Source organism: Nannobrachium achirus (genome assembly GCF_963921795.1).
Source record: "Nannobrachium achirus genome assembly, chromosome: 14".
In the NCBI taxonomy this organism is placed as follows: domain Eukaryota; kingdom Metazoa; phylum Chordata; class Actinopteri; order Myctophiformes; family Myctophidae; genus Nannobrachium; species Nannobrachium achirus.
This window is the reverse complement of record NC_137821.1, coordinates 65,265,564-65,337,652: the sequence shown is the minus strand read 5'-3', so window position 1 is coordinate 65,337,652 and position 72,089 is coordinate 65,265,564.

The window sequence follows — 72,089 nt, the reverse complement described above, 5'->3', positions numbered from 1 at the left end:
TGCCCCAGGAATTTCACTTCACATTGAAGAAGCGTACATTTATCGAGGCGCAGCTTTAACCCATGTTTCTCCAGGCGCTGGAACACTCTATCCAGGTGCTGTAGGTGAGAGGAAAAGTCAGGTGAGTATATAATAATATCATCTAAATATACTAATAATGACTCGGCCAGCTGTCCGCTCAAACACTGCTGCATCAGTCTCTGAAAAGTGGCAGGGGCATTACATAACCCAAACGGCATTCTTTTAAACTCAAACAGCCCCAAAGGGGTTGTAAACGCAGTCTTCTCTTGGTCCCGAGGATCCATTCCCACCTGCCAGTATCCGCTGGCCAAGTCGAGCGTGGAGAACCACTTCGCCTGTGTTAGGCTCGTCAATGTCTCTTCGATACGCGGCAAGGGAAAAGCGTCTTTATGGGTGATCGCATTCAGCTTGCGGTAGTCCACGCAGAAACGCCAGTTACCATCTTTTTTCTTCACTAACACGATCGGTGCGGCCCATGGGCTACAGCTCTCTGCAATAACTCCCTTCTCCAGCATGTCACTCAGCAGCGTCTTCATCTCCTTATACATTGCAGGTGGCAGAGGTCGATGTCGCTCACGTATGGGGGGGGGGCATCTCCGGTGTGGATCTGGTGCTGCACTACGTCAGTCCAGCCGAAGTCCTCATCATGGGCAGCGAACACCCTCTCCCAGGTGGACAGCATGGCCCGCAGCTCGTCTCTCTCCTCATCTCATAGGTCGGTGCGCTCCATCAGTGCTCGCATCTCTTGAGGTAGCGGCCGCTCCAGCTCAGCCGCTTCGGTGGTGATCAAGGCGACGTCCACCGTTCCGTCTTCGCCCAGTGACAGGCTCAGGTCCTTGCGCCCCCGGACATCAGTGGCATCTACCGGGTATAGTTGCCCCAGTTGTTCGTACCGGCCCACCCAGAGTGGATATGAATGTGGATTACACAGCCGCACGGGAACCCGACCTCCCCGTATGGTCACCAGAGCGCGCGCCACCCCCAGCTTATGGCTGTCGGGTAGCGTCTCCAACAGAGCCTCGAAATCCCCACCCTCTGGACCTCGGCGTGTACGACCCCACACCAGGACTTCACTTTGGGCAGGAACCTGGATCTTCCGTCGGTGAGCAGGCCACACGTACCCCAGCGAACCGTCTGTCTTCGTCACAGCCTCCACCTGTTTACACGACGCAAACGCATTTTTCCAGGCAGCCCTCCCCTGTCGCAGGGAGAAGGCAGCCTTCCCCGGCCCTTTGAACAAGGTATTCCAGCATGCACTTACGACGTTCATACCGATAATCAAAGGTTGTGTGCAATGCTCGTCTTTTATGATAACGACCCCCCTCCCAGGCACAGTGACCCCCTCCAATTCCATATCTAGCACTGCATAGCTAGTATAGGGAATCTCTAGGCCATTGGCCGCTCTTAGTTTAAAGACGAGGGTCTTTTTGCCCAATTTAGCTGGAGAAAAATATTTATTAAACAAACTCTGTTGCATTAGTGTGACCTGCGATCCTGTATCTAATAAGCCCCGTAAATAAATTCCCCCCATAGTAAGCCCGATCGTGGGACACTCGCCAATGAACATTTCATGGTCCTTAGTTTCTCTTAATAGAGGTTTAACTCCTGCTGCTCGGACCTCAGCAACAGGCCTATTTAGTTTAACGGCGGCTGGCCGGTTCTACAAAACCTAGCAATATGGCCCGCCCGTTTGCATTGGAGACATATGGGTCGACCCGTCTCATCCCATTCATTCCCCTGTGTAGGCACATACCGATGGCTAGTAGGTGCGTGACGCGGTGGTGGCGCACGGCCAGCCTGGACAGGCTCATACTGTTGGTTAAGCGAAGGCGGTGCAGGAACAGTAGCGGGCTGCAGGAGTGGACGGATTTCGTTCATTAGCTCTTTCGTGAATCCCTGCATTTGGCCCTTCACATCATCCAAGATCTCTCGTTTCAATTCGTTCCTCCACTCGGCCGTCTGTAAAGGGTTAGGAATAGGCACAGGGTTAACAGCATGGCATGTAACTTCAGGTGCTCTCACACTTCCATGTTCACTATCCAGAAGTACAGCTTCTTCTCGCAGCGCAGCGAAGTCATCATCCGGATTTCTTCGGGCATATACTCTTAAGGCCTGGCTCAGAGGACCTTCAGACAACCCCATAGCGTAGGACGGAATCAGAAGGGGCCGTGTTCGGGTCGTGTCGCCGCAGCCTACAGAATAGCTCCCTCAATCTCAGAATATATGAACCAATACTCTCGTCTGGGCGCTGTGTACAGCTATAAAATTGAGAACGCACCTTAGATACCGGCACTGTTTCTCACAGCAGGTCAGCACGGACCGTCTCTCTCCGTCTCTCTCACAGCAGGTCAGCACGGACCGTCTCTCTCCGTCTCTCCCACAGCAGGCCAGGCAGCCGGTTCGCTCCTCTCACCGGCTCACCAGTCTCTCCGTCGCTGTAACTAATAAGGTTCGCACAATGGTCCTCACTTAGCGTAGCATAGCTACTTTACTCAGTCCCATGAGTCTCTATATTGCGTATGTGGTTCCTCAGAACCCCCGGTGTCTGTGCTCTCTCACAACACGTCTGCTCCGTTCCCCTGCTTCCCCTCGACTGAGACGCGCCGTCCCATTCATAGTCCTGCGTCCCGCCCAGCTGCCACTCAATTGGCCAGCCGTGACGTCAACCCCACACTGCATAGGCTGCAACATGGCCGCTAGTTACCCTATCCAGAACCTCCATTCACTTAAAGTCCCGCAGTCCATTCAGAAAAAGAGAACATGCTTAAGGGGAAAGGAATATTATTACAACATAAATACCATAACGAAAATACAATGTGTTTAAATAAAAGAAACAAAAAGAAAACATCATTGCATTTAAAGAAATAATACAAAAAATGAAAAATAACAACACCTTCCTTTCATCCCTATCACATATATATATATATATATATATATATATATATATATTAATCCTGCAACGATAAATGAACCGATATCGAACCGTTCGATACGGGGGTCTCGGTTCGGTACGCGCTACGTACCGAACGACCGAACGATAATTAATTATATATATATCAGCAGCCCGCAGCTGCTCCTCCTCCTCCTCACACACACAGAGAGAGAAACGTGCATGGGTGGGGGGGGGGGGGGGGGGGATTTCTTTTCACAGGTGACGCTCATGTGAATCATAACTCGGTTACACTTGGATGGAGAAGATGTATTGCACTCTTTCTTGGCTATGGAGAAACATATTAGCACGCTTACGCACCGAGAGGATATCTCTCTCTCTCTCTCTCACACACACACACACACACACACACACACACACACACACACACACACACACACACACACACACACTCTCTCTCTCTCTCTCTCTCTCTCTCTCTCTCTCTCTCTCTCTCTCTCTCTCTCTCTGTCTGTCCCTACGGAGCATTGTCTGTAGCTAAACTGGCTACTTAGCCTAGCGTTAGCATTAGCAAGCTATCGTAGCCGGCAGCTACTACTGTCAGGCTGCCAACACAAAAGCCAAGGGCAGTCACAGTGTAGCCTCGGGATCCAGCCAGGTCCCCAGCATAGACTGTAAAATATAGGGGGTCCCAGGCATGTCCACACTGTGATGTTGTCTAACTCTGGCTGATGAATATGCGAGCCGCTCAAGCAAGCAGCAAATCTAGCCCTCGTAGGCTCGTAGCCCTCTCACAGTGGCGTCAGTTCAGAAAAAGGTAAGGTATGGCAACATGACTAGACACCAGTCATGTTGCCATACCTTAGCAACAGGCACGATGAAAAGTACATTTTTATTATTTCCCCTGTAGCCAAGGTATGGCAGCTGCCATACCCAATTGACGCCCCTGCCTTCTCACTGAGCCAGTGTAGCGAGAGACATGCAGAGGAATCTGTTGCCACATTATTATAAGCCACATTGACGTTGGGCTTGTTTTTATGTAAAGTTGCTAATTAAAAATGGCGGTTGTGGTTGTGAGCTTGCAGATCGGATCAGCTATTTTCAAATAGCCAACATATATAGGTTTAAAGTGTTCATATGGCCTATATTCACTTCCCTTGGGTTTGTTGCCAGACCCAGGGGGTCGGCCTACATAAGGCTTTGTCGGTCTGTCGGTCGGTCCCTCTTTTCCTCAGTGTCCCTCTTTTCCTCAGTGTGCCTGTGTTTGCCTCTGACTGCTCATCTGCCCCTCCCTTCCCTTGCTCGGCTGATTGCCTTGAGTGCCGTCACCTGTACGGGACCAGCTGAGTTGAGTTGGCTGACGAGCTGCTGAGACTATAAATTCCTGTGTGTTCATGTGTTAGTTCAGTGCTGCAAAACATTTGCCCCACAGCCATACTAGTGAAAACAGCCCATCTACAAGCTCACAAACATTTCCAGCTGCTCAGCCTATAAAATCCTGTGTGTTCATGTGTTAGTTCAGTGCCATACTAGTCAAAACAGCCGATCTACAAGCTCACTACGCTTTGTTGCTGAGACTATAAAATCCTGTGTGTTCATGTGTTAGTTCAGTGCCATACTAGTGAAAACAGCCGATCTACAAGCTCACTACGCTTTGTTGCTGAGACTATAAAATCCTGTGTGTTCATGTGTTAGTTCAGTGCCATACTAGTTTTCATTGCGGGTCTGGCACAACCAGGTGACCTGGTCTAGTTTTCATAGACCTGGTTGCTTATTCCTCTCGCAAAATCTGGCAACAATCCTATTTTGATAATGGGGTTTATAGAGAGAACTTTAGGTTATTTACAATAACCCCCCTTTAGTTTGATGTTTTGCTAAGAATGCACAGCAGAAAATTAGTCAAGTGTAACTCCATTAGGTGCATTTGTTTTACATGCTGCTAAGAATACACCATGGAACAGTGGTTCTCAAACCTGTTCATATCAGGAACCCTCAAATTAATATGTATTTGGCAGTGGACTAACATCTGAAAATATCTTGTGCTGATAAAATATTTAAACATTGTTAGATTTCTTTTTGAAAAAGATCTACAAGCTAGATTAAAGTGGTTAAGCTGATTTTGATACTATATACTGTATATATATATATATATATATATATATATATATATATATATATATTCTAGGGCTGGGGACCCCCTGCCCTAGAATATGGGTGTTGTTGGTTGTTAAAGTTGAAAATGAGTTTGAATACATTTAAGGGAAAAAAACTGGGGTATTTTATTATTTTTTTGTATCGAAAAAATATCGAACCGTGACCACAAAATATCGATCCAAATCGAACCGTGAATTTTGTGTATCGTTGCAGGCCTAATATATATATATATATATATATATATATATATATATATATATATATATCGACATATAGAACCGAATATCGAAAGTTGAACCGAACCGAAAAGTATCGAACCGAATGATCCTGTACCAAACAATACAACACCACTCCACATCCACATTCCCCTGGAACCCCCTCAAGGACCCCTAGGGGTCCGCAGAGCCCACTTAGAGAAACACTATTCCATAGGTTGGGTACTGTATTGTTCAAAGTTAAAACAAAAAAACACGTAGTTATAAAAATACATTTATAAATCAAGGACATCAAGAAAATGTCTGTTTATTTTTTGTATCGAAAAAGTATCGAACCGTGTCACCAAAATATCGAACCGAAGCGTGAATTTTGCGAACCGTTGCACCCCTAATTTAATCTATCTGTCTGTCTGTCCATCTATCCAATGAACTTGGTGTCAGGCGTGCCAGAGGAGCTTGACCTCCCCTCAGACTGAGCTGGTGCTGCGTGCCTTGGAGCGGACAGGGAGTCCTCTCCACCTGACCCTGATGCTGTGGGCCGCGCGCCGCTGGACCTCCTACTCCCCCGCCGGGGAGCTGCGGCTCGGCCAAGACGCACAGGATATGATGTCACTGCTCTTCCTGTTCCTGGAGGAGAAGCACGGCAGGAAGCTGGTGGGCGCCGCGCTGGGCTACATCGCTCTGGCCAGGTGTGTGCGGGAACGCGCAGGGGCGTCACAAGGGGTAGGAAAGTGGGACTGAGTTACCAGGGCCCAAGGTGGAGGGGCCCTAGTGACTTTAGCTATTGAAAAATAGCAGATATACAAGCTCACAGCGCTGTAGATCTGCTATTTTTGAAAACTCGTGAAAATGTGCGCAAATCTTTGAATATATGTATTTTTTAAGTGAACATTTGTAACTCAAATGTTGCTTCTGGGGGGTCCCTGGAACTAAATATTTTGAGATGGGGGGTCCTTCACATGAAAAAGTTTGAGCATCACTGACATGGAAACTTGGCACACATTTTCACGATTTTTCAAAAATAGCAGATCTACAAGCTCGCAGCGCGGCACTCGGTGCCGCGTTGTGAGCTTGTATATCTGCTATTTTTCAATAGTTAACATTCATGGGGGGCCCGCAGTGAATCCTTGTAACCAGGGGCCCAGAATTTGGTGTGACGCCCCTGGGAACGCGTGTGTGTGCGCGCGTGTTTGTACTTATATATTATATAGATGCCTATCAGTAGGGATGGAGCTCGAAACACAAACCTGTTACATACTCGATAACACATTTATTGAGTACCCGCCGGTATCAATGGGCTTATCAAGCCTGTTATCGAGCATATAGCATTCCATCACATGTTTAAACAATCAAGACAAGGTGATGAAGAAATTATTACAGATTTACAGTGCTATTCCTAACACATTCTTTTCTCTTTAATTTTATCCCACAATTTTGTAACCCATTTTTCACCCAGTGCCAATTATTATATAATATACAGTTAACTATGACATCATCTCATCAAAGATCAAACCCTGGATATTTGTGACATCACATTGTGACATCATATTCCGTCCTTGTGCCTTGTATGCCCATATATGGAGATAGGGCTAAAAACGGGCCCCACAAAACAGTGAAAAGGGATAAAAAAAAAAAGTGATGACTCATCACTTTTCATCACTAAACCATAGTTTTGGGGGTCCGTTTTTAGCCCAAGGAATGTTTTTTTGTGCAAAACACATGCTTGCAATGGATTCAGAATCATGAAAAAATAAACCTAGTTTGACCCCTCGTATGCTTCTACCACCTACTACAGATATAGAGCTTTTCAGAAATGCATTTGCCACCTTTCGGAGAGCGACATCTCATATGGCCCATGGACTAAAAGAAAGAAAGAAAGAAAGAAAGAAAGAAAGATAGAAAGAAAGAAAGAGGGGGAGGGAGGGAGAGAGGGAGAGAGAGAGAGAGAGAGAGAGAGAGAGAGAGAGAGAGAGAGAGAGAGAGAAAGAAAGAAAGAAAGAAAGAAAGAAGGAGGGGCAGGGAGGGAGGGGGAGAGAGAGATGGAGAGAGAGAGAGAATTTTTACTTTTAAAAATCCCTTTATTTAAACAATATTGTCCAAATACTGTTCATATTATTATTTTCTCACATCAGCACAGAAAAAAAATGCTCCAGGCACTTTTCTTTAGCAACAACAAAATTACTTTTTACATTTGAATTAAATCAGTTTTTCCAGCCACCAAATAAATCTTCCCATGTTCTATATATTGACAAAAATTAGTCCATTGTTACAGAAACGTTAAATTCAACTGTTTGATGCTGTCACCTCTAAGCTACCTCTCAGCACCGAGTCCTCCTCCACACCCAGCCCACTCTCACGGACACAACACTTGTGAAACAGTTCGTCATCCACAGAGCAGTGCAAGTCATTGTCAATGCTTTGACACCTCCATACATCCACTTGGCTTTAGGACTAGCCATTTTAGTGTGGTACGATGTGTACTTCCGTAGGATTTTTGTGCTAAAATTGATTTTTTGATGGAAAATGATGGGTGTCAACTTTTCCGGACCCCCACCCCCTTTCTGGGGGTCATCTAGTTTGGGACCTCCCAGAACAGTACACCAGCCAGTTAACTCTTTGAGTGCCACCTTTTCACCACTAGAGGGCGCCCAATGACCAGAGAATCTCCATAGACTTCCATGTAATTCATAGTGCACGGATCATGCACACCCATGCCTAGATAATGCACCACGTGTGTCCCAACACATTATCATCCTCCCTGCGTCAGACCCTTGACGTTCGGTCATTATAGCTTTCCGCGTTCATTTGAGCAGTAGGGAGCTAGGGAGAGCTGCCATGGCGTTCATTTGAGAGGCAGGGAGAGCTGCTCACGGCGTTCATTAGAGAAGCCGTCACTCTTTCAGTCGCTCTAGTAAGGTTACCATGGCAACGCGTCAACGGCGCGCTAGGGAGCGCTCCATTGTCAGAACCGGGATGCTGTTTTGATACACTCGTGTATCAAAACATACACTTGTGTATCAAAACAGCATCCCGGTTCTGCAACATGAGCTAAAACAGTGATCGTCACGTGACCGTTTCAATATTCCGGTGGTTTAGTTCTTTAGTTGGTTTAGGCATCTCCATTCAATGCATTTTTATAACATTTAAAGCCTTAGCTTTATAATGTGTTTAATTGTAGCTCCCTTCAATTAATTGCTTAGATTTTTTAATGTTCAATGCATTTCTTTCATGTATTTATTTAATCTTTCATGTATTTATTTTGAGCCAACCGAAATGACAATAATGTAATTTGGGCCAGTGTGTTTATTCATTGTTATTTATAAAAATAAATTCTAATTTGTTATGTTTTCACAGGAAGTTCAGTCGGCGGAAGTTGCGTGCGTCGTTCACCACTGAAAACAAAAACACCCCAACGGGAGAGTATTTTTTGCAGGTCTTTCAGTCCGAGTGTATACAAACAGCATCTTGTTAAGACGGCCAATCACAAGCTCCGGCTGCCTTAACCCAGTTGCTTTTTTGATACACTCGGACTGAACCACCTGCGGTTTCCTATCCGCTCGTGGATTCACTGGATTACTTGTTTCACAAGAGCAAAGAAGCGTCGCTGTCGTGGATCTGCATAATAAAGCGAGTCCATTCAGGTAAGAGACAATAGGCATCATCTAGAATGACTCAATGGGGGTTTATTGTTAAAATGTTAGGCTGTTGTACAGTAGGTCTGTAATGTTTTTCTTTACCTTGAAACACATGCTAACTCTCATGCTAACTGAAAGCTATTAAAGCTAACAACAACACCTCCCTCAGCCAGGGACTCCTTCTTAGCTGAAGCAGGGACCCCTTAGCTGAGAGAGAGAGATGAAGCAGGGACCCCTTAGCTGAGAGAGAGATGAAGCAGGGACCCCTTAGCTGAGAGAGAGATGAAGCAGGGACCCCTTAGCTGAGAGAGAGATGAAGCAGGGACCCCTTAGCTGAGAGAGAGATGAAGCAGGGACCCCTTAGCTGAGAGAGAGATGAAGCAGGGACCCCTTAGCTGAGAGAGAGTTGAAGCAGGGACCCCTTAGCTGAGGGAGAGATGAAGCAGGGACCCCTTAGCTGAGGGAGAGATGAAGCAGGGACCCCTTAGCTGAGAGAGAGATGAAGCAGGGACCCCTTAGCTGAGAGAGAGATGAAGCAGGGACCCCGTAGCTGAGAAAGTTTGAGAACACTGTTCTTTACTTCAACAGTGGGAGTTACTACTGGGGGTCCTCCAAATCTTTGAGTGATAGAAACTTTTTTTTACTCCTTTTTTATATTAACTACTTGAACCCTAGTGTCCATATTCTGAGAACTGTAGCCCAAAATAGCAGATCTACAAGCTCACAACGCCTCAATCGGCTGTTTTTGGCAAAGAGCTTTGGTGTAGAGAGGAAAAAGAGCAGACCAAGTACAGAGTGAAAGGTCAAGTTTATTAAGTATTGACAGTTCAAGTGGTTAAATATCTGAAAACACAAATTGACATGAAAATATACATATATACATATATGGAGATCCATCTACTGTATATAGTACATGCCTTTTATGCCCATACATCCTGTTAGATATGGGCTTAATTTCGATGACATCAGGGATCTCCATATATGGACATAAAATGGTTTCTGTTAGAGTGGTTCCCATGACATCACAGCATACAATAATTTGTTATGCCCATAGGAGATCCCTATCTGACCAGCCACACAGAGAGGGGCCATGTCTTGGCCATCTGGCCAGTGATATATATCAATGACAACAGGGATCTTCATATATGGGCATAAAAGGGATTCTGGGTTATACCCATATATGGACTTTTACATAGGTTATGTCACCCGTGATATCACCTGTGATCAGGGGTGTCGCACCAAATTCTGGGCCCTGGGTACAAGGATTCAATGCGGGCCCCCCATGAATGTTCTAGGGGGAGGGGGTTTAACCCATTTAGACTGGGAACGCATTATTTTGCGCTTTAACAATTGAAAAATATCATAATATCTACAATATCACAATATCTACAAGCTCACAGCGCAGCACAGAGTGCCGCGCTGCGAGCTTGTAGATCTGCTATTTTTGAAAAATCGTGAAAATGGGACTTGTAAGGTTTTTTGAAAAACCTATGTTTCTATGTCAGTGGTGCTCAAATTGTTTTGATGTGAAGGACCCCCAAAATGATATGTTTTTGACCACGGACCCCCATCTCAAAATATTTAGTTCCAGGGATCCCCCAGAAGCCAAATTTGAGTTACAAATGTTCACTTAAAAAATACATATATTCAAAGATTTGCACACGTTTTCACGACGTTTCAAAAAATAGCAGATCTACAAGCTCGCAGCGCGGCACTCGGTGCCGCGCTGTGAGCTTGTACATTTGCTATTTTTCAATAGCTAAACTATAAAATAATTAAGGCCCCTCCACCTTGGGCCCTAGTAACTCAGTCCCACTTTCCCCCCCCCTTGTGACGCCCCTGCCTGTGATGCCACAGTGATGTGAAAAGGGAACCAACCTAAAACTGTGTACACACACGTCTACACAGAGACAAGCTGTAGCATTTCTCATGGTCAATTGCGACCGAAATTCAGAATGAATTTATACTAGTCTGAATCTTCACACACGTTCTGTTTTTCTCCACAGCTGTCATGCCAGGAACACTGCGACAACAGGACCATATCCGCCCGGCTGCCTGAAGCCCACCCTCGTGTTCCAGGAATTGCTACGGCCGAGCCCTCCGACGCGACCATGTCCTGCATATTACGCTTGGATTAACAGAATTTGGTGTTGATTTGTGGACAACGTGGAGTATTTATCTGCTTCTACGGACAATGAAAGAACCAACGTCTACCACTCTCAAGCCTCAAAGTTCCTTAAGGATAGTACTTTGCATTCACTCATTCCTTCCCACAATATGAGAGTCCTATGGGCAGCTTGAAACGTGGGCGGGAGTACTTGCCTTGACAGACAGACTCCTCTAACCCAGTGGTTCTCAACCATGTGGGTCGGGACCTCCAGGGGGGTCCCCAAATTATTTTGAGGGGTCCTCAGATGATTGACTTGATGTGCAACATTGTTTTCTCACTCAACAGTAAAAAATAAATAAAAAAATAAAAAAACAAGTGTATAGAGGTATATGAACATTTCTAAAGTGACAATTTAAGGAATTTTTAATACCTCTAAAATGACAAATTAAACATTGGCCAAAATTGGTCAAATATTAGAGTCAGAAATTGTGAAAATAGCCGATCTATAGCCGCAAATTGCAACACTAGATTTTATTTTAATCGGATGAATCTAGGGTTGCAATACCTCCCATAGGCAGCCAATGCATCAAAACAGTTTCTTTGCTATCTGATTGTAATAAACAACTTCAAATTCAGCTATATTGGGGCTCTATGGAAAGCTCAGAGTGTCCTCTTTCTATCTGCAAAGTGTTTGTTTCATAAAAATCCACCGTAGACATTTTAGGAGCTACTTTCTATCAAGAAATTGGAGCAGACATGGTTTATTTTCTACGTGTTGAACTTCGGAAGCGCTCGTCTTCTATTACGCAGCGTCCCGCTGCCTCCTGCATTATGTGACATTTAGAACCAGGTGGTACACATGACTGCTGAGTGACAACTCCAGCACTTGGAAAAAATTATCATCTGAAGCCAATATCTTGATAGAAAGTAGCTCATAACATGTCTACGGTGGAGTATTATGAAAGAAACTCTTTGCAGATAGAACGAGGATACTCCAAGCTTTCCATACAGCCCGATATTGGTGAGTTTGAAGTCGTTTAATACAATCAGATAGCAAATAACTGTTTTGATGCTATGCCTGCCTATGGGAGGTATTGCAACCCTAGATTCATCAGATTAAAATAAAATCTAGTGTTGCAATTTGCGGCTAGCCGATCTACATGCTCACAACGCCTCGCAACGCAAGGTGCTGTGAGCATGTAGAACTGTGTTATACAAAATGTAATGCCTCAACTCTTACTGCTTGTCAGGGTGGGGGTTCCCAGTTAAAATATGGTTATTTTGGGGGTCGCGGCCTGAAAAATTTTGAGAACCATTGTTCTAACCAATCAGCGTAGCAAAACATCTGACGTCATCTCAGTGCAGCCAGTCGGAAGCACGGCAAACACATATTTTCGGCCGATGAACACCGCTAGCACATACTCTTGTTCCTTTTTAATTGTTGTAATTGATTCCAACTCTGAAATAACTTGCATTATGTTGCTTTATGTATCTATTTCTGTCTGTTATGTGGATGAATACATGGAAAATATATTTCCAAGCTGTATTACGATACACAATTTTATCAAGATTCTTTTTCATGTTGGTTTTTATGGTATTTAGGGGAGACCTTGCTACTTAACATTGAACTACTGATTTAGACAAAATTGCAAATTGGATTCTGAAACAAATCTCTGTAATTAACAGGCTCCCTCATTGTATCACAATATACTGTATACGATATCTCTGAAGAGGCATATCGTTGAGACATTGTATAGTCTCAACGATATATATTACCATATCGCCCACCCCTACACTCAACTAAGCCATGAGTCGTGAGATGATAAACATGTAGAGATGTTTTCCCTCTCTCTGCAGTTGTAGGATACGTTGTGTGATCATTGCCATATTATCTGTCATCTATTTCAAGAACAATAAATTCTAAGAATCTGTATCTTGTCTTTGTTGATTGTCTGAAGTTTTTCTTACAGTAACACAGCCAGTTATAGTGTTGTAATAGTGTTATTATTATAATAAAATGTGATACAATCTTTTTGAACAGTTAACATAAGCAGGTAACTGAGTGCACCTCATGGTAGAGCAAGGGTCTTCAGCCGGGGGTCCGGGACCCCTAGGGGGTCCTCAGAATTACTACAGGGGGTCTTCCAAATCTTTGAGTGATAGGGGGAAAAAAAACGTTTTTATATGAACCACTTGAACCCGAGTGTCCATATTCGGAGAACTTTAGCCAAAAATAGCAGATCTACAAGCTCAGCTGTGAGCTTGTAGATCGGCTATATTCGGCAAAGAGGTTTGGTGTAGAGGGGAAAAAGAGCAGACTAAGTACAGAGTGAAAGGTCAGGTTTCAAGTTAAATATCTAAAAACACAAATTGACATGAATCCAAAATACACTGATGGTTGTTAATAAAAATCTAATTACAAATCAGTCAGACTTTTCTTTCTCTCTGTGAGCTTCATAAAGTTTATAATGTATTATGATAAGATGTCATTATACAGTATGAACTTCTCACTCACATACAGCTCACATTTGTGCAATACTCATTGTATCCTTCTGTCTGTCTGTGTCCCACACATTATATTATTATTATTATTATTATATACACAAATTGACATGAATCAAAAATACACTGATGATTGTGCTGTTAAACAATGGAACTATCAAATCTCTGAATATGTTGTGGGGGCCCCTGCTTCATCTCTCTTTCTCAACTAAAGGGTCCTTGGCCTGAAAACGTTGAAGACCCCTGGCTCTTGTAGAGCTCTAGACCCTGATGTTAGATAGGAGTGTGGAGGCTTAGCTAGGGTTATCATTCAATTCAATTCAATTCAAAGGAGCTTTATTGGCATGAGAAAACATACGTTTACATTGCCAAAGCAAGTATTACAAATACAATAAAAAACAGTTGAAAATGGGGAACATACAGTTGGAGGGGGTACAGCATTGTGTAAACAGAGCTATGTCGCATTGTGACATTTTATATACAGGGTACAAATAGCAGCATTATTGTCCTCAAAATACAGGTATTTTGTATCAGCTCTGTTTCATACTGCATGTGCAGTAGGTCTAGATGTCAGTCCACCAGGTTAGCATTCACCAATACATCGAAACAACGCTATGCACCCCATCTAACTACCCCATCTAACTACTGGTATTAATGGACTGAATGTCTGTCTGTCTGTCTGTCTGTCTGTCTGTCTGTCTGTCTGTCTGTCTGTCTGTCTGTCTGTCTGTCTGTCTGTCTGTCTGTCTGTCCGCCGTCTGTCTGTCTGTATGCTGACATCACTGATACTAAACAGTGTCGCCCCATGGTAACAGCTGCATGTTGAAACAATGCACAAATTATATCTGTCATGAATGACATCCGACATCATTTCTGACATCACTGATACTAAACAGTGCCCAAAATGACTGACATCACAGAGTGGTCACAGACTGGCCTGGACATGGAACACCATATGGGCATAAAAGAGAGCCAGACAGACAGAGATAAGAGATCAGGGAGTCTTACTGGTATATAATGAAGTTCATACTGTATAATGACATCTTATCATATACATTAAACTTTATGAAGCTCACAGAGAGAAAGAAAAGTCTGACTGATTTGTAATTAGATTTTTATTAACAGCCTTTACTTTCTAGTAGGATCATTTACTTTAACATACTAATAAGTACATTTAATATCAAATACAGGGGTCTATCCTAAATACTACTTAGTATCAACATCTGTTGTTCATTGGCTAGTTGAAAATAGCAGATCTTCTAGGGTCTTCAACGTTTTCAGGCCAAGGACCCTTTAGTTGAGAGAGATGAAGCAGTGTACAGTATTTTGGATTCATGTCATTTTTAGATATTTAACAACTTGAAATGTCAGTACTTCACAAACCTGACCTTTCAATCTGTACTTAGTCTGCTCTTTTTCCCCTCTACACCAAACCTCTTTGCCGAATATAGCCGATCTACAAGCTCACAGCTGAGCTTGTAGATCTGCTATTTTTGGCTAAAGTTCTCCGAATATGGACACTCGGGTTCAAGTGGTTCATATAAAAAAGTTTTTTTCCCCCTATCACTCAAAGATTTGGAAGACCCCCTGTAGTAATTCTGAGGACCCCCTAGGGGTCCCGGACCCCCGGCTGAAGACCCTTGCTCTACCATGAGGTGCACTCAGTTACCTGCTTATGTTAACTGTTCAAAAAGATTGTATCACATTTTATTATAATAATAACACTATTACAACACTATAACTGGCTGTGTTACTGTAAGAAAAACTTCAGACAATCAACAAAGACAAGATACAGATTCTTAGAATTTATTGTTCTTGAAATAGATGACAGATAATATGGCAATAATCACACAACGTATCCTACAACTGCAGAGAGAGGGAAAACATCTCTACATGTTTATCATCTCACGACTCACGGCTTAGTTGAGTGTAGGGGTGGGCGATATGGTAATATATATCGTTGAGACTATACAATGTCTCAACGATATGCCTCTTCAGAGATATCGTATACAGTATATCGTGATACAATGAGGGAGCCTGTTAATTACAGAGATTTGTTTCAGAATCCAATTTGCAATTTTGTCTAAATCAGTAGTTCAATGTTAAGTAGCAAGGTCTCCCCTAAATACCATAAAAACCAACATGAAAAAGAATCTTGATAAAATTGTGTATCGTAATACAGCTTGGAAATATATTTTCCATGTATTCATCCACATAACAGACAGAAATAGATACATAAAGCAACATAATGCAAGTTATTTCAGAGTTGGAATCAATTACAACAATTAAAAAGGAACAAGAGTATGTGCTAGCGGAGTTCATCGGCCGAAAATATGTGTTTGCCGTGCTTCCGACTGGCTGCACTGAGATGACGTCAGATGTTTTGCTACGCTGATTGGTTAGAACAATGGTTCTCAAACTTTTTCAGGCCGCGACCCCCAAAATAACCATATTTTAACTGGGAACCCCCACCCTGACAAGCAGTAAGAGTTGAGGCATTACATTTTGTATAACACAGTTCTACATGCTCACAGCACCTTGCGTTGCGAGGCGTTGTGAGCATGTAGATCGGCTAGCCGCAAATTGCAACACTAGATTTTATTTTAATCTGATGAATCTAGGGTTGCAATACCTCCCATAGGCAGGCATAGCATCAAAACAGTTATTTGCTATCTGATTGTATTAAACGACTTCAAACTCACCAATATCGGGGCTGTATGGAAAGCTTGGAGTATCCTCGTTCTATCTGCAAAGAGTTTCTTTCATAATACTCCACCGTAGACATGTTATGAGCTACTTTCTATCAAGATATTGGCTTCAGATGATAATTTTTTCCAAGTGCTGGAGTTGTCACTCAGCAGTCATGTGTACCACCTGGTTCTAAATGTCACATAATGCAGGAGGCAGCGGGACGCTGCGTAATAGAAGACGAGCGCTTCCGAAGTTCAACACGTAGAAAATAAACCATGTCTGCTCCAATTTCTTGATAGAAAGTAGCTCCTAAAATGTCTACGGTGGATTTTTATGAAACAAACACTTTGCAGATAGAAAGAGGACACTCTGAGCTTTCCATAGAGCCCCAATATAGCTGAATTTGAAGTTGTTTATTACAATCAGATAGCAAAGAAACTGTTTTGATGCATTGGCTGCCTATGGGAGGTATTGCAACCCTAGATTCATCCGATTAAAATAAAATCTAGTGTTGCAATTTGCGGCTATAGATCGGCTATTTTCACAATTTCTGACTCTAATATTTGACCAATTTTGGCCAATGTTTAATTTGTCATTTTAGAGGTATTAAAAATTCCTTAAATTGTCACTTTAGAAATGTTCATATACCTCTATACACTTGTTTTTTTATTTTTTTATTTATTTTTTACTGTTGAGTGAGAAAACAATGTTGCACATCAAGTCAATCATCTGAGGACCCCTCAAAATAATTTGGGGACCCCCCTGGAGGTCCCGACCCACATGGTTGAGAACCACTGGGTTAGAGGAGTCTGTCTGTCAAGGCAAGTACTCCCGCCCACGTTTCAAGCTGCCCATAGGACTCTCATATTGTGGGAAGGAATGAGTGAATGCAAAGTACTATCCTTAAGGAACTTTGAGGCTTGAGAGTGGTAGACGTTGGTTCTTTCATTGTCCGTAGAAGCAGATAAATACTCCACGTTGTCCACAAATCAACACCAAATTCTGTTAATCCAAGCGTAATATGCAGGACATGGTCGCGTCGGAGGGCTCGGCCGTAGCAATTCCTGGAACACGAGGGTGGGCTTCAGGCAGCCGGGCGGATATGGTCCTGTTGTCGCAGTGTTCCTGGCATGACAGCTGTGGAGAAAAACAGAACGTGTGTGAAGATTCAGACTAGTATAAATTCATTCTGAATTTCGGTCGCAATTGACCATGAGAAATGCTACAGCTTGTCTCTGTGTAGACGTGTGTGTACACAGTTTTAGGTTGGTTCCCTTTTCACATCACTGTGGCATCACAGGCAGGGGCGTCACAAGGGGGGGGAAAGTGGGACTGAGTTACTAGGGCCCAAGGTGGAGGGGCCTTAATTATTTTATAGTTTAGCTATTGAAAAATAGCAAATGTACAAGCTCACAGCGCGGCACCGAGTGCCGCGCTGCGAGCTTGTAGATCTGCTATTTTTTGAAACGTCGTGAAAACGTGTGCAAATCTTTGAATATATGTATTTTTTAAGTGAACATTTGTAACTCAAATTTGGCTTCTGGGGGATCCCTGGAACTAAATATTTTGAGATGGGGGTCCGTGGTCAAAAACATATCATTTTGGGGGTCCTTCACATCAAAACAATTTGAGCACCACTGACATAGAAACATAGGTTTTTCAAAAAACCTTACAAGTCCCATTTTCACGATTTTTCAAAAATAGCAGATCTACAAGCTCGCAGCGCGGCACTCTGTGCTGCGCTGTGAGCTTGTAGATATTGTGATATTGTAGATATTATGATATTTTTCAATTGTTAAAGCGCAAAATAATGCGTTCCCAGTCTAAATGGGTTAAACCCCCTCCCCCTAGAACATTCATGGGGGGCCCGCATTGAATCCTTGTACCCAGGGCCCAGAATTTGGTGCGACACCCCTGATCACAGGTGATATCACGGGTGACATAACCTATGTAAAAGTCCATATATGGGTATAACCCAGAATCCCTTTTATGCCCATATATGAAGATCCCTGTTGTCATTGATATACTGTATATCACTGGCCAGATGGCCAAGACATGGCCCCTCTCTGTGTGGCTGGTCAGATAGGGATCTCCTATGGGCATAACAAATTATTGTATGCTGTGATGTCATGGGAACCACTCTAACAGAAACCATTTTATGTCCATATATGGAGATCCCTGATGTCATCGATATTAAGCCCATATCTAACAGGATGTATGGGCATAAAAGGCATGTACTATATACAGTAGATGGATCTCCATATATGTATATATGTATATTTTCATGTCAATTTGTGTTTTCAGATATTTAACCACTTGAACCTTGAACTGTCAATACTTAATAAACTTGACCTTTCACTCTGTACTTGGTCTGCTCTTTTTCCTCTCTACACCAAAGCTCTTTGCCAAAAACAGCCGATTGAGGCGTTGTGAGCTTGTAGATCTGCTATTTTGGGCTACAGTTCTCAGAATATGGACACTAGGGTTCAAGTAGTTAATGTAAAAAAGGAGTAAAAAAAAGTTTCTATCACTCAAAGATTTGGAGGACCCCCAGTAGTAACTCCCACTGTTGAATTAAAGAACAGTGTTCTCAAACTTTCTCAGCTACGGGGTCCCTGCTTCATCTCTCTCTCAGCTAAGGGGTCCCTGCTTCATCTCTCTCTCAGCTAAGGGGTCCCTGCTTCATCTCTCCCTCAGCTAAGGGGTCCCTGCTTCATCTCTCCCTCAGCTAAGGGGTCCCTGCTTCAACTCTCTCTCAGCTAAGGGGTCCCTGCTTCATCTCTCTCTCAGCTAAGGGGTCCCTGCTTCATCTCTCTCTCAGCTAAGGGGTCCCTGCTTCATCTCTCTCTCAGCTAAGGGGTCCCTGCTTCATCTCTCTCTCAGCTAAGGGGTCCCTGCTTCATCTCTCTCTCAGCTAAGGGGTCCCTGCTTCATCTCTCTCTCTCAGCTAAGGGGTCCCTGCTTCATCTCTCTCAGCTAAGGGGTCCCTGCTTCATCTCTCTCTCAGCTAAGGGGTCCCTGCTTCATCTCTCTCTCAGCTAAGGGGTCCCACTCCCTGCTTCATCTCTCTCAGCTAAGGGGTCCCTGCTTCATCTCTCTTTCAGCTAAGGGGTCCCTGCTGCATCTCTCTCTCAGCTAAGGGGTCCCTGCTTCATCTCTCTCTCAGCTAAGGGGTCCCTGCTTCATCTCTCTCAGCTAAGGGGTCCCTGCTTCATCTCTCTCTCAGCTAAGGGGTCCCTGCTTCATCTCTCTCTCAGCTAAGGGGTCCCTGCTTCAGCTAAGAAGGGGTCCCTGGCTGAGGGAGGTGTTGTTGTTAGCTTTAATAGCTTTCAGTTAGCATGAGAGTTAGCATGTGTTTCAAGGTAAAGAAAAACATTACAGACCTACTGTACAACAGCCTAACATTTTAACAATAAACCCCCATTGAGTCATTCTAGATGATGCCTATTGTCTCTTACCTGAATGGACTCGCTTTATTATGCAGATCCACGACAGCGACGCTTCTTTGCTCTTGTGAAACAAGTAATCCAGTGAATCCACGAGCGGATAGGAAACCGCAGGTGGTTCAGTCCGAGTATATCAAAAAAGCAACTGGGTTAAGGCAGCCGGAGCTTGTGATTGGCCGTCTTAACAAGATGCTGTTTGTATACACTCGGACTGAAAGACCTGCAAAAAATACTCTCCCGTTGGGGTGTTTTTGTTTTCAGTGGTGAACGACGCACGCAACTTCCGCCGACTGAACTTCCTGTGAAAACATAACAAATTAGAATTTATTTTTATAAATAACAATGAATAAACACACTGGCCCAAATTACATTATTGTCATTTCGGTTGGCTCAAAATAAATACATGACAGATTAAATAAATACATGAAAGAAATGCATTGAACATTAAAAAATCTAAGCAATTAATTGAAGGGAGCTACAATTAAACACATTATAAAGCTAAGGCTTTAAATGTAATAAAAATGCATTGAATGGAGATGCCTAAACCAACTAAAGAACTAAACCACCGGAATATTGAAACGGTCACGTGACGATCACTGTTTTAGCTCATGTTGCAGAACCGGGATGCTGTTTTGATACACGAGTGTATGTTTTGATACACGAGTGTATCAAAACAGCATCCCGGTTCTGACAATGGAGCGCTCCCTAGCGCGCCGTTGACGCGTTGCCATGGTAACCTTACTAGAGCGACTGAAAGAGTGACGGCTTCTCTAATGAACGCCGTGAGCAGCTCTCCCTGCCTCTCAAATGAACGCCATGGCAGCTCTCCCTAGCTCCCTACTGCTCAAATGAACGCGGAAAGCTATAATGACCGAACGTCAAGGGTCTGACGCAGGGAGGATGATAATGTGTTGTGTGTCCACATTGCTCACAGCTTTCAAACAAAAAAATCCGAATGGAAATCCATTCAGGCATTCATGAGATACCAGCCATTATGTTTAACAAAGATGGCTGCCAAGATGGCTGCCATGTTTGAAAGATGGGGTTGCTATGGGGGTTAAACATGCAATTTCGCGATTGCTATCATGCCTACTACAGTTTTTGGGGTCAACATTTTTTTTTTTTTTAATTTTTTTTTGAAAAAAAAAAAGTTTTTTATTTTTTATTTTTATTTTTTTAAGCCGAACTAGTTCGGGATCGGCACTCTGGTACCCGCAAATAAAGCCGAACTATTTCGGGATTGGCACTCAATGTCCAATTTTCTTAATATTAGGGTTGTTTTGTAGGTTTGAAAACATTCTGAGTTAATTTATTGCACTTTTGAAGCAGCCAGAATAAGCTTTCTGACTTTTGTTTGGGGTCTTTCCTCACCTGGGACCCCCCAGACAGTCCCCTGTGCCTATCTCAGTAATCGCTCTGCTCCTGCTCCAGAAAAATGTCATATTAGATCATAATTGAATAAATGTTTTTGTAGCTGGGCTCTGAAAACAAAAATGAGTAGTAGCAAATACCAGGGTTCTTCCACAGGGGCTTCGGGACCCCTAGAGGGTCCTCAGAGTTACTACATAGTGTAATGATTTGTTTCGCTGAACTTATTATTATTATTAGGGACCAAACTGTCGATTTTCCTGACCCCTGCCCCTTTTCTGGGGGGTCATCTATTTTAGGACCTTAGACCTTAGAACAGTATGTCAGCCAGTTAATGTCCAATTTTCTTAATATTAGAGTTGTTTTCATTTTAAAAGTCCATATATTGCACTTTTGAAGCAGCCAGAATAACCTGTATGACTTTTGGTGGGGGTCTCTCCTCACCTGGGCCCCCTGGAATGACCCCTGAGCCTATCTCAGTACTCATTACAGTCCTTGCTCTGCTCCTTCTCCAGAACAGTGTCAAATTAGATAATTGAAGCACAAAAGCTTTTTTTGTAGCTGGGCTCTGACAACAAAAATGAGTAGCTAATACCAGGGGTCTTCCACAGGAGGTCTGGGACCCCCAGGTGTCCTCAGAGTTACTAAAGGGGGCCAGCCAAATCTCTGGTCACCCCAACCTCCCCTCTGGTCGTAGAGATGCTGAAGGGCAGAGCATTGCATCCCACAGAGCTTAGACCCCACTGAGGTTATCCTCCGTAACTTAGCCTTGTTGGCCTCTGAGAGAGCCCCTTACCAAGCCAGGAAGGAGAAGGTAAGGAGGCTCTCTATATGGCAGATGTAAAAGCTGCAAAGGATGGGGGGGCAACATCCATATATCTCAGCCTCCGTAGGAGGTAGGTCTGCTGCTGACACTTTGAAAAGATGGCCTGTGTGTTGTCATTAAAAGTCAACCCACTGTCAATAGTGGTCCCAAGATATCTGTAGCTGCTGACCCTCTCCAGGCACCAGCTCTCCACCCAGTGTCAGCTGAGGAACAGGGTTGAGTTAATCATCCTTCCTCCGGGGGCTTATGAGAAGCTCTTTGGTCTTCTTCACATTCAGCTGGAGGTAGTGCTCCTCACACGACTGGTGGAGCTTCTCTGCTTCCTCTTCAAAGTGAGCAGGGCAGTTTGAGGTGTCCACCAGAACAGTATCGTCCGCAAACTTCACAGCCATGCTCGCACTGTCCGAGCCCCTCAGGTTGTTGGTATAGAGAAGTGCAGCTACAAGTTCTTTGACTGAAATCCCATCCCATTACCCTGCATTATCACAGATGCTGGGTTGTTGGACCAAAGTGCTCCAATTACTCCAATGTTGATGGAAATAAGTAAGCCTTGCCCAGCCCTGAGGCTCATAGGGCAGGAGTCTATGTCCTGTTTCTGTGAGGCAGCTTGATGTACAAGTACCCCTGGACAGTGGACATGATAATAGTTTGTCACAGGGACATACCCCAATCCAGCCTTTGATGCTGAGGTCATACATTCAAGATGTATGACAAGGTCCATATATGGAGTTCCCTGATGTCTTCAATATTAAGCCCATATCTAACAGGACTTCATATGGGAATGCCCATATATGGAGGCCACACCGGCCACATACCACACAAACAGAATCCATATATGGCCAAGACAGCCCATATCGGTGTGGCTGGTTCTACAGACAGGGATCTCCATGTATGGGCATAAAAGGGTATGATGTCAGTTGTCATAGACATCATAGGACTTTCACATAACAAATAACTGAGTAAGCATGTTTGGGCTCTCACAATATCTCCATATACAGTACATGGATCTCCATATATGGGTACCAGGGGTCTCCATATATGGGTAACAGGTCCGATATACATCACTGGCCAGATAGCAAAGAATTGGCGCCCTGAGGCATCTTACTAGTAAATAATACTGAGAATACTAATAAACCATCAAGTACACTACATAAACCCAGGATAAATAAAACTAACAGTTTCTAATATTATTCAAAAATAGATAGCAGAACTGGTTGCAAGAATAGGGCCAGAGCTGAAACAGCCGTTTGGCTGGCCCCCTGTAGTAACACTGAGGACACCCGGGCGTCCCGGACCCTGTGGAAGACCCCTGGTATTAGCTACTCATTTTTGTTATCAGGTACAGAGCCTAGGTACAGGTACAAAAGCTTTTATGCTTCAATTATGATCTAATTTGACACTGTTCTGGAGCAGGAGCAGAGCAAGGACTGTACTGAGATAGGCTCAGGGGTCATTCCGGGGGTCCCAGGTGAGGAGAGACCCCCACCAAAAGTCATAAAGGTTATTCTGGCTGCTTCAAAAGTGCAATATATGAACTTAGAATGTTTTAAAACCTTCAAAACAACTCTAATATTATGAAAATTGGACATTAACTGGCTGGCATACTGTTCTGCAATGTCTTAAACTAGCTGACCCCCCAGAAAGGGGGCGGGGGTCCGGAAAATCTGACACCCATCATTTTCTGACAGTTTGGTCCATATAAAAGCCAAAGCAGTAAAAAATACATTTTAGCAAAGAAGTACACTTTGTATCACACTAGGTAGTAACTCCGAGAACCCCCAGGGGTCCCGAAGCCCCTGTGGAAGACCCCTGGTATTTCTTACTACTCATTTTTTGTTTTCAGAAAAAAACTTTTGCTTCAATTATGATCTAATATGACATTGTTCTGGAGCAGGAGCAGAGCGAGTACTGAGATAGGCTCAGGGGACCGTCTGGGGGGTCCCAGGTGAAGAAAGACCCCAACCAAAAGTCAGAAAGCTTATTCTGGCTGCCTCATAAGTGAAGCAGCCAGAACTCAGAATGTTTTAAAACCTACAAAACAACCCTAATATTAAGAAAATTGGTCATTAACTGGCTGGCGTACTGTTCTGGGAGGTCCCAAACTAGATGACCCCCAGAAAGGGGGTGGGGGTCCGGAAATGTTGACACCCATCATTTTCTCATAGTTTGGACTCTAAAGAACCAGGATCTGCAAAAAAATCTATTTTAGCACAAAAATCCTACGGGAGCTGTTTTTTGGACGCATCGTACCACACTATTTGGGTCAGTGTGCAGGTCCAGCTCATCTGAGCTCTTTTCAAGTCACATGCCCCCCATAGACAGTTTTTCATGCATTGTCTGATAAACCAATCTTCACAGCAAACTGATCTCAGCGCCCCCGACAGATCAGCTGCTGGCTCATCATCCAGTGGTCTCCTTACAGTATGCACTGCAGTAACCCTTGGCAGACAGTCTGTGAGTGACTTCTGGTTGGACCACATTACGGGCCCATCCTGGCCCCACCAACCCGCGTTTATTCCATGCATCTATGGGCATGCAGCGTTCTCAAGCATTGTCCAGTCCAACAGACCCAATAGAATATCTTCATGTCCATTAAAAGTGGAGTAAGGCGAGAAAGGGGACTCGGTACAAAGAGGGAACCCCAAAACAGCACCAAACAAACCTCGTACATGTACATAACTACAAAATTAGGCTGACAAAGGATCAGTAGTTCACATTCTATCAACGTTCAACCCTTGATTAACCTTTGTAATCATTTGTTTCAACCTACAAATCTCTTGGTCAGTGAGAGCCCCCCGTCCTTTTTTTCCTCATATTTAATTTGGCTGATTACACAAACTTCATTTTTCCAGGGAAATGTTTTTCAATATTCAAAAATCTTTAATTTTTTTGTTTTCTGCAGAAACTGTTTCATTTCCGAGAGCTCATAACAACCTTCATCATTTTCCCACCCATCTGATTCAGTCATTTTGTTTTTCTTCAGCTGTCACCTTTTTGGCTTGTGACCCATCTGAACAGTTTGCCCACCTTTAAATTCTCCTCCTCCCCTCCCATATCAACATCAGCAAGTGCTAGTAGTCAGGGAATTTTAATAAAACCCTGGGAATAAATTCCTTACCAAACAATTTCTTCACTAATGTGTTTGTAAAGGTGTCTAGTAACATATCTAACAAAGATTGAAATTCAACATCCCTAGCAAAATGTTTGACAGCTAGGGTAATTCTGGGTCTCATTCACTTCCCAGCCAGCACGCCCACATGGGTCCCGCTTGGGTACGAGGTGGGCTACTTGGGTACAACGTGGAGATGGGATGGAAGTGGGCTTCCCATGTGGTTCCCGCATGGGCTACATGTGGGATAACTGGGCATGGGTTGGAAGTGGGCTTCCCCACGTGGTTCCCGCATGGGCTGCATGTGGGCTAACTGGGCATGGTCACGTCGGTCTACATGAGGTCTAATGGCTTGGGATAGAAGTGGGCTGGCCCACTATACACTGTACTATAAAGGAAAAAATAAAGAAAGAAAGAAAGAAAGAAAGAAAGAAAGAAAGAAAGAAAGAACAGACTGGACCTGACTCCGCTCCCTTCCTCCTCTCCCCAGAGAGAGAGAGAGAGAGAGAGAGAGAGAGAGAGAGAGAGAGAGAGAGAGAGAGAGAGAGAGAAAGAAAGAAAGAAAGAAAGAAAGAAAGAAAGAAAGAAAGAAAGAAAGAAAGAACGAACGAAAGAACGAACAGACTGGACGTGACTCCCCTCCCTTCCTCCTCTCCCCAGAGAGAGAGAGAGAAAGAAAGAAAGAAAGAAAGAAAGAAAGAAAGAAAGAACAGACTGGACGTGACTCCGCCCCCTTCCTCCTCTCCCCGGAGAGAGAGAGAGAGAGAGAGAGAAAGAAAGAAAGAAAGAAAGAAAGAAAGAAAGAAAGAAAGAAAGAAAGAAAGAAAGAAAGAACAGACTGGACGTGACTCCGCCCCTTCCTCCTCTCCCCAGAGAGAGAGAGATAAAGAAAGAAAGAAAGAAAGAAGAAAGAAAGAAAGAACAGACTGGACCTGACTCCGCTCCCTTCCTCCTCTCCCCAGAGAGAGAGAGAGAAAGAAAGAAAGAAAGAAAGAAAGAAAGAAAGAAAGAAAGAAAGAACAGACTGGACGTGACTCCCCTCCCTTCCTCCTCTCCCCAGAGAGAGAGAGAGAAAGAAAGAAAGAAAGAAAGAAAGAAAGAAAGAACAGACTGGACGTGACTCCCCTCCCTTCCTCCTCTCCCCAGAGAGAGAAAGAGAGAAAGAAAGAAAGACAGAAAGAAAGAAAGAAAGAAAGAAAGAAAGAAAGAAAGAAAGAACAGACTCCCCTCCCTTCCACCTCTCCCCAGAGAGAGAGAGAGAAAGAAAGAAAGAAAAAAAGAAAGAAAGAAAGAAAGAAAGAAAGAAAGAACAGACTGGACGTGACTCCGCCCCTTCCTCCTCTCCCCAGGGAAGGTCTGATGGAGGCGGAGCTTCGTGACGTGTTGTCCCTGGATGATGATGTCATCAGTGATGCGTACAGATCCTCGCTGCCCCCCAACCCCTCGCTGCTCCGCCTGCCCCCCCTCCTCTGGGCTCAGATCAGGTGTGATCTCCAAGACCACGTGGTGGAGCACTGGGTCAACGGGGTCATGCTGCTCGGGTTTAAGTACAGGTGAGCAGCTGATCTACAAGCTCACACGGGTCTCAGATCTGATATTCTTCTAAAAAGGTTTTACAATTTTACAACTTACTTTTTTTTTGTATAATGTACAAACATTTTGGCATCTAACAGTACTCCTTGAATGATACGTTTATTCAAATACATTTTGATATGGCACCTTTTCTTTGTGTGGCGGAGAGAGTCGGCAGCCCCAGCCTGAAGCCTCAAAAAGTCTAGTATCTGCCCTCATTCCATAGGGATATCCCTTTGGAGTAATGGTTAAGATATTGGCCTTTCACGCAGGATACCCGGGTTTGAAGCTGGGTGGGGAGGTTCGGATCACCTCTGTTACATTGGTGGCGTGACCCGGATCCAGGTTTCCCCGTAGGAGGAGGTCAAAGGGGGGTGAGTGTGGCGGAGAGAGTCGCAGCCCCAGCCTGAAGCCTCAAAAGTCTAGTATCTGCCCTCATTCCTTAGGGATATCCCTTTGAGGTAATGGTTAAGATATTGGACTTTCGCGCGGGAGACCCGGGTTCGAAGCTGGGTGGGGAGGTTCAGATCACCTTCCGTTACATATACGTATATCAGACGTCTAATCAACCTATAGTCTAAGCTCAATTATCCAAAAAAAACATAATTTCTAGACTGATTAGATCTGATTAGACCAATTTTAGACTAGCATTTAAGGTCTTTGCACACTGTGTTTTTCGGGCCAAATACATATCAGAGCGAATTTTGGAGCACAAAAATTAAATAAAAAATCAGCCTCACCTTATGTCAATCACGTTTGCACATTGTCGCCTGTTTCGTATTTATTTTTTATTTTTTTGTCCCATGCTCTCTCTCTCTTTCCTCTTTCTCCCTGGCCTCTCTCTCTGGTGTGAAACCAGTTTAACTCTTTCCGTGCCAAATGCCAAAATGGCTCCAAGGTAGCTGTGCCACGATTTTTTGACTTTTTTTTTCGAAAAAAAAAAAAAAAAAAAAAAAAAGTTTTTTTTCTATACAAAAAACACAAAAACCGTCAAAACCGTCATTGGCACCCAGGCCTTATGAAAACCGTCATTGGCACAGAACGAGTTTTAAGACATATGTATATTAAGACCTGTATATTAGACGTCTAATAGCCAGAAAAATGTCCAGGTGGTGTTATAGCATGCTAATTTTCCATAAATGTGCGTGCGTGCGCGCGTGCGTGCGCGCGTGCATGCGTGTGTGTGTGTGTGTGCGTGCGTGTGTGTGTGTGTGTGTGTGTGCGTGTGTGTGTGTGTGTGTGTGCAGGCAGCTGGCTGAAGCAGTGAGGCTGCGCTACCTGACGGCAGAGCAGAGGAATCGCACTCACAGGCACCTGGCAGATTACTTCCTGGGTCGCTGGGGTCACGGCAAACTGAAACCCAAAGCCCTGCCCTCGCTGTCCCTACTGGTGTCGGACAGGAAGGTACACATGCACACACACACGCACGCACGCACGCACGCACGCGCACCGCACGCACACACACTATCATTAACGACTTGTGATTTTTGAAAGTTGACTCGACTCAGTAAAAAGGTTTCTCACTCAACTGTAAACCAACATAAAGTTTAACTATATAGATTTCTAAAGTGACAATTTAAGGACTTTTTAATACCTCTAAAATGACAAATTATACGTTCTCCAAATTGTCAAATATTAGAAAGAAATTGTGAAAATAGCCGATCAACATGCTCACAACGCCTCGCGATGTAGATGTGCTATTTCCACAAAATGACCGTGTTATACCAAATGTAACGCCTCAATTCTTAATGCTCGTCAGGTTGGGGGACCCCAGTTAAAATATGATTATTCTGAGGGTCGCGGCTACTGCTAAGAGGCCCTGAGGGATGTATGTTTAGGGGAGGTGTTTTTGCGACCGTCAGGGAGCAGTTTACTATGAAAACCCCAACCGGCCGTCCGTCCGTCCGTCCGTCCGTCCGTCGGTCACACGTCACACGTCACACCTTTGCCCTGCTCATATCTCCGCATCAGTATGACATCACACCACATGTGTACACAAACCTTTGTGTACGTTGCTGTGGCAACAGTCTGTTGTTGCTGGTCTGTTAGTGTACGTTAGCAACCACCTTAGCAACCATGGTTTTACCCTAGCAACCAACTGTTTACCCTAGCAACCAACTGTTTACCATAGCAACCATGTTTTTTTACCCTAGCAACCAACTGTTTACCATAGCAACCAGATACGCGGAGCAGGGATCTCCATATATGGGCATAAACAGGTGACATCACACTGATGTCAGATACTCAGAGCAGGGATTTCTCCATAATATATGGGCATAAAAGGGATTCTGTTAGGGATCTCCATACATGGGCATAAAAGGGATTCTGTTAGGGATCTCCATATATGGGCATACAAGGGATTCTGTTAGGGATCTCCATATATGGGCATAAAAGGGATTCTGTTAGGGATCTCCATATATGGGCATAAAAGGGATTCTGTTAGGGATCTCCATATATGGGCATAAAAGGGATTCTGTTAGGGATCTCCATATATGGGCATAAAAGGGATTCTGTTAGGGATCTCCATATATGGGCATAAAAGGGATTCTGTTAGCTGTTAGTGATCTCCATATATGGGCATAAAAGGGATGCTGTTAGGGATCTCCATATATGGGCATAAAAGGGATTCTGTTAGGGATCTCCATATATGGGCATGAAAGGGATTCTGTTAGGGATCTCCATATATGGGCATAAAAGGGATTGTATCCCAGATGATACCCTGTTAGGAGATCCACACTAACAGAATCCATATATGGTCCTACCGACAGCTGCTATAAGCCAACCCTGGCGATAAGGTCTGAGTCGAAGAAATGCTTCTTTCCTGGCAAGAATTGCCCCTTTATACTGTAGCTGTAGGGCTCGTTTGTGTATTGTATGACATCACGCCACATCATCGGCTGAGGACTGTCCCTTACCAAAAACTAGTATACTTAAATATACTCTGAGTATACTTGTTATGAACTAAGTATACTTTGTATAAACTAATACTTCGGTAAGTATACTTTTCAGTTTACTTAGAATGTACTATCAGGAATATACTTAGCAAAAGTATACTTAGTTTATACTGACGAGTACACAGCAAAAGTTTAAGTATACTCTAGTATACCTATACTTTTCCTTCATTTCAAGTATACATTGTACTATTCCTTTACAAATAAACCATTCATATAATCAGATGTATACTAAAGTAAACTACTTATTTACTTATATTGCACTTCCACTTATATATACTTGAGGTGTACTACATTTATACTTGAACTGCACTATTTTCATACTTGAAGTATACCATTTATATACTCCAAACATACTATGCGTGAACTTAATGTACACTACTCTTTTACTAGCAGTGTACTTGAATTGCACCTTTCTTATACTTGAGGTATACTACGTTTATACTTGAACTGTACTATGTTCTTACTTGAAGTATACCATTTATATACTCTTAACATACTATGTGTGAACTTACTGTATACAACTCTTTTACTTGCAGTGTACTTGAATTGCACTTTAGTTATACTTGAGGTATACTACATTTATACTTGCACTGCACTATTTTCCTACTTCATTTATATATTAGAAATATACTATGCGTGAACTTAATATACACTACTCTTTAACTTGCAGTGTACTTGAATTGCATGTTTTTTATACTTGACGTATACTATGTTTATACTTGAACTGCCCTATTTTCATACTTGAAGTATACCATTCATATACTGAAAATATACTATGTGTGAACGTAATGTACACTACTCTTTTACTTTGAATGTACTTGAATTGCACTTTTATTATACTTGAGGTATACTATGTTTATACTTTAACATACTATGCGTGAACTTAATGGACACTACTCTTTTACTTGAATTGCACTTTTCTTATACGTGACGTATACTACGTTTATATTTAAATTGCACTACTTTTAACCTTGAAGTATACCATTTATATACTCAAACTATACTATCCATGAACTTAATGTGCACTACTCTTTTACCTCTAGTGTACTTGAATTGCACTTTTCTTATACATGAGGTATACTACGTTTATATTTGAGCTGTACTTTTTTCATACTTGAAGTATACCAATTATATACTCGGAACATACTATGCATGAACTTAATGGACTCTACTCTTTTACTTGAATTGCACTATTCTTATACTTGACGTATACTACGTTTATATTTGAATTGCATTAATTTTAAACTTGAAATATACCATTTATATACTCAAAATATACTATGCATGAACTTAATGTACACTACTCTTTTACTTGCAGTGCACTTGAATTGCACTTTTCTTTTACTTGAGGTATACTATGGTCATACTTGAATTGCACTTTTCTTTTACTTGAGGTATACTATGGTCATACTTGAATTGCACTTTTCTTTTACTTGAGGTATACTATGGTCATACTTGAACTGCACTACTTTTAAACTTGAAGTATACCATTTATATACTCAAAACATACTGTGCATGAACTTAATGTACACTACTCTTTTACTTGCAGTGCACTTGAATTGCACTCTTCTTTTACTTGAAGTATACTATGGTCATACTTGAACTGCAATACTTTTAAACTTGAACTATACCATTTATATACTCAAAACATACTGTGCGTGAACTTAATGTACACTACTCTTTTACCTGCAGTGCACTTTAATTGCACTTTTCTTATACTTGAGGTATACTATGGTCATACTTGAACTGCACTACTTTTAAACTTGAACCATACCAGTTATATACTCAAAACATACTATGCGTGAGCTTAATGGAAACTACTCTTTTACTTGAATTGCACTTGTCTTATACTTGACGTATACTACGTTTATATTTGAACTGCACTATTTTCATACTCAAGGTATACCATTTATATACTCAAAACATACTATGCGTGAATTTAATGTACACTACTCTTTTACTTGCAGTCCACTTGAATTGCACTCTTCTTCTACTTGAGGTATACTATAGTCATACTTGAACTGCACTACTTTTAAACTTGAACCATACCAGTTATATACTCAAAACATACTATGTGTCAACTTAATTGACAATACTCTTTTACTTGCAGTGTACTTGAATTGCATGTTTTATACTTGACGTATACTAAGTTTATACTTTAACATACTATGCGTGAACTTAATGGACACTACTCTTTTACTTGAATTGCACTTTTCTTGTACGTCACGTATATTACGTTTATATTTGAATTGCACTACTTTTAACCTTGAAGTATACCATTTATATACTCAAACTATACTATGCATGAACGTAATGTGCACTACTCTTTTACCTCTAGTGTACTTGAATTGCACTTTTCCTATACATGAGGTATACTACGTTTATATTTGAGCGGCACTTTTTTCATACTTGAAGTATACCATTTATATACTCGGAACATACTATGCATGAACTTAATGGACACTACTCTTTTACTTGAATTGCACTATTCTTATACTTGACGTATACTACGTTTATATTTGAATTGCATTGATTTTAAACTTGAAGTATACCATTTATATACTCAAAATATATTATGCGTGAACTTAATGTACACTACTCTTTTAATAGCAGTGTACTTGAATTGCACTTTTCTTATACTTGAGGTATACTACGTTTATACTTGAACTGTACTATTTTCTTACTTGAAGTATACCATTTATATACTCAAAATATACTATGCATGAACTTAATGTACACTACTCTTTTATTTGCAGTGCACTTGAATCGCACTTTTCTTTTACTTGAGGTATACTATGGTCATACTTGAATTAGACTTTTCTTTTACTTGAGGTATACTATGGTCATACTTGAACTGCACTACTTTTAAACTTGAAGTATACCATTTATATACTCAAAACATACTGTGCGTGAACTTAATGTACACTACTATTTTACCTGCAGTGCACTTTAATTGCACTTTTCTTATACTTGAGGTATACTATGGTCATACTTGAACTGCACTACTTTTAAACTTCAACCATACCAGTTATATACTAAAAACATACTATGCCTGAACTTAATGGACACTACTCTTTTACTTGAATTGCACTTGTCTTATACTTGACGTATACTACGTTTATATTTGAACTGCACTATTTTCATACTCGAGGTATACCATTTATATACTCAAAACATACTATGCATGAATTTAATGTACACTACTCTTTTACCTGCAGTGCACTTGAATTGCACCCTTCTTTTACTTGAGGTATAGTATGGTCATACTTGAACTGCACTACTTTTAAACTTGAACCATACCAGTTATATACTCAAAACATACTATGCGTCAACTTAATGGACACTACTCTTTTACTTGCAGTGTACTTGAATTGCACGTTTTTTATACTTTACGTATACTACGTTTATACTTGAACTGCACTATTTTCATACTTGAAGTATACCATTTATATACTCAAAACATACTTGAATTGCACTTTTCTTATACTTGAGGTATACTATGTTTATACTTGAACTGCACTATTTTCATTGTAGCAAGGGGGTGCAACTAATTAATATTCTGCATAAGTATTGTAATGGTTAAAGAAAGACAGAGTGTGAAATATGATAGCTTTGGAAATGGAGGACTGTATATTCTGGAGTTGAGGTTATGCCCACCACAGGGCTCCAGTCAAAGAGCAGTAATCAATGATGACACTTGATGGCGTTTTATGTGGTTTTTATAATGGAGGTAGTTGGCGGACACAAACATACACAATGATGAATGGTATCTGAAAATATAGAAATAATACATAAGGATAAGGAGACAATAAACAATATGCAGTAGTAACCTACACAAACATAGCATATTACTGAAATGAGCCATGCACTCATGTGCCAGCTTAGACCCAGCATGCACTCACACACAGGTTAGACTAGGGCCTGTTAGCTTAGCCACTGAAGTTTAGCTAGCAAACACAATTACAAAAACAAACTTTTTAAACCACACACAGATCAATTCGGACACAATGAACTGTTACCACATGAACCATTATTGCGCTGCAGGACAGAAAACAACTCACTTTGTCAAGAACGCATTCTTATGTGCATATGTTTGTGTGTGGCTGCACTCATGCATGTAAACAGTTGGGGTCCTCTGTTCTAGTGGTGCCCGGGCAAAAGAGTTCCCTCCGGGAACACACACCCTATTTATAGGCCTGGGAGGGTGAAACCAAGTGGGAAGTGGATAGAGGGGAGATTGAGAATGATTCTAATGCATTTAATAATACACAAGTACTTAAAACACTAGCACATGGATATGCTCCTTTAATTCATATCTCCAATTACCACTATGCCCACTAAATGTGTACACCCACCATACATTATTAAATGCATTAGAATCATTCTCAATCTCCCCTCTATCCACTTCCCACTTAGCTTCACCCTCCCAGGACTATAAATAGGGTGCGTGTTCCCGGAGGGAACTCTTTTGCCCGAACACCACCCTGGGAGGAGGAGAACAGACAAAGGTAAGGGTTTTACAAATAACAGCTTTACATTATCTTCACAAATCTTGGTATTCTACTTGTCAATTCAAAGTATATTACTACTGTTGACTCCCATAACTAATGTGCTTTATCTGTTCATTTGTAGGTATATAATGGGACCGGCAAGTCTACACATTCAGAGTGAAATCTACAGACAGTTCAGCAACACCAAACACCAAACATCCCCCCCCCCCCCCACAAAAATCCCCATCACCACCTTTATTGTCCCCATTTAGAGCAGGCATGCATGCCTCAGGTACCCTCTGATCAGGACCCAGGTGACACTTTAGTTGAGGCAGTTGTTTGGGCACCACTAGAACAGAGGACCCCAACTGTTTACATGCATGAGTGCAGCCACACACAAACATATGCACATAAGAATGCGTTCTTGACAAAGTGAGTTGTTTTCTGTCCTGCAGAGCAATAATGGTTCATGTGGTAACAGTTCATTGTGTCAGAATTGATCTGTGCATGGTTTAAAAAGTTTGTTTTTGTAATTGTGTTTGCTAGCTAAACTTCAGTGGCTAAGCTAACAGGCCCTAGTCGTTGTTTTCTGTCCTGCAGAGCAATAATGGTTCATGTGGTAGTGGCTAAGCTAACAGGACCTAGTCTAACCTGTGTGTGAGTGCATGCTGGGTCTAAGCTGGCACATGAGTGCATGGCTCATTTCAGTAATATGCTATGTTTGTGTAGGTTACTACTGCATATTGTTTATTGTCTCCTTATCCTTATGTATTATTTCTATATTTTCAGATACCATTCATCATTGTGTATGTTTGTGTCCGCCAACTACCTCCTTTATAAAAACCACATAAAACACCATCAAGTGTCATCATTGATTACTGCTCTTTGACTGGAGCCCTGTGGTGGGCATAACCTCAACTCCAGAATATACAGTCCTCCATTTCCAAAGCTATAATATTTCACACTCTGTCTTTCTTTAACCATTACAATACTTATGCAGAACATTATGCAGAATATTAATTAGTTGCACCCCGTCGCTACAATGAAAATAGTGCAGTTCAAGTGTAAACATAGTATACCTCAAGTATAAGAAAAGTGCAATTCAAGTATGTTTTGAGTATATAAATGTTATACTTCAAGTATGAAAATAGTGCAGTTCAAGTATAAACATAGTATACGTAAAGTATAAAAAACGTGCAATTCAAGTACACTGCAAGTTAAAGAGTAGTGTACATTAAGTTCACGCATAGTATGTTTTGAGTATATAAATGGTATACTTCAATTATTAAAATAGTGCATTTCAAGTATAAAAGTAGTATACCTCACGTATAAGAAAAGTGCAATTCAAGTACACAGCAAGTGTACATTAAGTTCACGCCTAGCATGTTTTGAGTATATAAATGGTATACCTCGAGTATGAAAATAGTGCAATTCAAGTATGACCATAGTATACCTCAAGTATAAGAATAGTGCAATTCAAGTAAAAGAGTAGTGTCCATGACGTTCACGCATAGTATGTTTTGAGTATATAAATGGTATACCTCGAGTATGAAAATAGTGCAGTTCAAGTATGACCATAGTATACCTCAAGTATAAGAAAAGTGCAATTAAAGTGCACTGCAGGTAAAAGAGTAGTGAACATTAAGTTCACGCACAGTATGTGTTGAGTATATAAATGGTATACTTCGAGTATACAAATAGTGCAGTTCAAATATACACGTAGTGTATGTCAAGTATAAGCTAAGTGCAATTCAAGTACAATGCAAGTAAAAGAGTAGTGTCCATTAAGTTCACGCCTAGTATGTTTTGAGTATATAACTGGTATACTTCAAGTATAAGAAACATTCAATTCAAGTACACTGCAGGTAAAATAGTAGTGTACATTAAGTTCACGCATAGTATGTTTTGAGTATATAAATGGTATACTTCAAGTTTAAAAGTAGTGCAGTTCAAGTATGACCATAGTATACCTCAAGTATAAGAATTGTGCAATTCAAGTAAAAGAGTAGTGTCCATGAAGTTCACGCATAGTATGTTCTGAGTATAAAACTGGTATGGTTCAAGTTCAAAAGTAGTGCAGTTCAAGTATGACCATAGTATACCTCAAGTAAAAGAAGAGTGCAATTCAATTGCACTGCAAGTAAAAGAGTAGTGTACATTAAAATCACGCATAGTATGTTTTGAGTATATAATTGGTATACCTCGAGTACGAAAATAGTGCAGTTCAAATATAAACGTAGTTTACGTCAAGTATAAGACAAGTGCACTGCAAGTAAAAGAGTAGTGTACATTAAGTTCACGCATAGTATGTTTTGAGTATATAACTGGTATGGTTCAAGTTTAAAAGTAGTGCAGTTCAAGTATGACCATAGTATACCTCAAGTAAATGAACAGTGCAATTCAAGTGCACTGCAAGTAACAGAGTAGTGTACACTAAGTTCACGCACAGTATGTTTTGAGTATATAAATGGTGTACTTCAAGTTTAAAAGTAGTGCAGTTCAATTATGACCATAGTATACCTCAAGTAAAAGAAAAGTGCCATTCAAGTATGACCATAGTCTTCCTCAAGTAAATGAAAAGTGCAATTCAAGTGCACTGTAAGTAAAAGAGTAGTGTACATCAAGTATGTTTTGAGTATATAAATGGTATACTTCAAGTTTAAAATTAATGCAATTCAAATATAAACGTAGTATACGTCAAGTATAAGAATAGTGCAATTCAAGTAAAAGAGTAGTGTCCATTAAGTCCACGCATAGTATGTTTTGAGTATATAACTGGTATGGTTCAAGTTTAAAAGTAGTGCAGTTCAAGTATGACCATAGTATACCTCAAGTAAATGAAAAGTGCAATTCAAGTGCACTGCAAGTAACAGAGTAGTGTACACTAAGTTCACGCACAGTATGTTTTGAGTATATAAATGGTGTACTTCAAGTTTAAAAGTAGTGCAGTTCAATTATGACCATAGTATACCTCAAGTAAAAGAAAAGTGCCATTCAAGTATGACCATAGTCTTCCTCAAGTAAATGAAAAGTGCAATTCAAGTGCACTGCAAGTAAAAGAGTAGTGTACATCAAGTATGTTTTGAGTATATAAATGGTATACTTCAAGTTTAAAATTAATGCAATTCAAATATAAACGTAGTATACGTCAAGTATAAGAATAGTGCAATTCAAGTAAAAGAGTAGTGTCCATTAAGTCCACGCATAGTATGTTTTGAGTATATAACCGTTATACTTCAAGTATGAAATAGTGCTGTTCAAATGTAAACGTAGTACAATTCAAGTACACTGCAGTTAAAAGAGTAGTGTACATTAAGTTCATGCATAGTATGTTCCGACTATATAAATGGTATACTTCAAGTATGAAAAAAGTGCTGTTCAAATATAAACGTAGTATAACTCATTTATAAGAAAAGTGCAATTCAAGTACACTAGAGGTAAAAGAGTAGTGCACATTAAGTTCATGCATAGTATAGTTTGAGTATATAAATGGTATACTTCAAGGTTACAAGTAGTGCAGTTCATATGACCTTAGTATACCTCAAGTACAATAAAAGTGCTATTCAAGTACACTGCAGGTAAAAGAGTAGTGTACATTAAGTATGTTTTACGTATATAAATGGTATACTTCAAATTTAAATGTAGTGCAGTTCAAGTATGACCATAGTATACCTCTCGTATAAGAGAAGTGCAATTCAAGTAAATAAGTAGTGTACTTAAGTATACATCTGAGTATATGAATGGTTTATTTTAAGTAAGGGAATAGCACAATTCTAGTGTATGAATACAATAATTTAAGTATACTCATATATACTTCATGTATACTTTAAGTAAACTTAGAGTTTACTCGAGTATACTCAAAAGTGGGCCAATTCAGGTTGCTTTTAGTACTGTAGGTATACTGTAAGTATACTAACTAGTACACTAACTAGTACATTTGTTAGTATACTACTTGTACATAAATATCAGTATACTTGTACTTAAAGTATACTTAAGAAATATACTCAAAGTTGACTTAAGTATACTTAGAAAAGTAAACTTGAAGTTTACTACTTTTTGGTAAGGGGTGTGATGTCATCATATCTCCATATATGGAGACATAAGTTGCTCATGCCCAAATATGGGCTGGTGAGGTCAGACTTAGTGTGATGCGTAGGTTATCTCCATATATGGAGATTCAACTTCAATGAGTAACCATGGCAAACTGTCAACTGCCCGTATGTCTTGATAATTGGTAAAACAAACTTTTGGCCTATTTGTAGAGATAAGCGACCAACGGTCGCTTATCTCCCGATTAGGGAGTCTTACTGGTATATATCCCTGGGCCTCATTTGAAAATTACTCAGATCAGTGATAATTTCAGAACACACTCATCAGTAGTTACCAGTGCTTCTCAGAACGTTTCAGGCCTTTAAAACTATATGCTCTCCACACTGGCTGCCCGGAGGAGTAGATCAAATTCCTCCGTGTGTCCCAAGGTCAATAAAACATATTACGGCGTGGTGGTTTGGAAGGGTAGCAGATCTACAAGCTCGCGACGTGTCGCAATTCGCTCCGACGTTCGCATGGTGGAATGAGTTTGGGGGAGGTAGTAGATGTACAAGCTTGCGGTATATGTCAGTCGGGTGGCCATCAGCACTGGGTTGGGAATTAATGTAACAATGGGAAGTGGCAGATCTGCTGGCATGCAACATGTCACACGCAGGGAATCGAGTTGTGTTTGGGATAAGTTGGGGTTTGGGGACAGTCTAAAAAGTACAAAATGTCCTAAGATATGTGTCAACTAAATGTAGAGATTTACATTACATTTTTACTGGGTACATGTTTACTTACTCTGGTGTTGTAGTTCTTCAGGAGGTTGAAGTCTTGTGTTGGGTCTGATTCAATTCGTGGCATGGTCTATAATACTGGTACATAATGTTCCAAAGTGTATGTGTTCACTAAATTTATAAAACTTTACATAAAGGTTTCACTGAGTTCATGTTTACATGCTCAGATGTTGTTGTTCAGGAGTTTGAAGTCCTGTGCTGGATTTAATTCAGATTGTGGCATATTCTATGAACTAGCACATAGTGTTCTAATGTGTGTGTCAAGCAAATTTATATAACTAAACATTAAGTTTCACTGGGCCCATATTCTACTTACTCAGTTGTTGTTGTTCAGGAGGTCGAAGTCTTGTGTTGTTCTGCTTCAAATTGTGGCATACTCTGGCATGCTCAGGTAAGCAGGAAGCAGTGGACTTCTTCAAGTCTTGATTAGGTGTGGGGAACAGGTCATGTTGTCGCCCCCTACTGTACATCAGGAGAGTGGTGATCTTGTAGCAGGCCAGAGGGGGATTTTGACATGCTGTCCTATGTTGTAATGGCAGGTGGGGAGGAGGTCACATTTTCTGTTGACATCGGGCCATGGACTGGTGTGTTGGCTACCTCCTGTGGTCAGGAGGAGCTAGTGGGGGAATGGAAATAATTTATCTATAGGGGGTCCTGGGGAGGCTGTGGTTTTCAACCTGTGTTATGGTCTCGCGGTTTAGGTTTAAGCGCAGAGGCAGTCCTCAGTTGGGCACACCGAACAGAGTAGCCGGATCGATGTAAACATGACAATTGCAATAATTACATGTCCGGTCAGGCTCTGGACCAAGGAACAAGATGCACTACCATGCACACGGGTTTAAGACACACAGCCTGTGCCAAGGGGCAGTCAATGGTCACATCAGGAGGGTTGGAGTTGGGGCTAGGTTCTTGATTTGAGGGATGGTGGGGTGAATGTCGCCTGGGGGGAGAGAGAGGGAGCCGGAGAAGACTTTGTATACATAATGCAAGTACAAATCAGCACCTCGAAGATGTACCTGCATACGATACCACGGTGCAACCCCATTTCCCTAAGGTTTGGGTTTAGGGTTAGGGTTAGGTATGGTTTTGTGGGCCTAAAGTTTAGGTTTAGGGTTAGGGTTAGGCATAGTTTTCTGGGCCTAAAGTTCAGGGTTAGGGTTGGGGTTGGGTATAGTTTTATGGGTCTTCTTATTCTTCTTTCGTGTATCATCAGTCTTGATGATTGGGGTGGGGGGGTGGGGTTTTGTTAGGTTGCTGCAGGATCGGGCTTTGTTTTTCTTCTGAGGAGAGACTCCATCTTGGTACCTCAGCGTGCCCACCAAAAGGAAAAAGGAAAAGGGAATAGAAAAATTGAAAAATTGAAAAATTGAAAAGGAAAAAATTAAAAAGGAAAAATGTAGTGTGGCACCGCTTTGGAAACCCTGGGAGATGCACTATCACTGACAGCAACCTACTGGGAGGTGGGGATGTGGCTGGTAGGGGGGGGGGGTTTGTTTGGGGGGTCATGTCGCTCCGTCCATCCACACTGAGTTCAGTCCAATGTTCAGAGAAGCCCTTTCATTGCGGTTGTTTTGTTGAGTTGTTGCGAGTCGGAGAAACCTTTTCATTGCGGTGGTCCTGTTGGGTTGTCGCGCAGTAGAACACATCGTTCTGTAAGCCTAAGAGGCCCTGAGGGATGTATGTTTAGGGGAGGTGTTTTATATATCCCTGGGCCTCATTTAAAAATTACTCAGATCAGTGATAATTTCAGAACACACTCATCAGTAGTTACCAGTGCTTCTCAGAACGTTTCAGGCCTTTAAAACTATACGCTCTCCACACTGGCTGCCCGGAGGAGTAGATCAAATTCCTCCGTGTGTCCCAAGGTCAATAAAACATATTATGGCGTGGTGGTTTGGAAGGGTAGCAGATCTACAAGCTCGCGACGTGTCGCAATTCGCTCCGACGTTCGCATGGTGGAATGAGTTTGGGGGAGGTAGTAGATGTACAAGCTTGCGGTATATGTCAGTCGGGTGGCCATCAGCACTGGGTTGGGAATTAATGTAACAATGGGAAGTGGCAGATCTGCTGGCATGCAACATGTCACACGCAGGGAATCGAGTTGTGTTTGGGATAAGTTGGGGTTTGGGGACAGTCTAAAAAGTACAAAATGTCCTAAGATATGTGTCAACTAAATGTAGAGATTCACATTAAATTTTTACTGGGTACATGTTTACTTACTCTGGTGTTGTAGTTCAGGAGGTTGAAGTCTTGTGTTGGGTCTGATTCAATTCGTGGCATGGTCTATAATACTGGTACATAATGTTCCAAAGTGTATGTGTTCACTAAATTTATAAAACTTTACATAAAGGTTTCACTGAGTTCATGTTTACATGCTCAGATGTTGTTGTTCAGGAGTTTGAAGTCCTGTGCTGGATTTAATTCAGATTGTGGCATATTCTATGAACTAGCACATAGTGTTCTAATGTGTGTGTCAAGCAAATTTATATAACTAAACATTAAGTTTCACTGGGCCCATATTCTACTTACTCAGTTGTTGTTGTTCAGGAGGTCGAAGTCTTGTGTTGTTCTGCTTCAAATTGTGGCATACTCTGGCATGCTCAGGTAAGCAGGAAGCAGTGGACTTCTTCAAGTCTTGATTAGGTGTGGGGAACAGGTCATGTTGTCGCCCCCTACTGTACATCAGGAGAGTGGTGATCTTGTAGCAGGCCAGAGGGGGATTTTGACATGCTGTCCTATGTTGTAATGGCAGGTGGGGAGGAGGTCACATTTTCTGTTGACATCGGGCCATGGACTGGTGTGTTGGCTACCTCCTGTGGTCAGGAGGAGCTAGTGGGGGAATGGAAATAATTTATCTATAGGGGGTCCTGGGGAGGCTGTGGTTTTCAACCTGTGTTATGGTCTCGCGGTTTAGGTTTAAGCGCAGAGGCAGTCCTCAGTTGGGCACACCGAACAGAGTAGCCGGATCGATGTAAACATGACAATTGCAATAATTACATGTCCGGTCAGGCTCTGGACCAAGGAACAAGATGCACTACCATGCACACGGGTTTAAGACACACAGCCTGTGCCAAGGGGCAGTCAATGGTCACATCAGGAGGGTTGGAGTTGGGGCTAGGTTCTTGATTTGAGGGATGGTGGGGTGAATGTCGCCTGGGGGGAGAGAGAGGGAGCCGGAGAAGACTTTGTATACATAATGCAAGTACAAATCAGCACCTCGAAGATGTACCTGCATACGATACCACGGTGCAACCCCATTTCCCTAAGGTTTGGGTTTAGGGTTAGGGTTAGGTATGGTTTTGTGGGCCTAAAGTTTAGGTTTAGGGTTAGGGTTAGGCATAGTTTTCTGGGCCTAAAGTTCAGGGTTAGGGTTGGGGTTGGGTATAGTTTTATGGGTCTTCTTATTCTTCTTTCGTGTATCATCAGTCTTGATGATTGGGGTGGGGGGGTGGGGTTTTGTTAGGTTGCTGCAGGATCGGGCTTTGTTTTTCTTCTGAGGAGAGACTCCATCTTGGTACCTCAGCGTGCCCACCAAAAGGAAAAAGGAAAAGGGAATAGAAAAATTGAAAAATTGAAAAATTGAAAAGGAAAAAATTAAAAAGGAAAAATGTAGTGTGGCACCGCTTTGGAAACCCTGGGAGATGCACTATCACTGACAGCAACCTACTGGGAGGTGGGGATGTGGCTGGTAGGGGGGGGGGTTTGTTTGGGGGGTCATGTCGCTCCGTCCATCCACACTGAGTTCAGTCCAATGTTCAGAGAAGCCCTTTCATTGCGGTTGTTTTGTTGAGTTGTTGCGAGTCGGAGAAACCTTTTCATTGCGGTGGTCCTGTTGGGTTGTCGCGCAGTAGAACACATCGTTCTGTAAGCCTAAGAGGCCCTGAGGGATGTATGTTTAGGGGAGGTGTTTTATATATCCCTGGGCCTCATTTAAAAATTACTCAGATCAGTGATAATTTCAGAACACACTCATCAGTAGTTACCAGTGCTTCTCAGAACGTTTCAGGCCATTAAAACTATACGCTCTCCACACTGGCTGCCCGGAGGAGTAGATCAAATTCCTCCGTGTGTCCCAAGGTCAATAAAACATATTATGGCGTGGTGGTTTGGAAGGGTAGCAGATCTACAAGCTCGCGACGTGTCGCAATTCGCTCCGACGTTCGCATGGTGGAATGAGTTTGGGGGAGGTAGTAGATGTACAAGCTTGCGGTATATGTCAGTCGGGTGGCCATCAGCACTGGGTTGGGAATTAATGTAACAATGGGAAGTGGCAGATCTGCTGGCATGCAACATGTCACACGCAGGGAATCGAGTTGTGTTTGGGATAAGTTGGGGTTTGGGGACAGTCTAAAAAGTACAAAATGTCCTAAGATATGTGTCAACTAAATGTAGAGATTCACATTAAATTTTTACTGGGTACATGTTTACTTACTCTGGTGTTGTAGTTCAGGAGGTTGAAGTCTTGTGTTGGGTCTGATTCAATTCGTGGCATGGTCTATAATACTGGTACATAATGTTCCAAAGTGTATGTGTTCACTAAATTTATAAAACTTTACATAAAGGTTTCACTGAGTTCATGTTTACATGCTCAGATGTTGTTGTTCAGGAGTTTGAAGTCCTGTGCTGGATTTAATTCAGATTGTGGCATATTCTATGAACTAGCACATAGTGTTCTAATGTGTGTGTCAAGCAAATTTATATAACTAAACATTAAGTTTCACTGGGCCCATATTCTACTTACTCAGTTGTTGTTGTTCAGGAGGTCGAAGTCTTGTGTTGTTCTGCTTCAAATTGTGGCATACTCTGGCATGCTCAGGTAAGCAGGAAGCAGTGGACTTCTTCAAGTCTTGATTAGGTGTGGGGAACAGGTCATGTTGTCGCCCCCTACTGTACATCAGGAGAGTGGTGATCTTGTAGCAGGCCAGAGGGGGATTTTGACATGCTGTCCTATGTTGTAATGGCAGGTGGGGAGGAGGTCACATTTTCTGTTGACATCGGGCCATGGACTGGTGTGTTGGCTACCTCCTGTGGTCAGGAGGAGCTAGTGGGGGAATGGAAATAATTTATCTATAGGGGGTCCTGGGGAGGCTGTGGTTTTCAACCTGTGTTATGGTCTCGCGGTTTAGGTTTAAGCGCAGAGGCAGTCCTCAGTTGGGCACACCGAACAGAGTAGCCGGATCGATGTAAACATGACAATTGCAATAATTACATGTCCGGTCAGGCTCTGGACCAAGGAACAAGATGCACTACCATGCACACGGGTTTAAGACACACAGCCTGTGCCAAGGGGCAGTCAATGGTCACATCAGGAGGGTTGGAGTTGGGGCTAGGTTCTTGATTTGAGGGATGGTGGGGTGAATGTCGCCTGGGGGGAGAGAGAGGGAGCCGGAGAAGACTTTGTATACATAATGCAAGTACAAATCAGCACCTCGAAGATGTACCTGCATACGATACCACGGTGCAACCCCATTTCCCTAAGGTTTGGGTTTAGGGTTAGGGTTAGGTATGGTTTTGTGGGCCTAAAGTTTAGGTTTAGGGTTAGGGTTAGGCATAGTTTTCTGGGCCTAAAGTTCAGGGTTAGGGTTGGGGTTGGGTATAGTTTTATGGGTCTTCTTATTCTTCTTTCGTGTATCATCAGTCTTGATGATTGGGGTGGGGGGGTGGGGTTTTGTTAGGTTGCTGCAGGATCGGGCTTTGTTTTTCTTCTGAGGAGAGACTCCATCTTGGTACCTCAGCGTGCCCACCAAAAGGAAAAAGGAAAAGGGAATAGAAAAATTGAAAAATTGAAAAATTGAAAAGGAAAAAATTAAAAAGGAAAAATGTAGTGTGGCACCGCTTTGGAAACCCTGGGAGATGCACTATCACTGACAGCAACCTACTGGGAGGTGGGGATGTGGCTGGTAGGGGGGGGGGGTTTGTTTGGGGGGTCATGTCGCTCCGTCCATCCACACTGAGTTCAGTCCAATGTTCAGAGAAGCCCTTTCATTGCGGTTGTTTTGTTGAGTTGTTGCGAGTCGGAGAAACCTTTTCATTGCGGTGGTCCTGTTGGGTTGTCGCGCAGTAGAACACATCGTTCTGTAAGCCTAAGAGGCCCTGAGGGATGTATGTTTAGGGGAGGTGTTTTATATATCCCTGGGCCTCATTTAAAAATTACTCAGATCAGTGATAATTTCAGAACACACTCATCAGTAGTTACCAGTGCTTCTCAGAACGTTTCAGGCCTTTAAAACTATACGCTCTCCACACTGGCTGCCCGGAGGAGTAGATCAAATTCCTCCGTGTGTCCCAAGGTCAATAAAACATATTATGGCGTGGTGGTTTGGAAGGGTAGCAGATCTACAAGCTCGCGACGTGTCGCAATTCGCTCCGACGTTCGCATGGTGGAATGAGTTTGGGGGAGGTAGTAGATGTACAAGCTTGCGGTATATGTCAGTCGGGTGGCCATCAGCACTGGGTTGGGAATTAATGTAACAATGGGAAGTGGCAGATCTGCTGGCATGCAACATGTCACACGCAGGGAATCGAGTTGTGTTTGGGATAAGTTGGGGTTTGGGGACAGTCTAAAAAGTACAAAATGTCCTAAGATATGTGTCAACTAAATGTAGAGATTCACATTAAATTTTTACTGGGTACATGTTTACTTACTCTGGTGTTGTAGTTCAGGAGGTTGAAGTCTTGTGTTGGGTCTGATTCAATTCGTGGCATGGTCTATAATACTGGTACATAATGTTCCAAAGTGTATGTGTTCACTAAATTTATAAAACTTTACATAAAGGTTTCACTGAGTTCATGTTTACATGCTCAGATGTTGTTGTTCAGGAGTTTGAAGTCCTGTGCTGGATTTAATTCAGATTGTGGCATATTCTATGAACTAGCACATAGTGTTCTAATGTGTGTGTCAAGCAAATTTATATAACTAAACATTAAGTTTCACTGGGCCCATATTCTACTTACTCAGTTGTTGTTGTTCAGGAGGTCGAAGTCTTGTGTTGTTCTGCTTCAAATTGTGGCATACTCTGGCATGCTCAGGTAAGCAGGAAGCAGTGGACTTCTTCAAGTCTTGATTAGGTGTGGGGAACAGGTCATGTTGTCGCCCCCTACTGTACATCAGGAGAGTGGTGATCTTGTAGCAGGCCAGAGGGGGATTTTGACATGCTGTCCTATGTTGTAATGGCAGGTGGGGAGGAGGTCACATTTTCTGTTGACATCGGGCCATGGACTGGTGTGTTGGCTACCTCCTGTGGTCAGGAGGAGCTAGTGGGGGAATGGAAATAATTTATCTATAGGGGGTCCTGGGGAGGCTGTGGTTTTCAACCTGTGTTATGGTCTCGCGGTTTAGGTTTAAGCGCAGAGGCAGTCCTCAGTTGGGCACACCGAACAGAGTAGCCGGATCGATGTAAACATGACAATTGCAATAATTACATGTCCGGTCAGGCTCTGGACCAAGGAACAAGATGCACTACCATGCACACGGGTTTAAGACACACAGCCTGTGCCAAGGGGCAGTCAATGGTCACATCAGGAGGGTTGGAGTTGGGGCTAGGTTCTTGATTTGAGGGATGGTGGGGTGAATGTCGCCTGGGGGGAGAGAGAGGGAGCCGGAGAAGACTTTGTATACATAATGCAAGTACAAATCAGCACCTCGAAGATGTACCTGCATACGATACCACGGTGCAACCCCATTTCCCTAAGGTTTGGGTTTAGGGTTAGGGTTAGGTATGGTTTTGTGGGCCTAAAGTTTAGGTTTAGGGTTAGGGTTAGGCATAGTTTTCTGGGCCTAAAGTTCAGGGTTAGGGTTGGGGTTGGGTATAGTTTTATGGGTCTTCTTATTCTTCTTTCGTGTATCATCAGTCTTGATGATTGGGGTGGGGGGGTGGGGTTTTGTTAGGTTGCTGCAGGATCGGGCTTTGTTTTTCTTCTGAGGAGAGACTCCATCTTGGTACCTCAGCGTGCCCACCAAAAGGAAAAAGGAAAAGGGAATAGAAAAATTGAAAAATTGAAAAATTGAAAAGGAAAAAATTAAAAAGGAAAAATGTAGTGTGGCACCGCTTTGGAAACCCTGGGAGATGCACTATCACTGACAGCAACCTACTGGGAGGTGGGGATGTGGCTGGTAGGGGGGGGGGTTTGTTTGGGGGGTCATGTCGCTCCGTCCATCCACACTGAGTTCAGTCCAATGTTCAGAGAAGCCCTTTCATTGCGGTTGTTTTGTTGAGTTGTTGCGAGTCGGAGAAACCTTTTCATTGCGGTGGTCCTGTTGGGTTGTCGCGCAGTAGAACACATCGTTCTGTAAGCCTAAGAGGCCCTGAGGGATGTATGTTTAGGGGAGGTGTTTTATATATCCCTGGGCCTCATTTAAAAATTACTCAGATCAGTGATAATTTCAGAACACACTCATCAGTAGTTACCAGTGCTTCTCAGAACGTTTCAGGCCTTTAAAACTATACGCTCTCCACACTGGCTGCCCGGAGGAGTAGATCAAATTCCTCCGTGTGTCCCAAGGTCAATAAAACATATTATGGCGTGGTGGTTTGGAAGGGTAGCAGATCTACAAGCTCGCGACGTGTCGCAATTCGCTCCGACGTTCGCATGGTGGAATGAGTTTGGGGGAGGTAGTAGATGTACAAGCTTGCGGTATATGTCAGTCGGGTGGCCATCAGCACTGGGTTGGGAATTAATGTAACAATGGGAAGTGGCAGATCTGCTGGCATGCAACATGTCACACGCAGGGAATCGAGTTGTGTTTGGGATAAGTTGGGGTTTGGGGACAGTCTAAAAAGTACAAAATGTCCTAAGATATGTGTCAACTAAATGTAGAGATTCACATTAAATTTTTACTGGGTACATGTTTACTTACTCTGGTGTTGTAGTTCAGGAGGTTGAAGTCTTGTGTTGGGTCTGATTCAATTCGTGGCATGGTCTATAATACTGGTACATAATGTTCCAAAGTGTATGTGTTCACTAAATTTATAAAACTTTACATAAAGGTTTCACTGAGTTCATGTTTACATGCTCAGATGTTGTTGTTCAGGAGTTTGAAGTCCTGTGCTGGATTTAATTCAGATTGTGGCATATTCTATGAACTAGCACATAGTGTTCTAATGTGTGTGTCAAGCAAATTTATATAACTAAACATTAAGTTTCACTGGGCCCATATTCTACTTACTCAGTTGTTGTTGTTCAGGAGGTCGAAGTCTTGTGTTGTTCTGCTTCAAATTGTGGCATACTCTGGCATGCTCAGGTAAGCAGGAAGCAGTGGACTTCTTCAAGTCTTGATTAGGTGTGGGGAACAGGTCATGTTGTCGCCCCCTACTGTACATCAGGAGAGTGGTGATCTTGTAGCAGGCCAGAGGGGGATTTTGACATGCTGTCCTATGTTGTAATGGCAGGTGGGGAGGAGGTCACATTTTCTGTTGACATCGGGCCATGGACTGGTGTGTTGGCTACCTCCTGTGGTCAGGAGGAGCTAGTGGGGGAATGGAAATAATTTATCTATAGGGGGTCCTGGGGAGGCTGTGGTTTTCAACCTGTGTTATGGTCTCGCGGTTTAGGTTTAAGCGCAGAGGCAGTCCTCAGTTGGGCACACCGAACAGAGTAGCCGGATCGATGTAAACATGACAATTGCAATAATTACATGTCCGGTCAGGCTCTGGACCAAGGAACAAGATGCACTACCATGCACACGGGTTTAAGACACACAGCCTGTGCCAAGGGGCAGTCAATGGTCACATCAGGAGGGTTGGAGTTGGGGCTAGGTTCTTGATTTGAGGGATGGTGGGGTGAATGTCGCCTGGGGGGAGAGAGAGGGAGCCGGAGAAGACTTTGTATACATAATGCAAGTACAAATCAGCACCTCGAAGATGTACCTGCATACGATACCACGGTGCAACCCCATTTCCCTAAGGTTTGGGTTTAGGGTTAGGGTTAGGTATGGTTTTGTGGGCCTAAAGTTTAGGTTTAGGGTTAGGGTTAGGCATAGTTTTCTGGGCCTAAAGTTCAGGGTTAGGGTTGGGGTTGGGTATAGTTTTATGGGTCTTCTTATTCTTCTTTCGTGTATCATCAGTCTTGATGATTGGGGTGGGGGGGTGGGGTTTTGTTAGGTTGCTGCAGGATCGGGCTTTGTTTTTCTTCTGAGGAGAGACTCCATCTTGGTACCTCAGCGTGCCCACCAAAAGGAAAAAGGAAAAGGGAATAGAAAAATTGAAAAATTGAAAAATTGAAAAGGAAAAAATTAAAAAGGAAAAATGTAGTGTGGCACCGCTTTGGAAACCCTGGGAGATGCACTATCACTGACAGCAACCTACTGGGAGGTGGGGATGTGGCTGGTAGGGGGGGGGGGTTTGTTTGGGGGGTCATGTCGCTCCGTCCATCCACACTGAGTTCAGTCCAATGTTCAGAGAAGCCCTTTCATTGCGGTTGTTTTGTTGAGTTGTTGCGAGTCGGAGAAACCTTTTCATTGCGGTGGTCCTGTTGGGTTGTCGCGCAGTAGAACACATCGTTCTGTAAGCCTAAGAGGCCCTGAGGGATGTATGTTTAGGGGAGGTGTTTTATATATCCCTGGGCCTCATTTAAAAATTACTCAGATCAGTGATAATTTCAGAACACACTCATCAGTAGTTACCAGTGCTTCTCAGAACGTTTCAGGCCTTTAAAACTATACGCTCTCCACACTGGCTGCCCGGAGGAGTAGATCAAATTCCTCCGTGTGTCCCAAGGTCAATAAAACATATTATGGCGTGGTGGTTTGGAAGGGTAGCAGATCTACAAGCTCGCAACGTGTCGCAATTCGCTCCGACGTTCGCATGGTGGAATGAGTTTGGGGGAGGTAGTAGATGTACAAGCTTGCGGTATATGTCAGTCGGGTGGCCATCAGCACTGGGTTGGGAATTAATGTAACAATGGGAAGTGGCAGATCTGCTGGCATGCAACATGTCACACGCAGGGAATCGAGTTGTGTTTGGGATAAGTTGGGGTTTGGGGACAGTCTAAAAAGTACAAAATGTCCTAAGATATGTGTCAACTAAATGTAGAGATTCACATTAAATTTTTACTGGGTACATGTTTACTTACTCTGGTGTTGTAGTTCAGGAGGTTGAAGTCTTGTGTTGGGTCTGATTCAATTCGTGGCATGGTCTATAATACTGGTACATAATGTTCCAAAGTGTATGTGTTCACTAAATTTATAAAACTTTACATAAAGGTTTCACTGAGTTCATGTTTACATGCTCAGATGTTGTTGTTCAGGAGTTTGAAGTCCTGTGCTGGATTTAATTCAGATTGTGGCATATTCTATGAACTAGCACATAGTGTTCTAATGTGTGTGTCAAGCAAATTTATATAACTAAACATTAAGTTTCACTGGGCCCATATTCTACTTACTCAGTTGTTGTTGTTCAGGAGGTCGAAGTCTTGTGTTGTTCTGCTTCAAATTGTGGCATACTCTGGCATGCTCAGGTAAGCAGGAAGCAGTGGACTTCTTCAAGTCTTGATTAGGTGTGGGGAACAGGTCATGTTGTCGCCCCCTACTGTACATCAGGAGAGTGGTGATCTTGTAGCAGGCCAGAGGGGGATTTTGACATGCTGTCCTATGTTGTAATGGCAGGTGGGGAGGAGGTCACATTTTCTGTTGACATCGGGCCATGGACTGGTGTGTTGGCTACCTCCTGTGGTCAGGAGGAGCTAGTGGGGGAATGGAAATAATTTATCTATAGGGGGTCCTGGGGAGGCTGTGGTTTTCAACCTGTGTTATGGTCTCGCGGTTTAGGTTTAAGCGCAGAGGCAGTCCTCAGTTGGGCACACCGAACAGAGTAGCCGGATCGATGTAAACATGACAATTGCAATAATTACATGTCCGGTCAGGCTCTGGACCAAGGAACAAGATGCACTACCATGCACACGGGTTTAAGACACACAGCCTGTGCCAAGGGGCAGTCAATGGTCACATCAGGAGGGTTGGAGTTGGGGCTAGGTTCTTGATTTGAGGGATGGTGGGGTGAATGTCGCCTGGGGGGAGAGAGAGGGAGCCGGAGAAGACTTTGTATACATAATGCAAGTACAAATCAGCACCTCGAAGATGTACCTGCATACGATACCACGGTGCAACCCCATTTCCCTAAGGTTTGGGTTTAGGGTTAGGGTTAGGTATGGTTTTGTGGGCCTAAAGTTTAGGTTTAGGGTTAGGGTTAGGCATAGTTTTCTGGGCCTAAAGTTCAGGGTTAGGGTTGGGGTTGGGTATAGTTTTATGGGTCTTCTTATTCTTCTTTCGTGTATCATCAGTCTTGATGATTGGGGTGGGGGGGTGGGGTTTTGTTAGGTTGCTGCAGGATCGGGCTTTGTTTTTCTTCTGAGGAGAGACTCCATCTTGGTACCTCAGCGTGCCCACCAAAAGGAAAAAGGAAAAGGGAATAGAAAAATTGAAAAATTGAAAAATTGAAAAGGAAAAAATTAAAAAGGAAAAATGTAGTGTGGCACCGCTTTGGAAACCCTGGGAGATGCACTATTACTGACAGCAACCTACTGGGAGGTGGGGATGTGGCTGGTAGGGGGGGGGGGGGTTTGTTTGGGGGGTCATGTCGCTCCGTCCATCCACACTGAGTTCAGTCCAATGTTCAGAGAAGCCCTTTCATTGCGGTTGTTTTGTTGAGTTGTTGCGAGTCGGAGAAACCTTTTCATTGCGGTGGTCCTGTTGGGTTGTCGCGCAGTAGAACACATCGTTCTGTAAGCCTAAGAGGCCCTGAGGGATGTATGTTTAGGGGAGGTGTTTTATATATCCCTGGGCCTCATTTAAAAATTACTCAGATCAGTGATAATTTCAGAACACACTCATCAGTAGTTACCAGTGCTTCTCAGAACGTTTCAGGCCTTTAAAACTATATGCTCTCCACACTGGCTGCCCGGAGGAGTAGATCAAATTCCTCCGTGTGTCCCAAGGTCAATAAAACATATTATGGCGTGGTGGTTTGGAAGGGTAGCAGATCTACAAGCTCGCGACGTGTCGCAATTCGCTCCGACGTTCGCATGGTGGAATGAGTTTGGGGGAGGTAGTAGATGTACAAGCTTGCGGTATATGTCAGTCGGGTGGCCATCAGCACTGGGTTGGGAATTAATGTAACAATGGGAAGTGGCAGATCTGCTGGCATGCAACATGTCACACGCAGGGAATCGAGTTGTGTTTGGGATAAGTTGGGGTTTGGGGACAGTCTAAAAAGTACAAAATGTCCTAAGATATGTGTCAACTAAATGTAGAGATTCACATTAAATTTTTACTGGGTACATGTTTACTTACTCTGGTGTTGTAGTTCAGGAGGTTGAAGTCTTGTGTTGGGTCTGATTCAATTCGTGGCATGGTCTATAATACTGGTACATAATGTTCCAAAGTGTATGTGTTCACTAAATTTATAAAACTTTACATAAAGGTTTCACTGAGTTCATGTTTACATGCTCAGATGTTGTTGTTCAGGAGTTTGAAGTCCTGTGCTGGATTTAATTCAGATTGTGGCATATTCTATGAACTAGCACATAGTGTTCTAATGTGTGTGTCAAGCAAATTTATATAACTAAACATTAAGTTTTACTGGGCCCATATTCTACTTACTCAGTTGTTGTTGTTGTTCAGGAGGTCGAAGTCTTGTGTTGTTCTGCTTCAAATTGTGGCATACTCTGGCATGCTCAGGCAAGCAGGAAGCAGTGGACTTCTTCAAGTCTTGATTAGGTGTGGGGAACAGGTCATGTTGTCGCCCCCTACTGTACATCAGGAGAGTGGTGATCTTGTAGCAGGCCAGAGGGGGATTTTGACATGCTGTCCTATGTTGTAATGGCAGGTGGGGAGGAGGTCACATTTTCTGTTGACATCGGGCCATGGACTGGTGTGTTGGCTACCTCCTGTGGTCAGGAGGAGCTAGTGGGGGAATGGAAATAATTTATCTATAGGGGGTCCTGGGGAGGCTGTGGTTTTCAACCTGTGTTATGGTCTCGCGGTTTAGGTTTAAGCGCAGAGGCAGTCCTCAGTTGGGCACACCGAACAGAGTAGCCGGATCGATGTTAACATGACAATTGCAATAATTACATGTCCGGTGTACTGGCAAAATATAGTGTACTGTGTCAACATAAGGTTAACTGTATGTCAAAGGAAGAGAGACAGACCGAGGGGTGTCACACTTCTTTGATGATGGGTTCCCAGATTGGGTTAACTGAGACACAGAGTAGGGGTGGCAGCGGTCACCGGATAAAATGCCTTCTCCCCTGTAGATCATCTGGCACTGTTCCAAACAAAACAAACATTGTCTCTCACTTACCCCTGGACCCCCGGAGTCGCCTGGCTAGGTGAAATCCCGAGTCGCATGTTATATGAGACGACAGGTAAACCGCAACATCCCACCCTGTCCCTTGGGACTGTCTCCACTCCTTCCGTACTGATAAACATTACTTATGACCTATGCTGACCCCATGCCACATCTATCATTTTCACCCAGGATGTTTCCCATGCAGGTGCACCTTTGTTCTACAGTCCTGAGAGATTGTATATAAAGACTGCTCACCCTGCATCAGATTGTCATTGTCATTCTCATTGTCAGTTTGTGCTCTGACCCTGTCCATGGATAGTTTTATTTGATACTTTTACATGGTTATGAGTTTTCTTTATTCTTTGGACAAAGTGTTGTCTCGTCCAGATCATGATCAGCTTGGATTAAACTTCTTTTTCTACTTGACTTTCAACTTATTCTGAGTTTGTCTTCTCCTTGATACATATTGAGTATCTAGTCCTTTGTGAATTTCCACCACATTTCTGTTGTCGAAGTGGGATTCCACGACTGGACGTCGCGGATGCGTGGTGCGGTTCCTGATTGATCACCCAGAGTTTTCTCTGCCATACCTCCCCATCTGCGGCTGCAAAATTATTCGACTCGCCAAGGAGGGGTTGGTGGGGGTCAGTGCTGGAATCTTTGGGAACCTAGGTGGGATGTTCATATACGGAGTGTAGCTCACACGGCTGTTTATGTTATAGCCTGGTTGGCCACGTTTGGCGTGGAACATGGTAAGCACGTTAGGGTTAACCCAGCACCTTAGTCTGGGCGGTGTTGAAGACGTTCACATCGTTAAAAGTTGCGGTGTGGAATCTGCACAGGAAAAAAAATGCCTGTCGACAGGTTGGAAATCTGTGTCTCAGTGCCAGCCATAAGGTCATGCCTTTAGCCCTTGTCAAAGATTTGTGTGATCATTTTGACCCCAAGGACCCAGACTTTGTCTTGTCTGTGTGCCTTTGTGCCACAAATCCTCGTTGGTTGGTTATCTATCACTCTCCTGTTACTCGTTTTATTACTTTTCTTTTTAGTGATATGGACTCTTGGTTACGTTATTCTTGTGCGGTACTTCAGTGGTTGCAGCCGTGTGCTTATGCCATACCATTCTTATACAGACTCCCGTTGGTGGATTGTCTTGGATACGGTTTTCTTCTGTTTGCTTGAGTTGCTTGACATCGAAGCTCTCGCTGCTTTGACGTGCTTCCATATAGGCTCTCTGCCTCCTGGACACTCCACTACTCTTATCGGTTCTGAGTTTCATACTTTTAGCCCTCACTCAGATGGGCTTCGCTACGTTCACGATACTCACGTTGATATAATTGAATATTACCTTGCGCATTTTACCCCAAACCAGGGGCTTCCTCCTGACTATCTCTTTTCCCCGACTGGACTACTGACTTGACATTTTTATTTGTCTGACTTATTGTAGAAAAAAAAAAAAAGTGTGGGGTGCTAGGGCTATTCGTAGTGCCAACATTATCAGGAGTTATATTGCCAAAACTGTTCACTATAATGGAGTTATAATACTGCCAAAACTATTTTCACTGTAGTGGAATTATTATTATTATTACCCGTATTAGTATTATTATTTAGTGTTTAAAATGATCTTCACTGTCTTGGAGCTATATTGATGCCAAAATGATCAGTGTTATATTGCTGGTAATTATATTAAGATAAATTATATTAAAACACAAATACATTTTATTAGACATTTAAAATGGTCTAATTAGTCATTCACTATTAAATAACAATAATTTTTAAAAAAAAGTGAAAGGAAGAACACACAGAATGCAATTTGATTTATTACTTCTCACTATTTAATTAATTGAAACACTGAATACAATTTGTTTTATTACTTTTTTCTATTAGTTAATTGAAGAAATGTGAATATATAGGTATATGGATGAATGTGTGTATGTGTATATATATACACACGTGTGTATATGCGTGTGTGTGTATATATATATATAAATTGTTCATTATTTTCTTCTCATTATTAATTGATAAAAGAAAAAAACATTGGGGTGGCTGTAGCTCAGGAGGTAGAGTGGGTTGGCCAATGATCCGTGGGTCGGAGGTTCAAATCCCAGCTCCTCCTGTCAACATGTCGAAGTGTCCTTGGGTCAAGACACTGAACCCCACATTGCCTCCAATGAGTTGGTTGGTGAAAGCTTGCCACCATTGGTGTGTGAATGTGGGAAGTGAGGACGCTGGCGTTGAATGTTCGCCGCTTCACTTCCCAATGTATGAATGAATGAACCATTGTAAAGCGCTTTGAGCACTTGGAAAAGCGCTATAAAAATGCAATTCATTATTATTATTGCTGCTATTATTGTAAAAAAAAAACTCTATTGGTATTGCTGCTATTATTGTCCCAAAACATCACTATTGGGACTGCTGCTATCCGATATTATTGTTGTCCTATTAATTGTTAAAAAAAAAAAAAAAAAAAAAAAAACAGCATTTGTTTTATTACTTCTGTTTTATAAAGTGTATTTCTCTACTGTTCATTATGGGGAAATCCATATCTAAAGATCAAAGGGATTTGAAACAAACCCAAAGTTCAAGCTCATGTGGGACAGGGACCCCAATAATTTAGCACAAATAAAGGTTTGGATTGATGATTTGGGATTCCCTGAGGGAGGAAGTTTTAGTTTAGCTCAGCTAGACAAACTCAAGTCCAGACTGAAGGATAGAGAGAGAGAGAAAGGAAAAAGGTTTGTTGCAAACCGGAAGGCTTATTCTGAGTGGAGAGAGGTCGCAGAGAGTAGGGAAAGAAGCATGTTGAGAGGGGGTTATCAAAGAGCAAGTAACCCCAGCACTGGTTCTGCTTTGCTTTCTTGTTCAAGGGTGGACCCAGAACTGGATTGCACACCGCTCGCACCCCCACCTGCTGCCCAGCCAGGAGCCAGCCCTCCACAGCCGCCACCACCGTCACCATCACCTACGACTTCAACGGCCTCCTCCTCGTCCAGTTCCTCCAGCCAAGAGCCTCCCCAGCACCCTCCCGTAGCGGCCTCCACCCCCAACAGCCTGTATGCCGACGCACATCCAGCCATAGCCACTGCCACATCATCGGGAGAAGGAGGGGCGTCGGCTTCAGGGGCATCCGCTCCTAACCCCTTTGACCTCCGTGCTGCACTACAGAGAGACATTACCAGCATGATGGAGACGCTGAGAGAAGGTTTTGCCCAGAGCACCCCCCAACTCCAGCCCCCCCTCATTCCACTGCTGTCTCGACCACCGCCCAGTAGCCCAGGTTGGGATCAAACACGTCATGACTCAGTGCCTATGGTCATGACGCCTGCCCCGCCTGGCCGAGAAGAAATACACCCGCTTCCGCAGTCACTCCCCAGGGCACCCCCCAACTACCAAGCCCCTCCTGGTTATGCTGATGCAGTTTGGGGCTCCAGCCCTGACTCTGGTCCTTATGGACACACACGTTTGAGAGAGAGACAGAGAATGCAGCGTCGCCCAAGTGCTGAACAATGGGACCAGAACACGTGTTTCCTGAAAGGTGCCATCGGAGGGAGGAGTGAGATGCTTGACGAGAGAGATGACACTCCCAGCCACATGTGCCAGGAAGAAGAAGGTGAGGACATAATTCCAGCTCGCACTACCATGCCTATGGTGGAAGTACAGGGCCCGGTAGGTGTCTCTCTTGTTTATCGTGCACAGGCAATCAACGAGATGGCCCAGGTGTTCTCCCACCTGCCTAAACTTGAGAACAATGGTGAGATATACGCCACAGAGCTCGCAGACACTGTACGCTATGTGAAACCCACACTTCACGAGCTCCAGCGTGTGATCGTACAGAGAGAGGGGGGAACTATTTGGAATAATGTCAGGCCAGACGGATGGCCAGCCCGAGACGTCCGCCTGAGAGAAGCCGACTATGACTCACACCACAACATCCAGTTTAGGGCTTATTTGAGAGCTCTGTGTGACAGCATTAGGGAGAAATACCCAGCTAGGATGGACGTGAATGCAATGACTGGTTGTCTACAGAGACCGGACGAGCCAGTCAAAGTTTTCCTCGACCGTCTGACAACTGCATTCAGGATCAACAGTGGCATTCCTACTGGCCAGCTGGGGGTCATTCCGATTACACCATATGAGGCACATCTGAGAAGCCACTTCATAGCCAACCTCCGTCCGGACATTTCAACTGAAATTAAACAAAAGTTTGTTGGCTGGTCTACTGCGACACTTGCTGATTGTGTAGCACATGCTGAACATTATGAACAGGTGATTAATGATAAGGCTGTCAGAGCAAAGAAGAAGATAGAGGCCACGATGGAGAAGGGTATGCTCCAACTGATTCACAACTCCGTCCGCGGAGGAGGCAGGGGAAACAGAGGCTGGAAAAGGAGAGGCCACGGTAGCTCTGATGATGGCTCTGACAATAGCCACAACGCTGACCACGACGAAGGACTCTGGGAGCCAGGGAGCTGCCATAACTGCGGTGGACGTGAATGCAATGACTGGTTGTCTACAGAGACCGGACGAGCCAGTCAAAGTTTTCCTCGACCGTCTGACAACTGCATTCAGGATCAACAGTGGCATTCCTACTGGCCAGCTGGGGGTCATTCCGATTACACCATATGAGGCACATCTGAGAAGCCACTTCATAGCCAACCTCCGTCCGGACATTTCAACTGAAATTAAACAAAAGTTTGTTGGCTGGTCTACTGCGACACTTGCTGATTGTGTAGCACATGCTGAACATTATGAACAGGTGATTAATGATAAGGCTGTCAGAGCAAAGAAGAAGATAGAGGCCACGATGGAGAAGGGTATGCTCCAACTGATTCACAACTCCGTCCGCGGAGGAGGCAGGGGAAACAGAGGCTGGAAAAGGAGAGGCCACGGTAGCTCTGATGATGGCTCTGACAATAGCCACAACGCTGACCACGACGAAGGACTCTGGGAGCCAGGGAGCTGCCATAACTGCGGTCACCAAGGGCACTGGCGAAACGAATGTTTGTGGAAGCAAGGGTACTGCCACAACTGTGGTCGCCAGGGCCACTGGCGAAACGACTGTCCGGAGCCGCCCAGCGGCCGGCCCAGAGAGAGGAGAGAGGGACGCAGAGACGATAGAGACGACAGAGACGACAGGAGAGGTGGGTGTGTCCAGGCTGATTGATGGCCTGACCAGGTGTTGCAATCCGGGCCTGGGGAAGTCCTTTCTGCTTTGCACTGCGTCAGGGAAAGTTCAGGTGACAACACAAACATACAGCCATGCAACCAACACACTTAAGCCAGGAAACTATTGACCAAGTAAGTCTGTGATGTAATTGATGCCGTAGAAAACGTTCAAAATGATGATACCGCTGAAAAGGGGACCTATGCTAGATGGAAGGTCTGAAATAACCATGTCCCAAAATGTAGATTATTGGTTAATGTTGACAGGGTGAATAACCACGCACGGTAAATAAACAATGCTTAAAAAAAGAAAAAAAAAAAAAAAAGGGTGTAACGGGGAATAACTTGGCAGATTTTAAAATGTATTTCTTCATTCTAACCGCTGATCTATATTTAGATGCAGGAAGTGCATGTTTTATACAGGCTCTAATCCCTTTATGTTTATCAATGCTCCCATGCCAATAAGCACCTATTAGTATGTGAATATGTCACATCCATACAATTTAGAAGAACCTATTTTGTAACAGATTATTTATATATTGCAGTGTTGATACCTTTACTTAAGTAAAGTTGGACTACTTTTAACATTTCACTAGCTATATGACCCTAAAATACAAACTGCTACGATCTTAGAGCAGAAGGTTTTTCAAAATGGGTCTAAACATGGTAGTTGGGACTGTGACACTGACAGATGACGAGGACACACTGGACCGGGTGTCTTTACACCCAAGAGCACTTACAGGCCTGTTTTCAATCTTTTCTAGCTGCAGCAGTGATTGTTCCTTGTGATGAATCAATTTTACTTGTCTATAAGGCACCTGTCGAGGGAGAAACCCACCGCATGGAGATTCTGAGAGGACCCGCATGATGCGAACAGTGCCGTCTTTGAGAGGGTAGCTGTGGAGCCAAATTCATACACCATCCTCGCCCAAATAACACCAGAGTGTTGTACCATTAACTTCTTGAATCCTTTTCATAGTGTCCAGCGGATGAGGCGAGTCAGTCTTGGGTTGAGTTCATCTTCCAAGGTAATACCTGGACTAGCCAAGGGTTCTTGCAACGTTCCTTCTCTCTTTAACGCTGCTTTAAAGGCAGACCTAGATAGTATTGTTGTTTTACGTGGATGGCCTGTGAGTGCCTCACGTGGTTTTGTGTTATTTGCACCTGACTGTGTATGCACTCCATGCTGTTTCGCTGTTGCTTAATGACTCTAAAATGTGCCACCTGTCACTGCCACGTTGGCTATGCTATAACACACCATTGCTTTGCATGTCTAATATCACTGTGAAATGTTGCAATGTTCTTAAGCCTGCTATGTTGCTTACTACTTCCTATTAACATAGAGATGTGCACCCTTGTTAAACAGGAATTCACTGTTGACGCAGAATTGCTTGATCATAATTGTCTCCAAACTGTTAACGCTGCTTGCATTCCTAGGATTGACCTGAGGGATGACCCCTCCTAGACGCTGACCTAGAATTGGCCTGTGGCGGCTCATCTTCCGGGGACTCAGATATTGGGTATTGCTTTCGGCTGCCATCGGCAGCTATGTATCTGTTCAAAATTTGTTCCAGGTGCTGTTAATCACCTACATCGCCATCAAGGTAACTGAGGGAACACCAGGATCCACACGTCCCACTGCAAGTGCTACCGCCCACCGCCACCAATGGAAGGACAAAAGGAGGGCGAGGAGGAGGTGTTTGGCGACACAACAATGGATGACGTGAGGACAGCGCTCTCAAGTCGCAGTTTGCATTAAGCTCCTCCATATCACCGTCCCTCCATAACACAGCTATGTGCTGTTACCACTACCCTAACCTGTACACTGCTCTTTCTTGTACATCTCAAAAGACCTGCCCATGACACTTTACAAGGTTATTACGAATGGCACTGCCCGCAGGCTGCAAACGCTCTACCAACCTGCCTGTCTTTGACCAAAGGTTAAACGAAGGCCACCTCAACCCGTTCGGGTACCAACTGGATCGCCGAGGCTCTGAAGGACAGTTTGTGGTTACGCCATTTGAATTATGTACCTGACTATGTCATGCCGTTCTCTGGGTACGAGCCCACGAAAGAGACACTTGTGTGAGCATTCTGTCAACCACCTAACTGCAACATTTAGAATTACATCTGTCCGAATGTACGGCTCTTACTTCCAAATGGGTTGTTTCTTGTTTTTTTTACTCTTTTATGTTCTCAGTAAATATTCAGTGTAAAACCATAATAAAGTTTCCTTACTTTGTATATTCATAAAGCTCGCTACAACCTAGAGGGACTTTCCCCTCGAGAAAAAAAACAGCCCTTGCTATTTCTCTGTGTATTTCAATGATGACATGTCTTAAAACTTGTATTAAGTGTGATGTGTTTGATAAAATGATATTACAGGTGTTTTCCTGAAGATTTATATTATTCATTCTAGTTATTTTATTTAGTCATTAGTACATTGGTTATTATGTATGCTTGGTTTTGTTATCATTTGGGTTATTGTATATCTATTTCATACGTATTAATCAACCATATATTTTGTATGTTAATCAATAAGAATATTATTGTTTAAAAGGAGGGAATGTACTGGCAAAATATAGTGTACTGTGTCAACATAAGGTTAACTGTATGTCAAAGGAAGAGAGACAGACCGAGGGGTGTCACACTTCTTTGATGATGAGTTCCCAGATTGGGTTAACTGAGACACAGAGTAGGGGTGGCAGCGGTCACCGGATAAAATGCCTTCTCCCCTGTAGATCATCTGGCACTGTTCCAAACAAAACAAACATTGTCTCTCACTTACCCCCGGACCCCCAGAGTCGCCTGGCTAGGTGAAATCCCGAGTCGCATGTTATATGAGACGACAGGTAAACCGCAACATCCCACCCTGTCCCTTGGGACTGTCTCCACTCCTTCCGTACTGATAAACATTACTTATGACCTATGCTGACCCCATGCCACATCTATCATTTTCACCCAGGATGTTTCCCATGTAGGTGCACCTTTGTTCTACAGTCCTGAGAGATTGTATATAAGGACTGCTCACCCTGCATCAGATTGTCATTGTCATTCTCATTGTCAGTTTGTGCTCTGACCCTGTCCATGGATAGTTTTATTTGATACTTTTACATGGTTATGAGTTTTCTTTATTCTTTGGACAAAGTGTTGTCTCGTCCTGATCATGATCAGCTTGGATTAAACTTTTTTTTCTACTTGACTTTCAACTTATTCTGAGTTTGTCTTCTCCTTGATACATATTGAGTATCTAGTCCTTTGTGAATTTCCACCACACCGGTCAGGCTCTGGACCAAGGAACAAGATGCATTACCATGCACACGGGTTCAAGACACACAGCCTGTGCCAAGGGGCAGTCAATGGTCACATCAGGAGGGTTGGAGTTGGGGCTAGGTTCTTGATATGAGGGATGGTGGGGTGAATGTCGCCTGGGGGGAGAGAGAGGGAGCCAGAGAAGACTTTGTATACATAATGCAAGTACAAATCAGCACCTCGAAGATGTACTTGCAAATACGATACCACGGTGCAACTCCATTTCCCATAGGTTTGGGTTTAGGGTTAGGGTTAGGTATGGTTTTGTGGGCCAGTTTAGGTTCAGGGTTAGGGTTAGGCATAGTTTTCTGGGCCTAAAGTTCAGGGTTAGGGTTGGGGTTGGGTATAGTTTTATGGGTCTTCTTATTCTTCTTTCGTGTATCATCAGTCTTGATGATTGGGGTGGGGGGGTGGGGTTTTGTTAGGTTGCTGCAGGATCGGGCTTTGTTTTTCTTCTGAGGAGAGACTCCATCTTTGTACCTCAGCGTGCCCACCAAAAGGAAAAAGGAAAAGGGAAATTGAAAAATGGAAAAATGGAAAATTGAAAAATTGAAAAGGGAAAAATTAAAAAGGAAAGATTTAGTGTGGCACCGCTTTGGAAACCCTGGGAGATGCACTATCACTGACAGCAACCTACTGGGAGGTGGGGATGTGGCTGGTAGGGGGGGGGGGGGGGGGGATGTTAGGGGGGGTCATGTCGCTCCATCCATCCACACTGAGTTCGGTCCAATGTTCAGAGAAGCCCTTTCATTGCGGTTGTTTTGTTGAGTTGTTGCGAGTCGGAGAAACCTTTTCATTGCGGTGGTCCTGTTGGGTTGTCGCGCAGTAGAACACATCGTTCTGTAAGCCTAAGAGGCCCTGAGGGATGTATGTTTAGGGGAGGTGTTTTATATATCCCTGGGCCTCATTTAAAAATACTCAGATCAGTGATAATTTCAGAACACACTCATCAGTAGTTACCAGTGCTTCTCAGAACGTTTCAGGCCTTTAAAACTATACGCTCTCCACACTGGCTGCCCGGAGGAGTAGATCAAATTCCTCCGTGTGTCCCAAGGTCAATAAAACATATTATGGCGTGGTGGTTTGGAAGGGTAGCAGATCTACAAGCTCGCGACGTGTCGCAATTCGCTCCGACGTTCGCATGGTGGAATGAGTTTGGGGGAGGTAGTAGATGTACAAGCTTGCGGTATATGTCAGTCGGGTGGCCATCAGCACTGGATTGGGAATTAATGTAACAATGGGAAGTGGCAGATCTGCTGGCATGCAACATGTCACACACAGGGAATCGAGTTGTGTTTGGGATAAGTTGGGGTTTGGGAACAGTCTAAAAAGTACAAAATGTCCTAAGATATGTGTCAACTAAATGTAGAGATTTACATACATTTTTACTGGGTACATGTTTACTTACTCTGGTGTTGTAGTTCAGGAGGTTGAAGTCTTGTGTTGGGTCTGATTCAATTCGTGGCATGGTCTATAATACTGGTACATAATGTTCCAAAGTGTATGTGTTCACTAAATTTATAAAACTTTACATAAAGGTTTCACTGAGTTCATGTTTACATGCTCAGATGTTGTTGTTCAGGAGTTTGAAGTCCTGTGCTGGATTTAATTCAGATTGTGGCATATTCTATGAACTAGCACATAGTGTTCTAATGTGTGTGTCAAGCAAATTTATATAACTAAACATTAAGTTTCACTGGGCCCATATTCTACTTACTCAGTTGTTGTTGTTCAGGAGGTCGAAGTCTTGTGTTGTTCTGCTTCAAATTGTGGCATACTCTGGCATGCTCAGGTAAGCAGGAAGCAGTGGACTTCTTCAAGTCTTGATTAGGTGTGGGGAACAGGTCATGTTGTCGCCCCCTACTGTACATCAGGAGAGTGGTGATCTTGTAGCAGGCCAGAGGGGGATTTTGACATGCTGTCCTATGTTGTAATGGCAGGTGGGGAGGAGGTCACATTTTCTGTTGACATCGGGCCATGGACTGGTGTGTTGGCTACCTCCTGTGGTCAGGAGGAGCTAGTGGGGGAATGGAAATAATTTATCTATAGGGGGTCCTGGGGAGGCTGTGGTTTTCAACCTGTGTTATGGTCTCGCGGTTTAGGTTTAAGCGCAGAGGCAGTCCTCAGTTGGGCACACCGAACAGAGTAGCCGGATCGATGTAAACATGACAATTGCAATAATTACATGTCCGGTCAGGCTCTGGACCAAGGAACAAGATGCACTACCATGCACACGGGTTTAAGACACACAGCCTGTGCCAAGGGGCAGTCAATGGTCACATCAGGAGGGTTGGAGTTGGGGCTAGGTTCTTGATTTGAGGGATGGTGGGGTGAATGTCGCCTGGGGGGAGAGAGAGGGAGCCGGAGAAGACTTTGTATACATAATGCAAGTACAAATCAGCACCTCGAAGATGTACCTGCATACGATACCACGGTGCAACCCCATTTCCCTAAGGTTTGGGTTTAGGGTTAGGGTTAGGTATGGTTTTGTGGGCCTAAAGTTTAGGTTTAGGGTTAGGGTTAGGCATAGTTTTCTGGGCCTAAAGTTCAGGGTTAGGGTTGGGGTTGGGTATAGTTTTATGGGTCTTCTTATTCTTCTTTCGTGTATCATCAGTCTTGATGATTGGGGTGGGGGGGTGGGGTTTTGTTAGGTTGCTGCAGGATCGGGCTTTGTTTTTCTTCTGAGGAGAGACTCCATCTTGGTACCTCAGCGTGCCCACCAAAAGGAAAAAGGAAAAGGGAATAGAAAAATTGAAAAATTGAAAAATTGAAAAGGAAAAAATTAAAAAGGAAAAATGTAGTGTGGCACCGCTTTGGAAACCCTGGGAGATGCACTATCACTGACAGCAACCTACTGGGAGGTGGGGATGTGGCTGGTAGGGGGGGGGGGTTTGTTTGGGGGGTCATGTCGCTCCGTCCATCCACACTGAGTTCAGTCCAATGTTCAGAGAAGCCCTTTCATTGCGGTTGTTTTGTTGAGTTGTTGCGAGTCGGAGAAACCTTTTCATTGCGGTGGTCCTGTTGGGTTGTCGCGCAGTAGAACACATCGTTCTGTAAGCCTAAGAGGCCCTGAGGGATGTATGTTTAGGGGAGGTGTTTTATATATCCCTGGGCCTCATTTAAAAATTACTCAGATCAGTGATAATTTCAGAACACACTCATCAGTAGTTACCAGTGCTTCTCAGAACGTTTCAGGCCATTAAAACTATACGCTCTCCACACTGGCTGCCCGGAGGAGTAGATCAAATTCCTCCGTGTGTCCCAAGGTCAATAAAACATATTATGGCGTGGTGGTTTGGAAGGGTAGCAGATCTACAAGCTCGCGACGTGTCGCAATTCGCTCCGACGTTCGCATGGTGGAATGAGTTTGGGGGAGGTAGTAGATGTACAAGCTTGCGGTATATGTCAGTCGGGTGGCCATCAGCACTGGGTTGGGAATTAATGTAACAATGGGAAGTGGCAGATCTGCTGGCATGCAACATGTCACACGCAGGGAATCGAGTTGTGTTTGGGATAAGTTGGGGTTTGGGGACAGTCTAAAAAGTACAAAATGTCCTAAGATATGTGTCAACTAAATGTAGAGATTCACATTAAATTTTTACTGGGTACATGTTTACTTACTCTGGTGTTGTAGTTCAGGAGGTTGAAGTCTTGTGTTGGGTCTGATTCAATTCGTGGCATGGTCTATAATACTGGTACATAATGTTCCAAAGTGTATGTGTTCACTAAATTTATAAAACTTTACATAAAGGTTTCACTGAGTTCATGTTTACATGCTCAGATGTTGTTGTTCAGGAGTTTGAAGTCCTGTGCTGGATTTAATTCAGATTGTGGCATATTCTATGAACTAGCACATAGTGTTCTAATGTGTGTGTCAAGCAAATTTATATAACTAAACATTAAGTTTCACTGGGCCCATATTCTACTTACTCAGTTGTTGTTGTTCAGGAGGTCGAAGTCTTGTGTTGTTCTGCTTCAAATTGTGGCATACTCTGGCATGCTCAGGTAAGCAGGAAGCAGTGGACTTCTTCAAGTCTTGATTAGGTGTGGGGAACAGGTCATGTTGTCGCCCCCTACTGTACATCAGGAGAGTGGTGATCTTGTAGCAGGCCAGAGGGGGATTTTGACATGCTGTCCTATGTTGTAATGGCAGGTGGGGAGGAGGTCACATTTTCTGTTGACATCGGGCCATGGACTGGTGTGTTGGCTACCTCCTGTGGTCAGGAGGAGCTAGTGGGGGAATGGAAATAATTTATCTATAGGGGGTCCTGGGGAGGCTGTGGTTTTCAACCTGTGTTATGGTCTCGCGGTTTAGGTTTAAGCGCAGAGGCAGTCCTCAGTTGGGCACACCGAACAGAGTAGCCGGATCGATGTAAACATGACAATTGCAATAATTACATGTCCGGTCAGGCTCTGGACCAAGGAACAAGATGCACTACCATGCACACGGGTTTAAGACACACAGCCTGTGCCAAGGGGCAGTCAATGGTCACATCAGGAGGGTTGGAGTTGGGGCTAGGTTCTTGATTTGAGGGATGGTGGGGTGAATGTCGCCTGGGGGGAGAGAGAGGGAGCCGGAGAAGACTTTGTATACATAATGCAAGTACAAATCAGCACCTCGAAGATGTACCTGCATACGATACCACGGTGCAACCCCATTTCCCTAAGGTTTGGGTTTAGGGTTAGGGTTAGGTATGGTTTTGTGGGCCTAAAGTTTAGGTTTAGGGTTAGGGTTAGGCATAGTTTTCTGGGCCTAAAGTTCAGGGTTAGGGTTGGGGTTGGGTATAGTTTTATGGGTCTTCTTATTCTTCTTTCGTGTATCATCAGTCTTGATGATTGGGGTGGGGGGGTGGGGTTTTGTTAGGTTGCTGCAGGATCGGGCTTTGTTTTTCTTCTGAGGAGAGACTCCATCTTGGTACCTCAGCGTGCCCACCAAAAGGAAAAAGGAAAAGGGAATAGAAAAATTGAAAAATTGAAAAATTGAAAAGGAAAAAATTAAAAAGGAAAAATGTAGTGTGGCACCGCTTTGGAAACCCTGGGAGATGCACTATCACTGACAGCAACCTACTGGGAGGTGGGGATGTGGCTGGTAGGGGGGGGGGGTTTGTTTGGGGGGTCATGTCGCTCCGTCCATCCACACTGAGTTCAGTCCAATGTTCAGAGAAGCCCTTTCATTGCGGTTGTTTTGTTGAGTTGTTGCGAGTCGGAGAAACCTTTTCATTGCGGTGGTCCTGTTGGGTTGTCGCGCAGTAGAACACATCGTTCTGTAAGCCTAAGAGGCCCTGAGGGATGTATGTTTAGGGGAGGTGTTTTATATATCCCTGGGCCTCATTTAAAAATTACTCAGATCAGTGATAATTTCAGAACACACTCATCAGTAGTTACCAGTGCTTCTCAGAACGTTTCAGGCCTTTAAAACTATACGCTCTCCACACTGGCTGCCCGGAGGAGTAGATCAAATTCCTCCGTGTGTCCCAAGGTCAATAAAACATATTATGGCGTGGTGGTTTGGAAGGGTAGCAGATCTACAAGCTCGCGACGTGTCGCAATTCGCTCCGACGTTCGCATGGTGGAATGAGTTTGGGGGAGGTAGTAGATGTACAAGCTTGCGGTATATGTCAGTCGGGTGGCCATCAGCACTGGGTTGGGAATTAATGTAACAATGGGAAGTGGCAGATCTGCTGGCATGCAACATGTCACACGCAGGGAATCGAGTTGTGTTTGGGATAAGTTGGGGTTTGGGGACAGTCTAAAAAGTACAAAATGTCCTAAGATATGTGTCAACTAAATGTAGAGATTCACATTAAATTTTTACTGGGTACATGTTTACTTACTCTGGTGTTGTAGTTCAGGAGGTTGAAGTCTTGTGTTGGGTCTGATTCAATTCGTGGCATGGTCTATAATACTGGTACATAATGTTCCAAAGTGTATGTGTTCACTAAATTTATAAAACTTTACATAAAGGTTTCACTGAGTTCATGTTTACATGCTCAGATGTTGTTGTTCAGGAGTTTGAAGTCCTGTGCTGGATTTAATTCAGATTGTGGCATATTCTATGAACTAGCACATAGTGTTCTAATGTGTGTGTCAAGCAAATTTATATAACTAAACATTAAGTTTCACTGGGCCCATATTCTACTTACTCAGTTGTTGTTGTTCAGGAGGTCGAAGTCTTGTGTTGTTCTGCTTCAAATTGTGGCATACTCTGGCATGCTCAGGTAAGCAGGAAGCAGTGGACTTCTTCAAGTCTTGATTAGGTGTGGGGAACAGGTCATGTTGTCGCCCCCTACTGTACATCAGGAGAGTGGTGATCTTGTAGCAGGCCAGAGGGGGATTTTGACATGCTGTCCTATGTTGTAATGGCAGGTGGGGAGGAGGTCACATTTTCTGTTGACATCGGGCCATGGACTGGTGTGTTGGCTACCTCCTGTGGTCAGGAGGAGCTAGTGGGGGAATGGAAATAATTTATCTATAGGGGGTCCTGGGGAGGCTGTGGTTTTCAACCTGTGTTATGGTCTCGCGGTTTAGGTTTAAGCGCAGAGGCAGTCCTCAGTTGGGCACACCGAACAGAGTAGCCGGATCGATGTAAACATGACAATTGCAATAATTACATGTCCGGTCAGGCTCTGGACCAAGGAACAAGATGCACTACCATGCACACGGGTTTAAGACACACAGCCTGTGCCAAGGGGCAGTCAATGGTCACATCAGGAGGGTTGGAGTTGGGGCTAGGTTCTTGATTTGAGGGATGGTGGGGTGAATGTCGCCTGGGGGGAGAGAGAGGGAGCCGGAGAAGACTTTGTATACATAATGCAAGTACAAATCAGCACCTCGAAGATGTACCTGCATACGATACCACGGTGCAACCCCATTTCCCTAAGGTTTGGGTTTAGGGTTAGGGTTAGGTATGGTTTTGTGGGCCTAAAGTTTAGGTTTAGGGTTAGGGTTAGGCATAGTTTTCTGGGCCTAAAGTTCAGGGTTAGGGTTGGGGTTGGGTATAGTTTTATGGGTCTTCTTATTCTTCTTTCGTGTATCATCAGTCTTGATGATTGGGGTGGGGGGGTGGGGTTTTGTTAGGTTGCTGCAGGATCGGGCTTTGTTTTTCTTCTGAGGAGAGACTCCATCTTGGTACCTCAGCGTGCCCACCAAAAGGAAAAAGGAAAAGGGAATAGAAAAATTGAAAAATTGAAAAATTGAAAAGGAAAAAATTAAAAAGGAAAAATGTAGTGTGGCACCGCTTTGGAAACCCTGGGAGATGCACTATCACTGACAGCAACCTACTGGGAGGTGGGGATGTGGCTGGTAGGGGGGGGGGTTTGTTTGGGGGGTCATGTCGCTCCGTCCATCCACACTGAGTTCAGTCCAATGTTCAGAGAAGCCCTTTCATTGCGGTTGTTTTGTTGAGTTGTTGCGAGTCGGAGAAACCTTTTCATTGCGGTGGTCCTGTTGGGTTGTCGCGCAGTAGAACACATCGTTCTGTAAGCCTAAGAGGCCCTGAGGGATGTATGTTTAGGGGAGGTGTTTTATATATCCCTGGGCCTCATTTAAAAATTACTCAGATCAGTGATAATTTCAGAACACACTCATCAGTAGTTACCAGTGCTTCTCAGAACGTTTCAGGCCTTTAAAACTATACGCTCTCCACACTGGCTGCCCGGAGGAGTAGATCAAATTCCTCCGTGTGTCCCAAGGTCAATAAAACATATTATGGCGTGGTGGTTTGGAAGGGTAGCAGATCTACAAGCTCGCGACGTGTCGCAATTCGCTCCGACGTTCGCATGGTGGAATGAGTTTGGGGGAGGTAGTAGATGTACAAGCTTGCGGTATATGTCAGTCGGGTGGCCATCAGCACTGGGTTGGGAATTAATGTAACAATGGGAAGTGGCAGATCTGCTGGCATGCAACATGTCACACGCAGGGAATCGAGTTGTGTTTGGGATAAGTTGGGGTTTGGGGACAGTCTAAAAAGTACAAAATGTCCTAAGATATGTGTCAACTAAATGTAGAGATTCACATTAAATTTTTACTGGGTACATGTTTACTTACTCTGGTGTTGTAGTTCAGGAGGTTGAAGTCTTGTGTTGGGTCTGATTCAATTCGTGGCATGGTCTATAATACTGGTACATAATGTTCCAAAGTGTATGTGTTCACTAAATTTATAAAACTTTACATAAAGGTTTCACTGAGTTCATGTTTACATGCTCAGATGTTGTTGTTCAGGAGTTTGAAGTCCTGTGCTGGATTTAATTCAGATTGTGGCATATTCTATGAACTAGCACATAGTGTTCTAATGTGTGTGTCAAGCAAATTTATATAACTAAACATTAAGTTTCACTGGGCCCATATTCTACTTACTCAGTTGTTGTTGTTCAGGAGGTCGAAGTCTTGTGTTGTTCTGCTTCAAATTGTGGCATACTCTGGCATGCTCAGGTAAGCAGGAAGCAGTGGACTTCTTCAAGTCTTGATTAGGTGTGGGGAACAGGTCATGTTGTCGCCCCCTACTGTACATCAGGAGAGTGGTGATCTTGTAGCAGGCCAGAGGGGGATTTTGACATGCTGTCCTATGTTGTAATGGCAGGTGGGGAGGAGGTCACATTTTCTGTTGACATCGGGCCATGGACTGGTGTGTTGGCTACCTCCTGTGGTCAGGAGGAGCTAGTGGGGGAATGGAAATAATTTATCTATAGGGGGTCCTGGGGAGGCTGTGGTTTTCAACCTGTGTTATGGTCTCGCGGTTTAGGTTTAAGCGCAGAGGCAGTCCTCAGTTGGGCACACCGAACAGAGTAGCCGGATCGATGTAAACATGACAATTGCAATAATTACATGTCCGGTCAGGCTCTGGACCAAGGAACAAGATGCACTACCATGCACACGGGTTTAAGACACACAGCCTGTGCCAAGGGGCAGTCAATGGTCACATCAGGAGGGTTGGAGTTGGGGCTAGGTTCTTGATTTGAGGGATGGTGGGGTGAATGTCGCCTGGGGGGAGAGAGAGGGAGCCGGAGAAGACTTTGTATACATAATGCAAGTACAAATCAGCACCTCGAAGATGTACCTGCATACGATACCACGGTGCAACCCCATTTCCCTAAGGTTTGGGTTTAGGGTTAGGGTTAGGTATGGTTTTGTGGGCCTAAAGTTTAGGTTTAGGGTTAGGGTTAGGCATAGTTTTCTGGGCCTAAAGTTCAGGGTTAGGGTTGGGGTTGGGTATAGTTTTATGGGTCTTCTTATTCTTCTTTCGTGTATCATCAGTCTTGATGATTGGGGTGGGGGGGTGGGGTTTTGTTAGGTTGCTGCAGGATCGGGCTTTGTTTTTCTTCTGAGGAGAGACTCCATCTTGGTACCTCAGCGTGCCCACCAAAAGGAAAAAGGAAAAGGGAATAGAAAAATTGAAAAATTGAAAAATTGAAAAGGAAAAAATTAAAAAGGAAAAATGTAGTGTGGCACCGCTTTGGAAACCCTGGGAGATGCACTATCACTGACAGCAACCTACTGGGAGGTGGGGATGTGGCTGGTAGGGGGGGGGGTTTGTTTGGGGGGTCATGTCGCTCCGTCCATCCACACTGAGTTCAGTCCAATGTTCAGAGAAGCCCTTTCATTGCGGTTGTTTTGTTGAGTTGTTGCGAGTCGGAGAAACCTTTTCATTGCGGTGGTCCTGTTGGGTTGTCGCGCAGTAGAACACATCGTTCTGTAAGCCTAAGAGGCCCTGAGGGATGTATGTTTAGGGGAGGTGTTTTATATATCCCTGGGCCTCATTTAAAAATTACTCAGATCAGTGATAATTTCAGAACACACTCATCAGTAGTTACCAGTGCTTCTCAGAACGTTTCAGGCCTTTAAAACTATACGCTCTCCACACTGGCTGCCCGGAGGAGTAGATCAAATTCCTCCGTGTGTCCCAGGGTCAATAAAACATATTATGGCGTGGTGGTTTGGAAGGGTAGCAGATCTACAAGCTCGCGACGTGTCGCAATTCGCTCCGACGTTCGCATGGTGGAATGAGTTTGGGGGAGGTAGTAGATGTACAAGCTTGCGGTATATGTCAGTCGGGTGGCCATCAGCACTGGGTTGGGAATTAATGTAACAATGGGAAGTGGCAGATCTGCTGGCATGCAACATGTCACACGCAGGGAATCGAGTTGTGTTTGGGATAAGTTGGGGTTTGGGGACAGTCTAAAAAGTACAAAATGTCCTAAGATATGTGTCAACTAAATGTAGAGATTCACATTAAATTTTTACTGGGTACATGTTTACTTACTCTGGTGTTGTAGTTCAGGAGGTTGAAGTCTTGTGTTGGGTCTGATTCAATTCGTGGCATGGTCTATAATACTGGTACATAATGTTCCAAAGTGTATGTGTTCACTAAATTTATAAAACTTTACATAAAGGTTTCACTGAGTTCATGTTTACATGCTCAGATGTTGTTGTTCAGGAGTTTGAAGTCCTGTGCTGGATTTAATTCAGATTGTGGCATATTCTATGAACTAGCACATAGTGTTCTAATGTGTGTGTCAAGCAAA